Source organism: Nuphar pumila, chromosome 12 (assembly GCF_984573655.1).
Source record: "Nuphar pumila chromosome 12, dmNupPumi1.hap1.1, whole genome shotgun sequence".
Taxonomy (NCBI): Eukaryota; Viridiplantae; Streptophyta; class Magnoliopsida; order Nymphaeales; family Nymphaeaceae; genus Nuphar; species Nuphar pumila.
Genome location: NC_143260.1, coordinates 33,524,311 through 33,596,399, shown reverse-complemented (window position 1 = coordinate 33,596,399; position 72,089 = coordinate 33,524,311). Strand labels below are relative to the sequence as shown.

Sequence of the window (72,089 nt, the reverse complement as noted above, 5' to 3'; positions counted from 1 at the left end):
TTGTGCTGCACTGATCACAATAAGGGTTTGATGGGTTCAATCAATGCTGTCTTAAATCGGTTCACTTGGAAGCAAGAAAAAAAATTATCATAAGAAAAGGAAATTTTGCTTATAAGAAGTTTTGATATGATAATTTTTTTTAAAATAAAAAATTCACACTTGTTTGTGTAGCATGAGAAAAATAAAATAAAAAAACTTAAAAAAAAATGAGAGAGAAGAGGAGGGTAGTAGTGGTGGTGGAGCTTCTCTGACATGGTTTTACGAGAGGTGGGTGATGGTAGAAAATCATCAGGTGGTGGTGGTGGCAGCGGTGGTAGTAGTGGAGCTTCTTAGACACGGTTTTCTGAGAGTTGGGTGATGGTATGTGGTAGTGGTATGTTTAGGAGGATGAGAAAAACCTTATGGCTTTCCCATCTCTTATCACTTTTCCTACATCTTTCTAACTTTCAAACGTGCCCTAGGTGTATCGGTTTCTTAAAAAGAAAAAATTGAACTGGAATTGGCTCTTTCTTTTCAAGATCAGATGACTCATGTCATTAAAAAATACAAAATAATGTTAAAATATATTTTTAAACCCTTCAAAAAATACTAAAAGAATGAATTCAATAGACTTGAATCAGCCCCTTTCTAATCGTCTTTGGGCGGATTTTGACAACATTGGATTCAACCAATGTTGGAATGGGTTTCTGAATTAAATCATCTCTCAAAAAGATTCAGAAAGATGTGCCTGAATCAGTACGAAATCATTTTGAATCAGTATATTTATAAAAGGAATTTATTAAAAAACAAAAGATCCAAAAAAGAAGAAACAAGGAAAATACAGGAATCAAATTAAATATTGGCATAGAAGTTCAATCAAATTCTAACATACACATTTAGACCCCCTATAAAAAATACACATTTATTACTTAAAAATACAATAGCAAATAAATATCATAATTATTATCAGAAAACGTTTAAAAAAATGAAAAAAAAAACTAATTTAGGCCGATTTCAATTAAACCAGTGAGGTTGATTTGATTAAAATCGACTGATTTAGGTCGATTGGATTTTGACAACATTGGGTTGAACCAATCTAGAAGATTAATGGTGCAATTGTTTGAACATCGAGATCCTCTAGGAGAGATTCATGGACACGATCGGGTCCATGTTTTAATCCAACCTCTCTCAAAGGGGGCAATAGGGATGGAAGTGGACCGGGGCCGGGCGGGGGACAAGGTCTCCACCCCCGCCCCGTCTCTAAAATGTAACCTTCATCCCCGGTCCACCCCCGTGACGGGGGAGACTTTGGACCTCCACCCCTGCCCTGTCTCAACATTCTAATCCCCGCCCCGCCCCACCCCCGTCCCCGTCTTCGTCCCCGCCCCCTCCCCCTATAAGAAAATCATATAGTCATCACCATTCACAAGAATACCCACTTCATGCGATTACTGATAGTAGAATCATAGAAAATCCTCATAATGGGCAACCAAACAGTCACATTCCTCTAAATTTGATAGAAAAATAGAGACATTGTTGATATATACGCAAAAATGATGACAAACACAAAGCATTATCCACTTACAATTCAAGTTTATGAAAAAAAAACCAAGCCGATAAAATTTATATTCATAACAGAAAATCAATAATGAAAACAGTTCAATGGCAACCATAAAGGACCAAATTTGGGTTTCAAATATGACTATTGAACAACCCAAATGGTACTCCAATTTGAGAACCCATTAAACCATCAGAGAGAGAGAGGGAGAGAATACCAGAGATGGAATAACAACAATATGACAAAAAATCCAAGTCCTCCAGCAAGAAAGAGGGACTGCAATATGACAACAAACCGAGATCAAGGCATTGAAGACGATGAGGTGCTGTGAAAAACTCTCCTCCATCGCACGCGTGAGAGAGAGAGAGGCTTGAGGGAGGCATCGACAGAGATGGAAGGAGGGAGAGATGGCGTCGGCCAACGGTGGTCGGTGTCGGCCAACGATGGTCAACGACGGCCCGGCTCCAACGATAATGCAGATGGGGAAGCCGGGAGGGAAAGAGGCGACGGCCCGGCTCTAGTGTTAGGATTTAGGAACTTAGGGAATTAGGGTTAGTAAACAATAAGAGAAAATATAAAGGGGGCGGGGCGGGGCAGGGGAACGTGCCAGTCCATCCCCGCCTCCATCCCCGCATGGGGATGAATTTTAACCTTCATCCCCGCCTCCATCCTCGTTTCATGCCCTCCATCCTCGGTCCAAACGGGACGAGGCGGGGCGGGGCCTCGCTTTCCCTCGGTCCACTGCCATCCCTAGGGGGGAATATCACATTTGAGGATATGAGATCCCTGATATAAAAAATTCAAGGATTTTTGGTCTGATTGGGGTAGATATGGGTGGCAACGTGTCGGGTTTGGTTTGGACCCCAGGTACAACCAGATCCAGACCTGAATTGATATATTGCTATCGGGTTTGAATCTGGGTCCAATCAAACCCACCATTAGAGAAACCATACCAGGTAAAATATTATTTTTTTTCTTTTTTACATTGAAAAAATGCAGATCTTAGTCAAACTCGGTTCGAACCCAAGTCTGGTATGTAATTTCACAAACCATAGTTGGCTCCATATATTAATCTTAATCGAATCCTTCGGATCCAACCCAATATTAATCAGATCTTTGAGGTCCAACCCATATTGTAATTGAACCTTCTTCTTTATCACAAAACTCTGACACTCTAAGGTTTGGTATGGGTCGGGTCCGGGTCAAACCCAACCCATTGACACCCCTAGGGGTAGAGGTTCACTTAGATGTAGTGGTGTCAATGGGTCAGGTTTACCTAGACCAAACCCTATAGGATCCGGGTATGGTGATAAATAAAAAGACCTGATTAAGACTGATGTCCGGACCCGAAAGTCAGCTTAATACATGGACCCGGGTATAGTTTGTGAAATTTTATACCAGATCTGGGCCGACCAAAGTCCGATTATGACCTGCAATTTTTCAATGTAAAAATGATAAAAAGTATTGTTTTATTGGGTATGGTTTCTCTTATGGCGGGTCTAATTAGATCTGGGTTCGAACCTGATACCATACCCAAAAAATTGAAGTCAGGTTTGGTTCCACCTGAGTCCGAACCAAACCCAACCCGTTGACACCTCTAGTTAGATGGTGCTATCCATAGTTGCATAGAAATCATATTTTTGCCCTACTTATCCCGTTTCAGGTATACCAATAACTGGTATATGTACAAAACTGGTTTCAAATCAAACCAGTTTCAGAAACACCAAGAAACTTGTTTCTAAATGCATATGAAACTCATTCCTAAGAATATAAGAAATCAATTTCTTATACAAATGAAACCAATACCAAGCTTGGTTTCATCTGTAAATGCATTAGTCCCTAATATTATATAGAAAACCAGTTTCTTATATAAGAAGTGAAACCGGTATCCAACTTGGTTTCATCCATAGTGGTAGCAATAATTGTATTCCTCTCAAACAAGGTAAGACATGGAATAATAGGATTTCTGCAGCCCCTTTACAACTTGCTTACTTTCATTGAAACGATAGCTTCTCTCACTTCCTTCCAGGCTGCCACAAGAAGTTTTTTTTTTGTTTTGAGAAAAAGCGCCACAAGAGGTTATTTCTTTTTTAAATCTAAATATGATTTTTGTATTTTTTATATTAACTTCATGATTGAGATTTGAAAAGACATGCAAGAGATCATTCTCATACTTGCATATCCTTTTCATAAATTCTTGCAAGAGGCATCCCTTAAATCATTAGCTTCATATTGTTCTATGTTTTTTCTTTATTTAGTTATTATCTTAAAACATATTACTGATATGTTTTATGCAGTTTCATGCCCATGTGTATGAATAATAAGAAAAAGTAGCATGTTAATCAACTAGGCTCAGACCAGACCATGGTCAACTCGTTGTGTCATCCTAGTTGGTGGCTGCAAAGCATGATCTTGCTTAACTATTTATATACAGTTACTATGGATAAATATGTTTACGATTTATTAACTTGGATTATTCTTTTTCATGCAGGGCCTGATGGTTCTCACAGTCTCGCCTTCAATAATATATAATATGGTAGGACAATAACTGGGAGAAGGTTAGAGCCTTGGTTCAATTGGAGTGGTCTTCTTCTTGGAGTCTCCTATTTAGAAATGGCAGTGGATCGGGGCAGGGGCAGGGGACAAGGTCTCTACCCTAGTCTCATCTCAAAATCTTGCCCTTCATTCTTGCCTCTATCCTTGCACGGGTTTTGATTTTAACCTCATGTCCTCTATCCCCGGTCCAAACGGGGTGAGGTGGAGCGGAGCCCCATTTCTCCGGGGCGGGGCAGGGCAAGGCAGGGGGAAAAGCGTAAGTCCATCCCCGCTTCATATCCTCCATCCTGGCACGGGTTTTGATTTTAACCTCCATACCTGTTTCATTTCCTCCATCCCGGGTCCAAGCGGGGTGAGGCAGGGGCCCGTTTTCCCCGATCCACGGTCATCTCTACTGCTGTTGAACGTACTTGTGTGAGCTTCCATAAATGTAATTGTCACTCTTATGGTGTTCTAATGCAACAAGAGAGTGTTTCTTATTTTACATGTTAAATCTACTTTTTAGTTTTCTTTTTTTTTTCCTTAAAAAAATTCTTTTTAGTTTGTGAGATGGAATTATGAGATATCATGTGTAAGGGGTACCAATGGGTTGGGTATGACCTCATCCTGACCCCTACTCGATCCAGAAGTGTAAAGGTTTGGTAACAAATGAAAGGTTTGATTGACGATCTAGGTTGGACCTGTGAGGTCTAGTTAGCATACAGAGCCAGGTATAGCTTATGAAGTTTCTCACCAGACTTGGGTCTGATCCAATTTCCAATTAAGATCCAAAATCTCATAAAAAATATATGGACGGGTCGGGTGTATGTATAATTCTTATCGCACTTGGATAGTGTTTTCCTGTGATAGATCATGTGGGACCTGGGTCAAGACTCTGGACCCGGTATCAGCATTTCTTAGATCTGAGTCCAGATCCATCCATTTTTCGGAGGACCGAACCGTTGCCACCCTTCGGCGCAATGTAAAACCATAAATCATAATCATGCGGACTGGATTAAGATTTTAGTCAGCCTAGAAGGTCTATGAAAGTCGAGGCATGATCTAGTGTTGGGTCCGAACACCAGACCTTTTGAAGGCAGGGGGACGCGTGGGGCCCCCTTTTAAAGGGGAGGGAAGGGAGAGGAAAGTTGGGTATGTGATATCCAACGGTTGGGCCAAACACCTTTGTTAGGTGTTCGACCCAAAAAGTCACATTTGAATTAAGGGAGTCAACGGGTCGGGTTTACTCGGACCTGACTCGTACCAAATCCTATAGTGTCGGGTCTGGGTATAGTGATAAATAAGAAGACCTGATTAAAACCCAGGTCCAGACCCGAAGGTCTGATTAATACATGGAGTCGGGTATAGTTTGTGAAATTTTATACCAGACTTGGGTCTGACCTGAGTTCTGATTAAGACCCGCAATTTCTTTATGTAAAAATGATAAAAAAAATATTATTCTACCAGGTATGGCCCGGGTCTGATTCATGTAGTTGGTATAGGGTCTTGATATAGTTTCTCATATGGTGGGTCTGACTAGACTCGGGGCCGACCCAATACCATACCCAAAAATCGAGTCCAAGTCTGGTTTCACCTGATCCGATCCAAACTACCCCCTCTCCAGCTGGCCACGCTTGAAAATCCGCGGCTGGAATCGTTTGGGAAACTGTTGTGGAAGCTTGCGAGAAGCAGAAAAGGAAATATGTAAAAAGTGAACATGGAAGGAAATTAATCACATGAAAGCAGATAACAAGGGACGTTGAATAATTGGCGAAGCACGTGTAAAACTTGATATAATAATAAAAAAATCAATAACAATAAGAAAATATAAAAGAAAAAAAAAGAGGGGGAAGCGTGTGGATAAATGGGAAACGTGGAATAGTTGTTTGGGAAGCGATATGAGAAGTGTGATTTTAACATAGGATGCGCCCTTCCCACAACTGGAAAATGAGTTTTCCTAATGCTTACCGCTTCAAAAGTGCACTTCTCACACTCAGCGGGTGTTTTCGATAACTATGTCTTAACCAGTGTTGTCAGTATCAATGCGTATCGGTATCGGCTTGAATCTGCTGATATGTATCGTATCACCAGAAAATCAATATGACACTTACCCTAATAACTGACCTTAATAAATATAAAAAATAGCTTAAAATTAAATTTTAATATTATTTTAATGGTTTTAACATATCTTACGTTCTGATTGACACGTAATATTTTTTAATTATTTTTTGGCCTATTCAGAACCATTCAATTGAGAATCAGTATGGGCCGATTCACCTGAATGGTTGGCTCTAATTATTGACAACATTGGTCTCACCCATCAAATTAACTTTAAGCGTCTATTTGAGAGTTTATATAAAAAGTTGGTTGATATGAGTGACCAGATTTCAATCCTCTAGATCAGGGATGGCAGTAGACCGCGCCCCACCTCGTTTGGACCAGAGATGAAGGACATGAAATAGGGATGAAGGTTAAAATCAAAACTCATACAAGGATGGACTTATACTTTTCCCCTCTCCGTGACATCCCCGTCCTGATCCCCACCTTGCTTTGCACTGCCCCTTCCTCAATCCTTCTTTAGGGATGACAATGGACTGAAAATAAACAGGCCCCGCCCAGCCTTGCCCCGTTTGGATAGAGGATGAAGGACATGAAACAGAGATGGAGGTTAAAATCAAAACCCGTGTCGGGATGGAAAGGAGGATGAAGAGCAGAATCTTTATACCTGACGGGCACTGGAGCTCATGTTGAATGCAGACGAAGTTCTCTTGTCCCGAAAAAAGTTGCACAACTCATTATGGACAAGGTTGAGAATGACTTTATGTAAAATATCACGCATTTTGTCCTCAAGACGCTGACATACACCATCCCAAGACATAGTAGGGTCAATCAGACGGTGGGAGTTGATGCTGACGAGAGAACTTTGAGAGCCCTAGTTGTAGAAGGCAACGACTGCTGTGGTGTTCATGTTACTCCCAAACCCGAATACATAACCATTTTTGGGTTCATCGGTTGCAGTCACCCATGCTGCAGGATCAAAAGGCGGATGCTGAGTGGAGTCATCGCCATATCTCTCTACCATCTGCTACTCGTATGACTCCTACAAACTAATGATTACAGTATGGATTAATAATTAAGAATTACAGTGTTCATGGTAACTTGTCTATTACAATGTTTATTAATATAATAAATATATATTGTTATCGCTCTCACCTTCTCTTATACAAACTCTCTCATGCTCTTACGTTTATGTGTTTCAACAAACACATCCTAATTTCTTGTATTACTTCTTATGGCTCGAACCTCATGCTGCACATGAATTGATACACATTAACAATCGACTATCGATATACAATATTTATAAGATAAGTATTGAACAAGTGACAATAAAATACTTACGATCGACTATCGATATACACTATTTGAATGAGTCAGTGTGTGTCAAATTGAGAAGACCCTGCATCTGTCATTGTCTCGTGATATGTATGAGTAGCTGATGTAGGTGGGTCATGTATAGGTGAAACATCACCTACAAAACAATGAGTTAGAAATTCACAAAATGCATATTTAAACTAATTAAGTATACAATTATTTAAATGATATACCTATCAAAGCATTACGTGAAGACGATGACTAAGACTGGCTATCACTGAGCTGGAATCCTATAAACACGATTAACAAGTAACATTTTTTATATCAATATATAAGCAAAAATATAATGAATGCCTATATTTAAATATAACACAAAGACATCTACCTAATGATGTTCCACGGCCTCCACTTGGTTCTCAACCACTGGGTGCTCAACCACTGTTACCTCCACAAACCATATTCTAACACATCAAACATGACAATACATCCAAATCATTCATATCACATCACATCAATGTCCTATGATGTTACAGATATTATCCTAACCAGTTAAAAGAGAATCATAAGAATGCTATGATGAAGAAAATATTTAATTTATCATGCATTCATGGTGGATGTAATGATTTGATCTCTCTCTCTCTCTCTCTCTCTCTCTCTCTCTCTCACACACACACACACACACACACACATATATATATATATATATATATATATATATATATATATATATATATAATGTCATTCAATCACAAGAACTATGATACATACATTGATAACTTTATATTTTCATGTGCAAAACCATTCATTTGAAGCATGTTTGAAGCATTGATAACTTATCATTCATTTTCATGTGCAAACCCATTCATAACACAATATATTCATTTGAAGCATGTTTTCATGACACAATTTCATATGGAAGGCATAATCAAATTGAAAATAACTTCCTACAAGCATGTATACAATCACATCAAACATTGCAATACATTCAAATCATTCATATCAAAACAATGTCAAACATGTACCTGCAGCAAACACACTCCAATATTCCGCTAACTACTACCATGATTGGCATAAAATCCAGACTCTAAAAATAAAAACACTTCTATTTTCATACATTAAAATCATGCTCAGCATGATCTTCGAACTCCATCAAAGTAATCCTAGATATCTACAACTAAGTGCATGTGTGAACAGAAAAGTGTTGCATCCAATAAATTAAATAACCTATGATGCGCTTGCATCACTTACTCGCCACGGGTATTTACCCAATTTGCATTACTTTTGCCTTTGCATTTTTTTTCGAGTAACAGATTCAGTTACATTTAGTTGTAAGTAACACATCCAAATGAATTTTATATTTTGTACATGATATCAGGCCTAATTGAGTCCATAAATTATGACTACAACCAGAAGAACCACACAAAGCAAAATGATGACAATTAAGGAATTGTGCATGCAAAAGTTATCATAAACCAAATGCAAAAATAAGTAATTTATCTATATTTTCTTTATTTAATTCATCAAAAGTCCTCGTGCGACTGGACCCTACCTCGAGAGGTTGTGTCGCTGCGAGCGCTTACGCGTGTACGCGATACGGGGCTCAGGTCGTGGGGCATAAGCGAGATCCATTGCAGAATCTACATAAGACACTATGTTAAAATAAAGTTTATTACCCGATGACAAGGGGGTGATGCCCCCTGTCGGAAACAAGTCCGGACAGGGAGACACAACCCTCTGGTGAAAGCGAGACAGGAAGAGGCGTTGCCCTTGTCGACAGTAAGGTCAAGGCAGGGAGCGAAACCCCTTGCCAGAACATTCACAGGAGGCAAGAGGTGGGACCCCCCGAAGGGAAGCATCGGGAGGCAGGGGCTCGCCCTCTGCAGGGAATCAATCACGAGACAGTGGGTCTCGCCCCCTGTCGAGGCAAAATAGCAGAGCAGAGGGTTTCGCCTCCTACCGGGAAAACAAACAAGAGGCAGGGGGCTTCACCCCCTATTGAAATTATCTAGGTCAGTGGGGGCGAAGCCACCCCTGCCTGGGAAAACAAAAGGGCAAGGGGCTTTTTTCCCTGTCGATCATAACGAGGACAGGGGGTGGAGCCCCACTGTCGGCATTCAAAAGGACAGAGGCGAAGCCCCCTGTCCTATCGGAGAAAACAAGAGAACAGGGGTGGAGCCCCCTGTTCTGCCGAAGAGATCAAGGGCAAGGGGAGGGCCTGGCAGAGGCGACCGGGGCCTCTGCCAACCCCCGTGGACTATAGAGGGGTGGGGAGGGTCTGACAGAGGCTGTCGAGCCTCTACTGGCCCTCTAGCAACCATAGGGGGAAGGGGGAGGCTCCGACAGAGGTTGGCAGCCCTCTGCTGGACCTCTGGTGACCCAAATTTCAAGGAGAAACAACAAGGGGGAGGGTTACCTGCGGGAGGCGCCGATGATCGTCGTGGGCAGGGTAGGTGCGGGGAGAGTAGGCTTGGGTCGTCGACTCATCAAAAATCGCAGAGGGGGAGCAACGAGAGAGGGAACAAGAGAGGAACGAGAGAGGAGGTCACAACCTGGGTCCCCTCCTGCAACTACTTGAAAGCTCAGGGGGGGAGCCATTTCAAAAAACCTCAAAGGGGTGAGGTTAGAAAGGGGTTGCCGAACGGGGCTCGCCGGTCGAAAAAATGATGAGAGCGAGAGAGAGGGGAGCGGAGGTGAGAGGAGGACTGAGTCGAAGGGGGAGGTCGACGGGCGGCGGGCAACGGGTGGCAGGCGACGGGCGAGGGATGAAACAGAAAGGGAAAGAAAGGGGCGTGCATTAGGGTTTTACAAGAGAAATTAGCGACAAAACAATTCTATTGCTACTTGGCGATGGGAAATTTTTACCATTGATCTGTCGCTAAGTTGCGACGGATCTTGAGACAGATTTTTTTTGTTGCTAATCTGTCGTTAATTAACGATGGATTAGCGACGAAAGTTTTTCCATCGCTAATTCCGCAAATAATCTGAATTTTAGCGACAAATAATTTTTTCTAGCTAATCCATCACAAATTTGTGATAAATTATTTCTGTCGCAAACTTTTGTCGCTAATTAACAGTTTTCTTGTAGTGATTATCATATATTCTTTTTTTCATTTGACCTGCAAATTTTGCAGGTTTGAAGGTTCAAGCTCATCTCATCATGATACACAACAAGCTTATATTCAATGGATAATCATAGAAGATATGCAAATAATAGACAACATTTTAGATATAAATTTAGCTTGTCATAGATAAACAATTTGTTCTCTGGTGCTTCTTATTTCCCCCCTTAAGTGGCTCCGTATGGGCATGTTTGGAAGCAAGAAAAACTCTCATAAGAAAAGAAAGTTTTTCCTATGAGAGTTTTTTATATGAGAAGTTTTTCAAAAGAAAATTGTTCAATCGTTTGTGTAACATGAGAAAAACAAAGTGAAAAAATAGTCAGAGTGCTTGCCGGAGGTGAGATTGGTGGTGGTGGTGGTGATGGTGAGATGGATGGGGGTGGTGATGGTGAGACGGTGGTGGTGAGAAGTGGTGGGGAGTGTAAAAATAATTTTTTTCTTTGTAGGGAACATCCCCCTTCCTAGAGGAGTGTTTCCTATAAAAAAGTGCATGTTTTAGAAAAACTCTCTAGGCCAAAAACTCTAGTTTGTTTCAGAGGGTCAGAAAATTCATACTAATTTTCCATTTTGCATCACTTTTTCTATATCTTTCTCTCTTCCAAACGTGCCCTATATATTTGTGATTCTTGCTTTGAACATTTCTTTTCGCGTCTCATATAAATGTCATGATTATAGTTTTAGTCTTTCCAAGGTAGAATGTGATAACTTCAAAAATTATAGTATTAAATTACATATTCTATACTGTGAGGACCTTTTGACATGATCAGGATTATTTTCTTAGGTATTGGTCAGAACAACCAACCACTTAGGGCATGTTTGTTTCATGCAATTTTCATTAGAAATTGCTAATCTTGCATCCTTTTCCCTCCCTCTCCCACCATGAGACAAAAATAAGAAAAGAAAATGACGTTGTGATCGGTCTAATTAAGGGAGGCGAAAAAAGAAAATGTGGGTTAATTGAGTGACACCCCCCCCCCCCACACACACACACACATTTGTGAACATCCTCCTACTTGTGCTCCTTACCTTATTTATATCAAAAGGAGTTTGTTGGAAAAAAGTAACACTTCAAAAGCATGGTGGGCCTTTAGCAACATTTTAGAAACATCACTTAAGCCTTTGCAATGCTTCAAAAATGTAATGGGACTTTAGCGATACTTCAAAATCATAGCTAAAGCCTTTAGCGATACTTCAAAAGCACGATGAGCCCTTAGCGATGCTTCAAAAACACATAATTGGGGGAAAGTTGCAAAATACAGTACAACTATTACATATTTGGGAGAACATTCGCATATTCTCATATTTTGCCTCACTTCATACATGCGATCAAATATCTAAATATGTGAATTTACTCACAAATATCTGAATTTTCTCTCAAAATATGAGAATGTCCTCCCAAATATATGATTTTTCTCCCAAAATATGTGAATGTCATATTGTATTTTGCGACCTCACTTCCCAAATATATACTTTTGAAGCAGTGTTAGAGGCTTTAACAATGCTTTTGAAGTGTCGCTAAAGGCCCATTGTATGGAAGAAAATTCACAAATACAAGAAAAGATTTACATATTTAAATATTTGAGAGGGAAGTTCACACATCTAAAAGAAATTCACATGTGTGAGTGAAAATGTTCTTTTATAGCCAAAAAAGTTATGGTTTTGGACATCAGATTTTGAAAAATTGTAGAGTTTTTAGGACATCTGTTTTAAAAATATCATGATATATCCCTTTTTTTTGTTCAAAATATTATGATATTTGTGATTATGACCACAATGCAGCATTGGTTTGGGTTGATCCTTTGATTGGCTTTAGAGTAATGTTATGAAATCCAGGCTCCTTTTTGTCTGATTAATTGTATCTAGGACTGATAAAAAAGCCAATGGACCGAAGCTATCGTGGTTGCCCTTCTCTCCTCATAGAAATACAAACCAACAAATAAGGTTTCATGTGATTATGAGAAAAGGGAAAGAACCAAAGGACACTTTTTTTTGGATAACGAGGACGAACTGGTTGATTTACAAAATAATTTCTTTGCTTCAATAATAAGATTTTAACTCCAAGCTTTATTATTTCAAGACAAACGCTTAAACATCTACACTCTGTGAAATAAAATAAATATATGAAATATTTATCACTGGTGCATCCAACTTCAGACCTAGCTAGGGATGCCAATGAACTGGATTTTATCCGAAATATGACTGAATCCAACTCCTTTTAGTCAGATTTGGTAAGCCAAAACCATATCCAATTATAATCAGATGCCGACATAGTTTTTTATTTTTTTACTGAATCCGAAAGATAACTGGATTTTATGGATATCCGATTTTTCGGTCTGGTGGTATTAGCCACATCCGATCTGAATCCGAACCATTTACATCCCTAGATCCAGCTGGGCTCTAATTTCGGGTTACAGAATATTGGATCCGACCCTCCTGAACAAGCCGGATCCATTGATAACTCTGACGCTCCGAGGACACTTTCGTCATTTCAGGACAGACGAGTTCCTAGAGAGGTGAAAGATTTAGTAGGTGTCCGCGTTTGGTAGCGCGCAATCTCGATTGCTCAAAGACGTCGTGGTCGCGCGAAATCTTGATCAGTTCTCGCGGGGGAACCCTCCCGATCCCGATCTGCACGCGGAGCGATGGATCGAAATGAGGTTCTTTGTTCTTAATCCCTTGATATTATGCCCTTTCTTTTCGAGATTTTCCGGTTTCTTGGTTTGCTGAATATCAGAGACTTTTCTTGCTGTTGAAGGAGTTTCGTGATAATTTTTTGTGATTCCCGTCGGTTAGTTTAAGATTTTCTTTGATTTTGTTAGTTCTTGTGATTTCTTAGTTGACAATGAATTGCTTGACGTGGTTGATGACTTTGCATCATGTAGATCGTCCTTGGATCTAATCTGCCGAATTTCGCGTTGGGATTCTTCTTTGGGAGATCTTTTTTTAGTTCGATTCTTGAAGGTCCTTTGTTTTCTTGATTGATTATTTGGGTTTTGAACCGTCTAGAACGGTATGGTTTTTCTTTTTCTGGGGTTGCCGGAATCAGGGTTATTAGTTGGTGGGTTCGAAACTAGAAGTCGAATTCGAGCCTCGATGAGCGCTCTCTAACTGTAGGTTTCTAGTGAAGGACTAGCTGGGAAGCTTGATTTCTGATTTTATTTGATGGTTCTTGTAAAATTTTTAGGATATACTTTTTTTGGGATATTAATGTTGTGACGATGTAAATGTTAGGTGTAAGAAGGAAGGTAGAGAGAATTGAAAGGAGAAACTGGGCTGTTTTGAAAGAGGTGGTCTTGATGAGGTGGAATAGTCCCATATTGCTTTTGCTTGAGTTTTCTGAGAGCTTTATAAGCAATTAGTGAACTCATACACTTGTTCCTGAGAACAAGGGAGTGGGATGACCACCACACGCACGCGCGCCCGCCCGCCGTGCCAGGCCTGGTTTGGGTTCGGGTAATTGGCCCTTTAGGGCCATATCCAATCAAGACAAGTATCTTTTTACCCAAAGTTTCTTTGGATTCGGTAACGGGTTATGGGAATGGATAACGGGTCACGACTCCTCGTATTCTGTGCCCGTTATGACGCTTCGGATTCCGTAACGGGTCTCGATCTTTCGAAGACCGTTAACGGATCACGTCTCCTCAGAATCAGTAATGGGTCCTTCCACGTTTCATAACCGTTCGTGGGTTATAAAAGCGTGGTGAGGGCTGGGGTTACGGAGAGGTTGAGACAGGCGATTTCTGGCCGAAGCTCTGCGATTTCCCATCTCTCTGTTACTCTCTCTCTCTCTCTCTCTCTCTCTCTCTTTCCTTAGTTATCCCGAAAGGGGTTGTTTTGCAACTTTGGTTCGAAGAGGCTGCTTTCGAAGGACGACCCGTCGGAGTGCACCGTTCGATTCGTCGTGGCTATTGTATCCTGGGGGAAGGACGCCGGACCTTGATTTGCACAGTATGTGGGGGCGAATCTTCTCTAAGGGGAGTACTTTCGTACGCCTTAGCCTGCTGCATAATCTAAACATGTGCATGTTGTTTTCTTTATGTTCTATGCTTCTGTTTGCTCTGATGCTATCGTCTGGATTTTGGTCTGATGCGGAAAATGCCATGCTTGCTCCCTGTTGCTGTTTCGGTCGTCTGTTAATCATGCTATTTACATTGCTGAATTTCTTTATTTATTTCGTGTTTTATATCATGATGACGATTGTGAAACTGTGTGATCCGAAAAATGATCCAACAGTCTTAGAGAAGATTCTAAGCATGTCGACTTCTTCCGCTTTTGTACCAAAAGTGGACATGTCCGGTATGCCGGAAAAGTTTGCCGGTCAGAACTTCAAGCGTTGGCAGCAACGCATGAAGATCTGGTTCACTACGATAGGGATGTTGAATGTTCTGGAAATCGACTGCCCTTCGGTGTCTGATACTAACCCTGACCTTTTTGCAGTCACTGCGGCTGTAGAGTGGAAAGAAAAGGACAGTATATGCTGTGGTTGCATACTGTTGGCTCTGTCCAACACATTGTTCGATGTGTACTGTTCTTCGTCTACCACTGCTAAGGGTTTATGGGACCAACTTGACAAGAAGTACAATACAGAAGACCAAGGTCTTGAAAAGTACTCTGTTGCCAAGTTTCTGAAATATCAGATGGTAGAAGGCAAGTCGGTCACTGAGCAGGCACACGAGTTTCTGCTACTGCTCCATAGTTTGGCTGAGGCTGAAATAAAACTTCCTGAGAAGTTTCAGGTTATGACCATCGTAGAGAAATTTCTTAAGTCTTGGGTAGACTTCGGTATGTCTCTCAAGCACCGTAGAGGGAAAATTTCTCTAGATGATCTTATGGTAGCCATTGCCATTGAAGAGGAGCATAGGAGCCAAAAATAGATCGTAATGCCAACTGAACCGCCTAAGGTGAACATGATGACCGGAGCTTTTAAGGGCAAAGGACAAAAATCGAAATCTGCAATGAAAAACCAGTTTAAACCTAAGGCCAAAATCCAGAAAAAGACAAAGAACAAACCGTGCTGGAACTGTGGACAGGTTGGGCACTGGGCTAAGGAATGTCCTTCCAAGAAGGCCAAAGCTCATGGGACCACAGACGGAACGCCTCAAGTCAACATGGTGACTGAGGTCGTTGGGACCAGTACTGGGTATGTTTCTGTTAACCCACAAATCTATCACGTTTATGAACCAACTGAGTGGCCAGTTGACACTGGGGCTAATGTGCACGTTTGTGCTGATAAGTCTGTCTTTGTCTCATACCAGACTGCTGCAGGCAGATCCGTGACTATGGGCAATTCAACGGCTGCAAAGGTGTTAGGGATTGGACGCGTGGATCTGAAGTTTCCTTCAGGACGAGTTCTATCTTTACACAGAGTGCACCATGTGCCTGTAGTTAGAAGGAACATTCTAAGTGGTTCATGTCTTGTTAGAGAGGGTTATGAATTTAACTTTAAATGTAATAAAGTTGTTATTTTACATTCTGGAAACTTTATTGGCAAGGGGTATTTAGATGATGGTTTATTTAAACTTCGTGTTGAACATGTTTGCAGTGATAAATTAGAAAATGATGTTTCTTTTGACTCATTGTCTAATGTTGCTTATAACATAGAATCATCTGACTTATGGCATAATAGATTAGGTCATGTGAATTTCAAGTCTGTGAAACGCATGATGAACTTGAAAATGATTCCTGAGCATTCCATTGATAAAACTAAAAAATGTGAAATTTGTGTGCAAGCAAAACAATGTAGGAAACCATTCCATACGATTGTTAGAGATTCTGAAATATTAGATCTGGTGCATACAGATATCTGTGAGTTTAATGGAGTGTTAACTAGAAATCATAAAAAGTATTTTATCACTTTTATAGATGATGGCACTAAATACTGTTATGTGTATCTGCTAAAATCAAAAGATGAAGCTTTTGATAAGTTTCTTAATTTTAAGAATGAAGCAGAAACACAAACTGGTAGAAAACTTAAGAGATTGAGGTCTGATAGAGGAGGAGAATATACCTCTAATAAACTCGATGAATATTGCAAATCTGTTGGAATAGTTCATGAGTTTACTGCTCCATATTCTCCTCAATCCAATGGGATTGCAGAAAGAAAGAATAGAAACCTAACTGACATGATAAATACTCTACTTGGGAGTTCTGGATTACCTACCTATATGTGGGGGGATGCTCTGAATACGGCTTGCCATATTCTGAATAGAGTACCTCAGAAGCATAAGGATAGTAGCCCTTTTGAACTCTGGAGAAATAGGAAAGCTAACTTAAAATACCTTAAAGTGTGGGGGTGCCTTGCTAAGGTACTTGTCCCAGAACACAATAGGAAGAAGCTGGGTCCTAAAACAGTAGATGCTGTTTTTTGGGGTTATGTAGAGAACAGTTATGCCTATAAGTTCTTAGTAATTAAGTCTGAGATATCTGGCATAGATGTTAACTCTATTGTAGAGCTTCGAGAAGCTACATTCTTTGATGATGTATTTCCCATAAAAGTTGGTGTACCTCAGAATCTTTCTTCTTTAGATATACCTTCAACTTCTGGTTCCATTCCCGAACATGTGGAAATGATGACAGATAGGGGGTAGAACCATCTTGTTCCCATCCTAGACCCGATGAGTCTGAGGAAGTGGTTGAACCTAGAAGGAGCAAGAGACCAAGGATTTGGGAAGTGACTTTATCACTTACCTTATCGAAGATGATCCTCCCACTTTCCGAGATGCAATGGCTTCACCTGAAGCAAAGCATTGGAAAGATGCCATCAAGAGTGAAATGGACTCCATTATCTCTAATTGTACTTGGGAACTGGTTGACCTCCCTCGTGGTAGTTTCACAATTGGGTGCAAGTGGATCTTTAAGAAGTTGAAACCAGATGGATCCATTGACAAGTACAAGGCGAGACTGGTTGCCAAGGGGTTCAAACAAAAGGAGGGAATAGATTACTTTGATACCTATTCTCCGGTTACCCGGATGACCACTATTAGGGTGCTTATTGTACTGGCTTCCATTTATGATCTCTCGGTCCATCAAATGGACGTGAAGACCGCTTTCTTGCATGGCGATATTGAAGAAGAGATCTATATGGATCAACCTGATGGTTATGTGGCTCCTGGTAATGAAGATAAAGTTTGTAGACTTGTTAAGTCATTATATGGACTTAAACAAGCCCCTAAACAATGACATGAAAAGTTTGATAATATTATTTTATCAATTGGCTTTGTTGTCAATGAATCTGATAAGTGTGTTTATTGTAAAGTTAAAAGTGATGGTTGTATTATTTTATGCCTGTATGTTGATGACATTCTATTATTTGGTTCCAATATGGGAATTGTAAATGAGACAAAGTCGTTTCTTAGTAGTAAGTTTGATATGAAGGATATGGGTGTTGCAAATGTGATCTTAGGCTTAAAGCTGACTCGTTCAGCTGAAGGGTTAACCATTTCACAATCTCACTTTGTTGAGAAAGTACTTGTGAAATTTGGCTATAACCAAGGGAGATCTGTAGCAACTCCATATGACCCTTCTATCCCTCTTCATAAGAATACGACTGGTGTTCCTGTGTCTCAATTGAGGTATTCCCAGATTATTGGAAGTTTGATGTATCTTGCAAATTGCACGAGACCGGATATTTCGTTCTCCGTGACAAAATTAAGTAGATACACAAGTTGTCCAAATCGCACTCATTGGAAGGCATTGGACAGGGTACTTAGATACCTGAAAGGAACCATTTCCTTGAGTTTGCATTACAAGAGATTCCCTGCAGTTCTTGAGGGATATAGTGATGCGAGCTGGATAGCCATGAACTCTGGCAGTTATGGCGTGACAGGGTATGTATTTACCTTGGGTGGCGGCACAGTCGCCTGGAGATCAGTAAAGCAGACCATCTTGTCTCGGTCTACTTTTGAGGCTGAACTCTGTGCTTTAGATGTCACTGGATTGGAAGCTGAATGGTTAAAGGGACTTCTTGAGGAACTTCTTTTAATGTGCAAGTCAATTCCTGCGATATCTGTGCATTGTGACAATATGGCCACTATTGCAAAGATTAAAAGCACAAAATATAACCAAAAGCAGAGGAGACACATCCAAGTCAGAATAAAATCTGTAAGGGAACTGTTGTCTCAGTTAGTGGTTGCTGTGGACTATGTTAGATCCAAAGAGAACACAGCTGATCCATTAACGAAAGAACTAGATAAGTCTTTAGTCCTAAAATCCAGAGAGGGGATGAGACTGAAACCCATCAGTAGTTCATCTACAGTAGCAACCCAACCTATCTGAGTGGAGATCCCACAAAGTAGGTTCAATGTGGTAATAACAAGTTGTAGGGTGAACTAGATAGCACCTTATTTATATGATACTATGTATCTGTGTCTGTTCCCCTGTTTACTCTGGAAAGGTGCTGTAGCTGCAAGTTAAGGAAGAGTTAAAACTCTGAATGGGTTCAAAGTCTTCAAGGCGAGATGTTAGCAGTGCATCTTTGGAGAAGCCCACCTATGTGAGTGTGACTGTATGACCGCAGTTTAAGGAATTGGGTTATTCCTGAAGTCACTCATGAAACAGGATTCGGGCGCATGGCCATTAACGCGTCGCCCCTAAAGATTACAACCAGAACCTTTATCATGTTGTTGCTGATGGACACTCCTACACCAAAGGTTCAAGTTCAAGACTTCAGTTCACTTCGTTCCTGTGGGGGTAAAGTTAGTCAACTAAGGTAGTGGTTCAAACCGGAAGGTACCATTGCTGAAAGCATGATATGTCCTGTTGCAGATTGTCTCATCTTGCATCTTGGTTTCCTCTCGGTTCGTTCTTTGAATTTGTGGGGGAATGTTAGGTGTAAGAAGGAAGGTAGAGAGAATTCAAAGGAGAAACTGGGCTGTTTTGAAAGAGGTGGTCTTGATGAGGTGAAATAGTCCCATATTGCTTTTGCTTGAGTTTTCTGAGAGCTTTATAAGCAATTAGTGAACTCATACACTTGTTCCTGAGAACAAGGGAGTGGGATGACCACCACACACGCGCGCGCCCGCCCGCCGTGTCGTGTCGTGTCGGGTTGTGCCGTGCCGAGCCGGGCCGGGCTCGGGTTCGGGTAATTGGCCCTTTAGGGCCATATCCAATCAAGACAAGTATCTTTTTACCCAAAGTTTCTTTGGATTCGGTAACGGGTTATGGGAATGGATAACGGGTCACGACTCCTCGTATTCTGTGCCCGTTATGACGCTTCGGATTCCGTAACGGGTCTCGATCTTTCGAAGACCGTTAACGGATCACGTCTCCTCAGAATCCGTAACGGGTCCTTCCACGTTTCATAACCGTTCGTGGGTTATAAAAGCGTGGTGAGGGCTGGGGTTACGAAGAGGTTGAGACAGGCGATTTCTGGCCGAAGCTCTGCGATTTCCCATCTCTCTGTTACTCTCTCTCTCTTTCCTTAGTTATCCCGAAAGGGGTTGTTCTGCAACTTTGGTTCGAAGAGGCTGCTTTCGAAGGACGACCCGCCGGAGTGCACCGTTCGGTTCGTCGTGGCTATTGTATCCTGGGGGAAGGACGCCGGACCCTGATTTGCACAGTATGTGGGGGCGAATCTTCTCTAAGGGGAGTACTTTCGTACGCCTTAGCCTGCTGCATAATCTAAACATGTGCATGTTGTTTTCTTTATGTTCTATGCTTCTGTTTGCTCTGATGCTATCGTCTGGATTATGGTCTGATGCGGAAAATGCCATGCTTGCTCCCTGTTGCTGTTTCGGTCGTCTGTTAATCATGCTATTTACACTGCTGAATTTCTTTATTTATTTCGTGTTTTATATCATGATGACGATTGTGAAACTGTGTGATCCAAAAAATGATCCAATAGTAAATTCGTTCCTGCGAGCTTTAATTATTGCGTAATTTTAATAATTCTGAAATTTATTTATTGTGCCTTAAAATTAATTCCATGATTTTTTTTGTCATTCTAAACCAATGTGTTGTTTCGTGAATCTGACATACTTGACATTTTATTTCCGTTGTTTTCTTTGTCTCTGAATCAGAGTGTTGCTTCATGAACATGGCATAGTTGGGATTTTATATCAGGGGTTTGTATTGGAGTTCAAAAATATTCATAATCATAGGTTTTCTGTCATTTGAAGGTTTGCAGTTTCTAGAAGGTATAGTACATGATATAGCGTGATACGGTCCCATGTAATATTTATCCTAGATTTATGGATAAGTAGGATGATTTTGTGTCATGGATCAAATCCTGATAGGCTTTATATTTATGGAATTGTTGCCACTTACGAGATCAATTCAAGAAAATGTGTCGTGGTGTATGTTGTTTGCTGATGATATTGTTTTGATTGATGAGTCTAGAGCTGGGGTTAATGCTAAGTTAGAATTATGGAGACAGACTTTGGAAGCAAGAGGTTTTACGTTGAGTAAGAGTAAGAGAGAATATATGGAATGTCGGTTTAGTAAACAACGAAGTAGTGATGAGAGTGTAGTGAAGCTTGGTGAGCAACAAATAGCGGTGGATGACTGTTTCAAATATTTGGGATCTATCATTCAAAAGAATGGAGAAATTGATGGTGATATAAATCATAGGATTAAGGTTGGGTGGATGAAATGGAAATGTGCAACTGAAGTGTTGTGCGATCGTAGAATGCCATTGCGGTTGAAGGGAAAGTTTTATAGGACGGCAATTAGACCCGCTTTACTATATGGTACGTAATGTTGGGCTGCCAAGAGACATCATTTGCAAAAAATGAGTGTAACTGAGATGCGTATGCTTCGATGGATGTGTGGAAATACACTAAAAGATAAGATTCGGAACGAGGAAATACGTAAGAAGGTAGGCGTTGCATCCATTGAAAATAAGATGAGTGAGAATCGTTTACGATGGTTTGGGCATATTCGGCGAAGGCCTAATGATGCTGCGGTTAGAAGGATGGAAAAATGGGAAAATCTATTAGCTAAAAGAGGTCGGGGTAGGCCTAAGAAGACTTGGATGGAAATGATAAGAAATGATATGAATGCTTTGAACCTCACCGAGGACATGACATTGGATAGAAATGATTGGAGGAGAAGGATTCATGTGGAGGACCCAAAATGATTTTCTTTTTGGTTCATATCGCCGACCCCAATTGTTTGGGATGAAGGCGTTGTTGTTGTTGTTGTTGTTGTTGTTGCCACTAAACCCTGAAAGACTTGAGATCATGAAATGCTCCTAATCTATCAATGAAGATGCAACTACCTAGACGCTTTGTCCAAAATAGCTTAAATTCTGCATTTATTCTATTGGTTCTTCATGGTTGGATTGGGCATTTAACCAAACCTTTGAAAGCTGGACTTCTCAAAACTCTTGAAAGGTCCAGTCTTCCAAACCAAGCTGTTTGAACCATTCCAACAGATTTATCTCAAGTCTGCTGTTTTTGTTTTTCAAAATATTCGGACCTATATGTCCAATGCTCTGCACTATTATGCCACTGAAAGGAATTATAAAATATGATAGCAGTTGTAGAATGCACTCACTGACAATCTTCATAAGTTGATATTGTGATGATTTTGTGCAACAAAGGTGCAGACGTTTTGTAGATACATTTATGCATCTATACTTAGCTATGTCTTTGCACTTATTTCCTAATTTGTCGATGCTAATCCTACACTTTTCAATCAGAAAAGAAATGATGCATTCCCACTAGAGACACCACTTTGAGTACTCATTCTCATCATTACCTTGTATAAATATGTTTGCAATTTCATGATCACATAGCATTTGTTAAACTATAGAAAATTAAATTTGCTGCTCAAACTTGAATTGTTTCTGGAATTGTTCCTTTTGTTTTGTTACTAAGCTTTTATCTTCAATTTTTGTTTTACTAGTTTGATATACAATTGTGATGGTCCTGGTATTAATCTTTCAAATAAAACAGCCAATTGGGTCTTCAGAAAGTTGATTCAAACTGCAAAATGACAATTCCAGAGTGTTGCTTTTATATGCATAACATGATTAAACAAGTGTCTGATGCACCCAAATTGATAGGAGAAATATTTTTCTGCATGAGTTTTTGAGAAGTCTCTTTATTCTGTAATGTTGTTCCAAAGCAGTGGCATGCTTTCAAAGAAACCCCTCTGTGAACTTACAGATCTGTAAGGCAATGGAATTATGACAAGAAAATGATTGATTGAATGGTTTAAGAGAATGGAGTTGTGGCAATAAAATGAATTATTGAATGGTTTTAATTTCTTATGTGCCTCGGACCACATTACTTTTGCTGAGTTTGTTAGTGTCATGCACTATGATCACTTCTTTCTTGAATGGATACAAATTTAGCAGCATCTCAGTGAAGTGGCTGATTTTGTCTGCAGCTTACAGGAGAAAATTATGCAAATCCAAAGACATGTTTCTTTCATGTTTTGTTTAAGGTATGTACTCATTTTTCTTTAGTTATTTATAGTGAAGACATTTGCGTTGTCTTTATGCTTTTGATGATGATTCTCTTTGTTTTTTTTCTTCTTTTGATGTATCGCAGGCTGCGGCACTGGCTTTCTACATTCTATCAGCACTATTTGTAAGCAGCTTTGTCATCATATTTGTCATTACAGTGCTTCTATCTGCACTTGATTTCTGGGTGGTTAAGAATGTCAGTGGACGAATATTGGTCGGGCTGCGATGGTGGAATGAAATAAATGATCTAGGGGAAAGTGTTTGGAAATTTGAAAGCCTTGATCAAGAGGTTTGCATTGTTTATCATGCCTTAATATAGTTATGCACTTTCTTCATTAATTCATTATAAGCCATTTGAAGGTGCTTCGACGCTTCGTCCATTAATCCTTCATAAATCATTATTGGCACTAACCTTGTTTAGTTTATTTTTTCCTTCTCATTTTTTTTTCTTTATCTGTAGTCTTTGGCACGGATGAATAAGAAGGATTCATGGCTCTTCTGGTGGACTTTGTACCTTACTGTGAGTTCTCCACTATCTTTAGATGTAGTGAAGGCCTAAAATGAAAATTATGCTTATCATTTAGCAAGTTTAAGTCCCTGTGTTTTCCTTCTGCTATCTATATTGGATACAGAAGTATGTAAGTCATGAAAAGGTTTGATTTTCTACTTGAATAAATACTGCTGAACTATTATGGAGAAATAACAGTATGAGCTTAATTATTTTGGCTGCTTCTACATCTTCGGATATCTATAACCAGCCTTTTTTTTAACTCATTAAGTATTTGTTCTTTTTCTTTTTCACGCTCACACCTTCAAAATAGGAAATAAATCAATAATCATAGGCTTGATGCCACAATCAATCTTTGGCACAAAAAGAATTATTTGCTTCCTTATCATTTTGTGTCTGTGACTGTGTGCATGCGTGTAGTTGCAGCAGCAATATATAGGTGGCACAGTTTAGTCCATAGTGTTGGTCATCGTGGCACTACTGGTGGTATATCAGAATAGCTTTGCCTTGATATCTTTGATGGCTCCTTTGGTTCTTGTGGACACATCAACACTGTTGCTTAGCTTTGTTTGATTTGATTTTCCAGACAGTGATGCCTTTTATTCAAAACTCATTTCTTACTTTTGTTTTTCTTTCACGATAGCTCATTCACCATTTAGCATGTTATGGTTTTCATTGTGCAGGCTGCTGCTTGGATCTTCCTTGGAATATTTTCAGTGATAAGGTTCCAAGCTGATTATGTTCTTGCTATAGGAGTTTGTTTGAGTCTAAGCCTTGCAAATATTATTGGGTTTACTAAATGTAACAAAGGTAAGAATCATTTATTAAGCTTTTGTAATCAATAGGGTCCATCTGGTTGCTAATTTAGAGTGTTTTTTTGTGTCTTACATACTGTTATCATTTTTTAATTTTTATTTTTTTGCTTATTAAAGATTATTTTTTGGTACTATAACAAAAGCTTATGCCATCTGTTTCATTTTTAACTGGTAACCTTGTTAAGCTTGTGCGTGTGTATATACATGTGTAAGTTTTGCATTCTAGAAGAAGAGGCTAACTTAAAATAAAGCAGGCACACTACCACGAATTTAAGATTAAATTTTTTTGAATAAAAAATTAATGATACAGCGAATTTGATAAAATATGCAAATTCTGCTTTTTATTTTGTTTTGTCAGTGTGTTTCAATTTGGGCTGTCAACGGGTCAAGTTTGTATCGGGTACCCGATCCGACCCCGAATTCCGGAGTATGGCCATAAACAGTTCCAACCTGAATAATATTTGGGTCGACCCAAGCAATATGCAGGCCGGGTTTGGGATACAAATTTTGCTTGGTATCCAACCTGAATAATATTCTGGTCGTGGGCTGGGTTTGGGATACAATTTTTGTTTGGTACCCAACCCATCCTGGCGTTTTTGCCAGATACCCAACCCAACCCGATTGTTTTATATGTATTTTAAGTAAAAGTGAACTGAAATGATACTGAATCTGGGTTTGGGGTTTCATGTTCACGACCCGAGCCCCAAGGGATTTGGTGCAGTGGGATGGGGTCTAGGTCGCTAGGCAAGCAGTCTAGGTTCAAATCCCATGGGGTCACCCCTTGTGCAAGCCGAAGCGTGGCAATTCCCTGGGGGCAAGGGGTAAGCCCACAGAGTTTTATGCTTTCAGGACAGTGATTGTAAGTACGGCAGGCAGTGGCAGCGCGGCTAAGTCTCTGATCTTGAGGGTGGTTTCTCCGTGTAAATATCAAAAAAATTGTTCACTACCTGAGCAATATGGATTTCATGTTCACGACCTGAGCAATATGTGGGCCAGGTACCCGACCGGTTGACAGCCCTAGTTTCAACCATGCTTAGCCTGTAAACCATGTAATGTGGTACTCCAAAATGCCCAGCATCCCATGCCAATGCTGGTACTTTAGGGTGCTGGTGCTGGTGCTGGTGCTGGTGCTGGGTGCTTCCGTATATGCTTCATATTGTAAAATATTATTTTCGACAGTGAACATATTGTAAAATATTATATGTTATATTTTTTCAATTTTGAGTGAAGTTCTCTCTCTCTCTCTCTCTCCATTCACACACAAGGATATATATGTATGTATGTAAAATGTGGTACCCTTTCACCTGTCTTTTGAGAAACACTTGTCATAACAGCCATACAGCCCGTACGATGTGACATAGCCTTAAAAATGGATAATATCTCCTTGAAATCTAATTTGATGACGAAACTTATGCTTAAACGCCATATAGGGACATTAAATGCTTATGCTAGAACTCAAAAAAAGAAGCTTTTGCTGGTTCTTCCCACTATTAGATAGCTTCCGCACCTTAATTTATAGTTCATGCTCCTTATTTTAAAACTGTTGTCGTTGGGATCAATATCCATTTAAGAAGTGTTAGCTTCACCTGAGAATGCCTTGTCTTAGGTTCTCTCTTGTTGCACTTTAGCAGCCAATTGGAGCTAGAAAGGGAATATGGATAGATACATAGATTTTTAACGTGGCCATCCTCCAAGGTGAAGGATGTGAATTTCAAAACAGAAGTTCAATCTTGTATCTTTCAACTACATTGAGAGTTAATATTTATGCATATATTGGTCAGAAAGCACTATTTGTTGGATGCTTGTTCTGATATGCTATTACACCTCTGTGATTTCCATCTCAGATAGGATATGTTTACCTAGTTTAAAGTCCTTTTGGTCTTGATTTGGGTAATCTTTTCATCATTAAGTTTCTTTATGCTCATGGGTGCATTATGACCTTGTCTTTCGTTCGAGTTCGTGTGTGTGTAGTTCTATATATTTAGTAATATGTGCATGCTGTTCTGCGTTGAGAATCTTGAGATCTTTCGGCTGGATAACTAGTCAGGATGTGCTTGGACAGCGGCAGTGCATCTATATCGGATATATTCTGTTTGACCACGATTTTATCTATTTGGTTTTTTGCTTACTAGGATGATGTAGTTGCTTCATTTGATGATTTTCATTTTTGTTTTCACCAGATGCTAAGAAACAATTCCAGGCATTTGCATCTCAAACAATTGCTTCTCGTGTGTCTTCAACAATACAATCAGCATTCAGTGTGGTCTAGTTTCATCAGCAAACTGCAAGAGTGTCTGGTGATGTTGAAGGTTGTTGGGCTTTTCCGGCTTGCTCGGTCTTTCATCATTTCTCTGCGGCACCCTGCGTGTTTTTGCATGTAACAGTAACAAGGATATAATTGATTTTTTTTAGTGTAAGATTCTGATCTCCGCCAATGACTCTACTGTTCTTTATACTAAACTATGAAATTTGTATTTATGCAATATAGAAATATCTTTTGGAATTTCTAAAATGTTATAAATAGCCAGTGCATCACTGCTATTTCTTATCCAAACATTTTCACATTATATTGTAGTATAAAAAATTGTCCATGGTTTCAATAATTCTCTTTTTTTTTACTCGAAAAAAACTGCCCCAGGATCAAAGACCTAGTCGCCCTGGCTCTGCCTGCCATATTTGTGGTCTCTGTCCTGGCAGCGTAAAACTCCGAGGGCTTACCCCTCGCCCTGAGGGAGTCACCATGCTTCAGCTTGCACATGGGGTGATGTTCATGGAATTTGAACCTAGACCACCTGCGGCCTAGTCTCCATCCCATTATCTCAAACCCCTTGGGGTTACAATAATTTTCTCTTATATAAATTCAGATCCCCTATTCCCGACTCACATCTTGTATAGAGCAGTTTAAAAGGCAACTTGGTGCAATTCGCAAGTAGGGATGGCAGTGGACCGGGGGAAAGCGGGGCCCTGCCCTGCCTCGCCCCGTTTGCACCGGGGATGAATGGTATGAAACTGATATGAAATGGGGATGGAGGCGGAGGCAAAGGTTAAAATCCATCCCCGTTCGGGGATGGACTTACACTTTTCTCCGCCCCGCCCCATCCCCAGTCCTTCTAAAGTATGGCAATAGACTACGGGGAAACGGGGCCCTGCCCTGCCTCATCCCCGTTTGAACCGGGGATGGAGGACATGAAACGGAGATGAAGGCGGGGGTGGAGGTTAAAATCCATCCCGGTGCGGGGATGGAGGCAGGGATGGAGGTTCTAATCTTGAGACGGGGCGGGGGTGGAGACCCTGTCCCCCACCCCCTCCCCGTTCCATTGCCAACCCTATTTGCAAGACTTGATAACTCATTGTGTGGAGAAGCTGTCATAAATATCGGCCATATTTTGGAAATACTGTTATTTTGTTGTTTTTTGCACCCCAAGGAATTATATAATGTCAATAAAATGGGATACTATAATATAACATGACCGCAGCAAGATATTTATATAATTATAAAAAAATGGATTTTCATAAATTTTTTTGTGTGCATACGCACCCATCTGCGAGAAGTTTTTTTTATGAGATTTTTTCATCAAATATTTTTTATTTAGCATGAGATTTTTGCCCTTGCTAAGAAAATTCCATTGCCAATGTCGAGCTATGAGGTAAAACTAGGTCCGAATACCAATATGGCTGGCCTATAACCGAGGTCTCATTTAAAATATTGTCACAAATATAGTCAATATTTTGAATGTCATAACTTTTTTTTTAAAGGCAAGCTGGGGCTAGTCTGCAGACTCCCACCAGTTATTTATTCAACGCACCACTGGGTTTTGAACCTGCAACGTTCCACCACAAGGAGACGTGCACTGCCAGCTCTTACCAAACACGCGGAGCCGCTGCTGGTGAAAATGTCACAACTTATCATGATATGTTCAAATCAAAATAGTGGTGATATTTCCAAAATAGTTCCCATTTTTACCAAACCAGTGAGAAATATCATTGATTTTCTAAAAATATCACGATTTTATCTGGAAATTTTGAAAGACCAACATTATACCAAATAATGGCACTGCTTCCAAGATATTACTTGTTTTACACTGGTATTTAAAAGTATCTCCTATTTTTAAAATATCATGATTTTTTCATGATATATCACTATAGAAACACTTGTGTAGTGTTTATACAATGTTGATGATACCACGAAAAATCGTGTCTATGTTCATGACAATTTGAAATACAAATGCGTCTAGATCACATAGGTGCAAGTTGTTTTGATTCAATCTCATGCTATAGATGGTCATGGTTTAAATGTTAGGACTCGGCGCATCTTGGACCAAGCTTTTGGAATGGGGCATATGCAGTGAAAATTTTTTATGCCTGTAACAGGCGATTCATTTGAATCAGTTTTTTCAACCTATTAATAGAATTTTAGATGTCATAAAAATATCACATGTACCAACGGGATCTCCGCTTGTCTGGTAAGAGCAGCTAGTGCACGCCACTTTGCATTGGGAGGTTATCTGCCTAACCCCATCTTGAATTTTAAACAAAAATCTCACATGTATGGCCACTGAATTTTGAAGCCCTAAAAAATACTGCCTATATGTCGAAATTAGACGATTCAAGTCCTGATTTTCACTAAACAAAGTATGCAGATCACATCTTGAATGTTAATGAATGAAAAAATATGAGTTTTTACCTCAAGGTATATTTGTAGTCTTTTTTTATTGAAAAGACTTTTTCAAAATAAGTTTTTTTTCATTGATATCTTTCCCATAATGAAATTTGTGACCATGGTTAGAGATGGTAGTAGACCGGGGAAATGGGCCCCATCCTGCCTTGCTCCGTTTAGACCGGGAATGGAGGACATGAAATGGGGATGGAGGTTAAAATCAACAAAACCGTGCGAGGATGGAGGCGGGAATGAATTTACACTTTTTTCCATCCCTGTCCTGATCCCCACCTTGCCCCGCCCCATCTCCAATCCTTCTTTAGAGATCAAAGGCGGAGCTGGGGGGCAGCCTCCCGGCCCAGTTAAATTTTTTTTTAAAAGCCCAGTCCTAGCCCAACCCTAATTCCCGGGTCGGCAAAGGCAGAGTTGGGGGGGCAGCCCAGTCATGCCTCCCGACCTAGTTAATTTTTTTTTTAAAGCTCAGTCCTAGCCCAACCCTGATTCTTGGGTCGGATCCAGCACCTGGCGAGGCCGGGTACCCGCCCGTGCTAGATCTGACCTGTTTAACTTATTACCCCTCAACCCCTCTTCTTCTTTGATCTTGATTTTGAGTGACCTAGCCCTTGCCCTCATCTTCCCCAAATCTCCCGACTCCCGACGATCGATCCAACGTCGCCCAACCGCCCAACTTCTTCTCCGACGTCGGCCGCCCACGCTTCTCCTCCAAGCCTCCGGCGTTGCTCCTGTGCTCCTGAGTGAGCGAGATGCCGAGACACCGATCGAGCACGATAACGAGACACTGATCTTTTGGGTACTTGTATAGAATTGTAATGATTAATTGTGTAGATTATTGATAGTTTACGTGTTTGATTAATAATTTTATCATTAATCAGTAACTGTATCAGATTGATGTGGTTTCTGATCCTCGATTTCAAGTACCTACTCTACCTGATTTGTATCAAAAGTTGGTTGCAAGTGGAAGGTCAGAAAGTTATGTCATGCTAACTAGATTATTTCGTCTTATATTGACATTACCAGTTTTTACGGTCACTACAGAACGAGCATTTTCAGTGATGAAGCATGTGAAGACAGAAATTCGTAACAAAATACACAACGTTTTTTTTGCTGACCGTATGACATTGTACATCGAACGAGAATATATTATGACTTTAGTTATAGATTCTCTTATAGATGAATTTTATGCTGCGGGTAACCGTCGGGGTCCATTTTAGTTGGTACTTTTGTATTTTGATTTATTTTGTCATAAATAAAATTTATGCATTGTTATGAACTTCAAATTATCTAACCAGTGTTATATATTGCCATTAGATAATGTTTAAGAACTTTCCATTGAGGTTGAGAAAGACCACAACAGATAGTTTGATTTGTCCATATGAAATAGATTTTTATTAATAATTGTAGCTATTTTTTATTTTATCTCAAAAAAAAAAGTTTTGGGGGCACTGCGCTCGAACCCCTGACTATCACACCATTTTTTTTTTGCTACACACCTGTTTGCCCCCCCCCCCCCCCATGAATCCTAGCTACACCCCTCTTAGAGATGGCAATGGACCGAGGGAAAATGGGCCCTACCCCACCTCGCCCTGTTTAGACTGGGGATGAAAGACATGAAACGAGGATGGAGGCATGGATGAAAGTTAAAATCAAAACCCGTGCAAAGATAGAGGTCAGGATTTTGAGATGGGGCAGAGGTGGAGACCGTGTCCCCCACCCCGGCCATGGTCCAATGCCATCCCTAACCATGGTTCAAATAGACAAAAATCAAGTACAATCACATTGCACACTTTAATTAGTCGTTGCACCTTATCTGCCCTTCATCTTTCATTGCGCCCCACAGCTGACAGGCTATACCCCAGAGATGCAGGGTGATCGGATTAGGGGTGGCAATCGGGTCGGGTTGGCGGGTTGGCGTGTCAGCATACCTCAACCCGAACCCGACCTGTTTATTAAACGGGTCGGCTGTGACAAACACGAACCCGACCCGTTTAAAAAACGGGTAACCCGACACGACCCGCCAACCCATTTAATAAATGGGTTGGGTCGGGTAAACGGGTTTTCAGGTTCACGGGTCAGGTTGGCGGGTCGGGTTGACGGGCCGGGTTGGCGGGTTGGCAGACGGGTTGGCGGGTTGACCCACCCGCCTAACCCGTTTATTAAACGGGTCAGCCGGGTTGGCGGGTTGGCATACCCCCAACCCGAACCCGACCTGTTTAATAAACGGGTTACGCAGGTCGACCCGTTTATTAAACGGGTTGGCTTATGCCCAACCCGAACCCGCCTAAGAGGCGGGTTGGCGGGTCGTGTCAGAAATTGCCACCCCTAGATCGGATGCATCTGCACACTCAAAGTGTGTAATATGGTTGCACCTGATCCACTCTGGTTCAGGCATGGTAGGACCCATGTTCCACCAAGTCACAGGGACATGCCATTTTGGTGGCGTGCCGTGTGATACAACTGAACACGCTCAGACATAGATATGGCCATGTACTGTTAATATTTTAATATTTTTAATGTTTTAGTATTATTTCAATAAAAATACATTTGTATATTAAATATAGAAAACTAGTTTTTATTGATTACGTTTTTAAAAACTTCGTGTTGTTTTATTTCTATTTTTCAAAAAAAAAAAGATTCGAATTTAGGAGTCAAACCCGCATCACGTGTCCTGTCCACGTATCTTTGTGACATTGTCCATAGCCATCCGGTACCGCGAGCAGTGCAGCACATCATAATTGGATCCGAACCCAGATTCAGTGGTTCCGGACCAGGTCCGAACCGTTTAAACACTCTGGTTCATAAATTGCACGATCCGGAGCAAGACTAAAAAAAATTCCCGCAGAATTCCACGGTTTTCTCGAAGAGAGAAAAGGGAGGAAAAGAATTTCCGGGGAATCTCGTTCTTAAGTAGGATGCTGCAATGCATCTTCCTCCTCTCCGATTCTGGGTGCGCAGATTCCACCCCCCCTCTAGTTTTGCGTTTTCCTTTTGCTAATTTTCCTCCTTTGATTTTCTTTCGCTGAAATGATTCCACTGAATGGTGATGATCTCTACGACTCTTGCCCACTGTTATATATATATATATATATATATATATATATATATATATATATATATATATATATATATATATATATATCTTGCTCAAAATCTTTTATTGGTGAGGTTGATAATCGCCATTTTCGCCTTGATTCAGTGTGAGAGCAATTGATCGCGATTTCAGGAACCCTAATTTCTCTAGCGTGTTGTAGACATCGTGAGATATTGGGTCTGTGATTCTCAGGGGGAGAGGAAAAAGGTGGTGATTCACGTTTTGCGCGATCATGCGTTTGGACCCATGTACCCAATTGTTTTTTTTTCTTTTCTTTTTTCTCCATCCAGTTTTCTCGACGTTCCATTTTTGCAGTCGATTATCATGTAATCGTCATGTTGGTTGCTGATTTTTCAATCTCATTGTTGTATTTGTTGATTAAGTCGGTTTCATCCTCGTGGAATTGTTCGTAGGGTGTTTGCTTGGTTTAGTCTATGGTTTCATGGATCACGAGGTGTTCTTGCACTTGCACTTGTGATGATGATATTGGGAATTTTCGGGTTGCTATCTATTCTGAAAGACCGATTGTCCGGGTTTATGGTGAAACTTAATCATTTTCGGTAGGATCAAGGGTTTGGTGTGTTGTAATTTGTATTAAATTGTTCAACAGGGGCGTCGACATATACACACGAACGAGTTCCTTGTATGTTTTGTCATTTATTTTTAGTTTTCACGGGTTTGGTTTTTTCGCCATCTAGTGGTGTTGTTTAAGTGATGTATGATGGATTCTTATGCGTTTTGTAGGGAGGTAATGCTTGAGAAGCAATGGACTGGACATCAGGTGGACAGGTCCATATGTGCATGGTTCTGGGAGCATGCTTTGTCTCAGGGTGGTTCGTCTAAGGTAAGTGGAGCTCGATATGCATTTAAAAAATTCACTATGTTTGTTCATGCCATACTAATACTACTTTATATTGTGTCTAAGTATGATTGGGAGTTTTAACTGTTATCCTTTGCAAAGGCACACATTGGCTCAATTTGCAGATTTACAGCATGATTTTTTTTCTTTGAAACAGAAATGTGAAGTTCCAGAGCATGATTTTCTTTGAATTTTTAGTCCATCATGTTTAATTAGCTTTTCTCTATGTGGGTGCATTTACAGCTCGATTTTTCACTGTCATATTATGACTTTTGAATCTTTTTATCTTGATTTTCCTGTTCTTTTTTTTTTTCACTATGATGTCTGTCAGTGTCACTGTATTAGGTAGTATAAGAAGCATGTGGATCCTATGTCTAATTGCACAGAAGTCTGAATTATGGTTTGTATGAGCATATATTAGCAACTTAAACAAGGTGAACTGGTCAGTTCAGATGGCGTCGTAGGCTGTATTGATATCAAATCTTAGAAGCAGAGGTCATGTGCAGGCGTATTCTCACAAATAATTCTTGGACATCAGAACTCTGAATATTATGGTTGCTGTCAGCATATATTAGCAACTGAAAGAAGGTTTGACTAGCCTAGTAGGCTGAGTTGACAAAAAATCTTAGAGAAGGAAATTCATGTTATGAATAGCTATGTATTGCAATGTATTGGGTTGTATTGTTTGTATTGTAATATATTGGTGTCACAAGGATATTTTTTATCCATTAAGTCAGAATTGGGTATATGTTTGTATAACCAGGGGTGTTCTTGTACAGTTGTACTTTGTTTTTTGGCCATTATTTATTAATGAGATTAGGGGACACCAGTGAAGCTGCTCGACATCCTCTCTTGATTCCTCTCATTATGGTCTCCTCTTTCTGCTACTTTCTCCTCATTCTTGGGGCATGGTCTAGAGGTAATCTCATGCCATTTGTCCAACAACAATTGTATATCACCAATGCTACATATGTATATGATGGAGTCTCAAGAAGAGCTTCAGCTGGATCACTCTTGTTGTAAACATCATCCTTGAATTGGGATGGTGATGACATCTAACTAGCTGGACAACTGATCTGTCATCTAATGGGTTCTTGGCCTTGTATAGCAAAAGAAGTTGCTTAAACTGTGATTGCTATTCTTCAACACAGCAAATTAGTGTTTAAATGTGTTCCTTAATGGATCACATGAGATGATGAAGGATAACTTAGGTTTGTAGTAACAAATGGTCAAGCTTAGCTCCAAGGTGTCAATAAAAATCTGTTTGAACACAATTTTCTTCATTGTTGCAAACAGTATGCCTTTATACCAATTAATCCTAAGTTCTAGTGGTACTTCCATATGTGGCAAGAAAAGTTTCATTCACCACATTTGCTGTTTAGGTCTCTCTTCAGATTAAGGGTGTGATTAACAACTTGGATGGGGAACAAGGAGAGGAAATTATTTAATTATCATTAAAAAATAATATGCATATCCGATTCTTTAAAGGGGAAAAAGAGGCAAACTACATGCTGGAATTCCTGACCAGGAATGAGCAGAGTAATGCAAAAAATTGGTGGACAAGGTTGCCCCTAGAACTATCATATGGCACAAAAAATAACTAAAGGGCTTGGCAACACTAGTATTGATACACGTTCAAAACTATGGGATTTTCATCAAGGGTTTGTTAGGATGAAGGCAAAAATAAAGACATCATAATGACTTTGTGAAGCAGTTGATATGCTTTGGAGGTGGAAGAAACACAGGTCAATGTGATGATTTCCATCTAGATTTTTCTCATACTCATGTTAGCAGATCATTATGGTCTCCTCTTTCTACTACTTTCTCTTCCTTCTTGGGGCATGGTTTAGAGGTAATCTCACAACATTTGTCCAACAACAATTGTATATCACCAATGCTACATATGTATATGATGGAGTCTCAAGAAGAGCTTCAGCTAGATCACTCTTGTTGTAAACATCATCCTTGAATTGGGATGGTGATGGCATCTAACTAGCCGAACAACTGACCTATGTTAAGAGCTATGTCACCTGGGTACGGGTACAAGGGTACGATATGGAAATTCAAAAAAATGTGGGTACGGAGACACAACTATATATATATATATATATTGTTAAATATCACATAAATACAAAATAAACTGAATATAATCTAAATCTATATGTTATATCTAAAATATATATTATATACTGAAAATATAATTATAAATTATAAATTGAATACAAACTTGTATGTACGAAGGGTAAAATGGCGTGTCCAGGTGTCGATGCGTGATGCGTGTCGACACAGGTACGGAAGGATGGCCTTGTATAGGAAGGCAAAAGAAGTCGCTTAAACTGTGATTGTGATGTAGCGCGGGGATCAGCTTCAAACGTACTCGATTTCAAAAGATGATGGCACAACTCCCACGTTCATGCGAAGTGCAGAAAACCAAAAGAATAATCATCGTAAAATGACGGTGCTTGCTTTATTTCCGTAACACTTTAAGCAACAATAGAATGACACTAATGAAAGGGAAATAACAATGAAGGAAACTAGAGGCCAAGGGAAAAACTGCAGAAAAAAAATATCAGAGGTGGTTTCTGAAACTTCAATCACGTCTCCCACGCAACCCTAGAATAGGGTATTTAAAGAATGCAAGTGGACCCGAGTCTCGAGTCCGGTCCTGGACCCGAGACGTCTTCACTTTGCTGATGGATCTGGGATGCCCTGGGCCTTCCCTCGTTTGGAGTAGGTACGCAGGGTCACGTCCCTGCATCAAGGCACCTTGCCCGCGATCGGATCCAACTCCTGGGTCCGATCGTCCATCCCCTTTGGGTCGAGTTCCTTGGCTGTGCCTGGGTCACGCGGTACAGGCCCGATCCGGTCCTTTTCTGCATCATTCTCCCCTGGTTGGGAAGAAGTCGACTCTGACGACTTGTTGTCTCCACAGTAGGCATATAGATCAGACACATTGAAGATAGGCGAAATATGCCAATCTTCGGGCAGTTCAAGGAGGTAGGCATTTGGACCCAATCGCTGGAGGATCTTGAAAGGGCCATATTTCCTAGGACTCAATTTACCATAAGTACCCACTGAGAAACACTTTAGACGCAGGTAAGCCCAAACTAACTGACCAACTTGAAACTGGACATCTCGACGACCCTGATCTACGAAAGCTTTGTAAGCTTCATAACTCTCAACAAGTTTGGCTCGGACCTGCCTATGTATATCACACATGTACTCAACGACATCAAACACGTTCAGGGCTGGGTCTGAAAGACTCGACACAGGTGCTAGATCTACTACATGGGTTGGTGACCGCCCATAAACCACTTGAAAAGGAGACTTGCCCGTGGACCGGTTGATGGAACTATTGTAGACGAACTCGGCTTGCGGCAAGACTAGATCCTAAGTTTTTACATTTTCACCAACTAGACTCCTTAGTAGGTTTCCTAAGGTACGGTTCACAACTTTGGTTTGACCATCGGTTTGTGGGTGGTATGCACTGCTAAACTGGAGTTTTGTTTTCAATAAGGGCCACAATGATTTCCAAAAATGGCTCATGAAGCGAGTGTCACGATCTGAGGTGATCGTGTGAGGCAATCCTTGAAGTAGTATGAAGCTACTAACGAGGCGTCAGTGGTCCGCTTACACGGGACAAAAATTGCCATTTTGGAAAACCGGTCAACTATAACTAAGATGGAATCAAAATGATGCGAGGTTCTGGGAAGACCCACAATAAAATTCATGGAAACATGTTCCCAAAGTCGCTCAGGGATGGGCAACGTAGTATACAAACCACTATTCTGACGTCGACTCTTGGACACTTGACACACTCGACAACTTTGAACAAACTTAACATCTTTACGCATTTTGGCCAAAAGTATCGTTCATCTAGCAGTGCGAACGTCTTATCATGTCCAAAATGCCAGCTAGTCCCTCTTCATGTAACTCGAAAATCAATTGAAGTCTAAGAGAGAATGCAGACACACATAACTTATTACCGTGAAAGAGGTAACCGTTATGTATGACAAATCGTGGGTTTATCATGCTAGTAGAGGAAAGGCACTCTTCCCAGACCTGCTGGAAATCAGGATCTATCGGGTACAATTTCTTACATTGCTTAAACGCAATGACCTGCACAAACATAGTCATCAAAAGACTATTCTTCCTGCTAAGTGCGTCAGCTACCTTGTTCAGAGTACCTGATTGATGGCGAATAGTGAAGGTGTACTCTTGCAAGAAGCTAACCCACTCGGCATGTCTAGCACTCAACTTCTTTTGACTATTCAAGTACTTCAACGCCTCATGATCTATGTACAAGACAAACTCCTTATAAATGAGATAGTGTCTCCAATAACGAAGGGCTTGTACAACAACATAGAACTCGACATCATAAGTGGAGTACTGACACCTTGTTTGAGTCAGCTTTTCACTAAAGAAAGCAATGGGCTTGCGGTTCTGAGTCTTCTGACTTAAGACGACACCAATTCCCGCTTTAGAGGAGTTACACTCAACCTCAAAGACTGCGCTAAAATCAGGAAGGGCTAGGATGGGGGCACTAATCATTTTATCTTTGATGAGCATGAAGGCCTTTCCCGCGGCAGGCATCCAATGGAAACTAGTACCCTTTAAGCACTCCGTGATAGGGGCCATGAGGGTGCTGAAGTTTCTCACAAAACGACGGTAGAAAATGGCTAACCTGTGGAAACTACGGATCTCTCCTATAGTCTTTAGGGTAGGCTATTCTACAATCGCACGGACTTTGGCAGGATCCGCCTTAACTCCATCAGACGACACGATAAAACCCAAAAATACAATACTTGACATCATAAACTTACACTTTTTTGAACTGACATACAACTTCTCCCTCCTTAAAATCTCTAGGACCTGACGCAAATGACTCAAATGATCAGACAAAGAACTATAAATCAAAATGTCATCAAAATATACAACGACAAACTTCCCTATATAAGGACGCAACACTTGGGTCATCATGTTCATGAAAGTACTCGGGGCATTTGATAACCCGAATGGCATGACTAACCACTCATACAATCCATCACGTGTCTTGAATGCCGTCTTCCACTCATCCTCCTCTCGGATACTGATTTGGTGGTACCCACTCTTTAAATCAATTTTGGAAAAATAGAGGCACCGGCCAACATATCAAACATGTCATCCAACCGAGGAATGGGAAAACAGTACTTAACAATGATACGATTGATTGCTCTACTGTCGACACACATTCGCATGAACCCATCTTTCTTAGGAGTGAGCAGGGCGGGCACTGCGCAAGGGCTCACACTCTCACGAATAAAACCCTTTTGTAGTAACTCTTGCACCTGTCTCAACAACTCGGCATGCTCGGATGGGTTCATGCGATAGGCGAAGTGGTTAGGCAAACTCGACTCCGGGACAAAATCAATGGCATGTTGCACCACCCTCATCGAAGGTAGGCCATCAGGAAGGTCGTCTGGCATAATGTCGCAAAACTCCTCAACAAGGGGCGCGATGTCCGCGGGAACGGGCAACGACATACTCATAGAAGGCTTAGCCACCAGGGCATAACAATAACCATCCTCCCTACAACAACTCAAGAAAGTCCGGTATGATAGGCCCGCGAGCCAGGGAACTCAATCAGGCTTATTCACAGTGGGAAAACATGTTTCCTTGATAGGGAGAAGGATTATTTTATGACCCTTAAAATTAAATGAGTACGTGTTCCTGCGGCCATTGTGAATGGTCTTGCGATCAAACTGCCAGGGACGTCCCAAAAGAATATGACACACACTCATAAGGGCTACATCACACCACACCACACCTCATCGTGGTAATGCTCCCCCATAGAAAACCGAACGAGACAACGCTGGGTGATGGGCACCTCGTTTTCCCTCTTGAACCATGCCATCTTGTATGGTTGGAACAATTTCTCCATTTTCAGGTTCAGGGTGACACAACACTCTCGGAAACCATATTCTCACAAGCCCCAGTATCAATGATAACATCGCATGCATGCTCCTCACAGTTGCACCGGGTCCTAAAAATGTTATTCCGCAACCATCTTGCAGGGGTCGACTCTCGGGGTGCGGTTAAAACATGACGGATAGACAACAAATTTTTGACGTTATCGTTGAACTCTATGACTTCCTTCTCATTCTCTTCCTCAACCGACGACTAACCCTCACTCTCACTATCGGATGCGAACTCAACAATACCCTCGATGAAATGGGCGTTGTTGTTCACGGTGGGGCACTTGGACGCTACGTGTCCTAACTCCTGACACCTAAAACAACGGATGATTGACTCACTAGGTTTGGACTTGGACCTGGTATGGTAGGCTGGTCCGGACTGGTTAGGCTTGCTAGAGTCTGCTCTTGGGGTAAACTTTGAGTCATCCTTCCTTAGAGAGCTCGCTACCCTGGTTGGGAAACTTGACTTGGGTCGACTGGACTGGTCACTCTGGGAGACTCTATACTCCTGCCTCCTTTTTAATTTTTCCTCCACATTCATTGCATAACTGCTGGCCTGATCCAATGACTCGACTGTGACACAACTGAAATCATCAGAAATAGTAGGACAGAGACCAAAAATATACCTCGTGACCTGCTGGCGGGCGGTCTCCTCGATCTGCACTCGCAGGGATAGACGATAGAACTCAGCAGTGTATTCTGCCACGGTACGGGTGCCTTGATGCAGGGTCAGGTACTCCTTGTAGGCTCTCTCGACATGGTCTGAAGGCACGAATTTGGACTGCATCAACCTTTACATCTCTTCCCATGTCTGCACACGCTCTTGCCCCTGCCGTTCCCTCGACCTTTGCAGCTCAACCCACCATGTCTGCGCTAGGCCCCTCAATCGAGTGGACGCTAGAGAGACACGGCGGTGCTCAACCACATTGTGGTAGTCGAAGAAAAACTGCATGACGTAGGCCCAGTCGAAGAACTGCTCGGCGTCGAATCGTCCCGCGAACTTTGGAAGGTCCAACTTCACCCCGTAGGTGGAGGGGTGCTCTGACGCTCTTTGTTGACGAGGTTCTACCATTCCTGCAGGGTACTCATTCCAGAAGGCTTCATCGTCCATCATGGCTGCATCATTTTCGTCACGGTACTGCTCGACTGGAGGCTGGTGTTGACGAACTCCCATGACGTGTGGTTGGTGCTCAGGCCGCACCGGTCCTTGCTGAATCTGCCTCGGTCTGGCCCAAGGTTGCCAAACTAGGAAGCGGAAGCGGGAAACAATACGGGAAGCAGAAGAGATGCATTTTAAAATTTATACGAAGCGGGAAGCGAAGTTTCAATTTAAAAGCGAAATATGAATAAAAAATGAAGCAATATGGAATCAAACAAGAAACAAATAAAAACTAAAATAAAATTGGTCATTCTTATATTTCATGATTTTTCTGTAAAAGAGTTAAATTTTTGTTAAAATCTAACAATGATGGTTACTAATTTAAAGAAAGTACATGGAAAGTGAGTGAAAGCGTGAGAGAAAATACATGAAAAAGATGAAAAGAAATGTGAGAAAAGTATATAGTATGCATAGACCATGTGAATGAGAAGCATAGAAGAAGCGTGGGGGAATCGAGCTTCCCATGAAGTTTCGGAAGCGAGGAGTATCGCGCTTCCGAAGCGAGCTTCCCACCTACCTAAGAAGCTTCCGGTAACTCTGGTCTGGCACGCCCGTGGGTGGGAGCCATCTGCGGCCGGCGTTGAGGCACCGATATAACAGGAGGTACTACTAAAGGTGGAAGGGCTGGTCGGTTCATGGGTTCTAGGTTGGTGGGAATGGGATAATATGGGTTCGGGTTATGGGTTGGGTCAGGGTAGAGGTAGTGTGTCGGGTAGGGTACCGGGTTCTAGATCGGGGACAGGTTAACGGATTGGGTCTGGTATGGGTATTGAGTTTGGTTGGTGTAATACTAGGATGATTCACCCGATTGAATCTGGATCGGGTCAAGTCCTAAATTATTCGTCGGACCCAGAATGGGGTAGGTAGGATCAGGGATCGAGTTGTGGTGTGAAAAGGCCTGGTTAGAACTCGATCCTTGATCCATAACAGGATGTGTCTGGTTTTGACCCAGCTTAAATTCAAACTGGAGCTCCATCCGGGTCCGATATAGGTTTGGGTCGGTATTGGATCTATTTTGGGGCTTAAGACTAGGGGGTTGGGTCTGATTTGGTTCGAACCGTGAACCGAACCCAACTGGGTAGGTCGGGTATTGGGGTTCAAGACTCGGACCCGCTCCTTGGGACCCAAAGGATGGTCCTCGAGAACCAGGTTTGGGTCCCGCTGTTACAAACTCCGGTCCGGACCCTCTCGGGTTCGGACCCATCCACAAGGATCCCCCTGCTCCCGCTTGCGGGTGTGCTGCCACAGGGCTTCCACGCACGGGCTCAGGAGGGAAGGGGAGTTCCTTCCCGGGTCGAGCTGACGAACCCGGGCCTGCAGTAGGGTCTAGCGTGACGCTGGGTCTTGCAGACCAGGCCCGGCCTGCGACACATCCACCGTGGATCGAGTCCAGGGTTGTAGCGCACCCGAGATGTGGGGGGGGGGTCCTGCCGCGATCCCTTGGTTCGACTGGAAGGTACCGGCTGTGTGATTCACAGCCGCTACTGATTCTGGATGGAGAGAGGATACTGGATGCAAAATGGTGGCGCAGACAGAATGAGGGTGCGTCGGCTGGATTGATTCCGCGAGTATTGCATTCACACGATCGGCTGCGCCGTCATCCAGCTCCGCTCCCGTTCTTTGCATTGAAGTCACTCGTTGCTCCACCGGCAACTCAAGGGCGACAATCCGACCTTCGATCCCGTCCATACGTTTTGACATGCCAACTACGTCTTTGCTTACGCGTAGCAGATTTTCTTGGATCGTGGTCATCATGTCTATCATCGGATCCTCGTTGCCGGTTTCCTCCCGTTCTTTCCCGCTCGTAGGATCGTTCTTCGCTTCTTGCGCCATGCCGTTGACCAAGGAGGAGGGCTGATGCTCTGATACCACTTGATGCAGCGCGGGGATCGGCTTCAAATGTACTCGATTTCAGAAGATGATGACACAGCTCCCACGGTCGTGCGAAGTGCAAAAAACCAAAAGAATAATCATCGTAAAATGGCGGTGCTTGCTTTATTTCCGTAACACTTTAAGCAACAATAGAATGACACAAATGAAAGGGAAATAACAATGAAGGAAACTAGAGTCCAAAGGAAAAACTGCAGAAAAAAAAATATCAGAGGTGGCTTCTGAAACTTCAATCACGTCTCCCACGCAACCCTAGAATAGGGTATTTAAAGAATGCAAGTGGACCCGGGTCTCGAGTCTGATCCTGGACCCGAGACGTCTTCACTCTGCTGATGGATCTGGGATGCCCTGGGATGCCCTGGGCCTTCCCTCGTCTGGAGTAGGTACACTGGGTCACGTCCCTGCATCGAGGCACCTTGCCCGCGATCGGATCCAACTCCTGGGTCCGATCGTCCATCCCCTTTGGGTCGGGTTCCTTGGCCGTGCCTGGGTCACGCGGTACAGGCCTGATACGGTCCTGCTCTGCATCAGATTGCTATTCTTCAACACAGCAAATTAGTGATTAAATGTGTTCCTCAATGGATCGCCTGAGATGAACAAGGATAACTTAGGGTTGTAGTAACAAATGGTCAAGCATGGCTCCAAGGTGTCAGGAAAAATCTTCCTGAACACCATTTTCTTCATTGTTGCAAACAGTATGCCTTTCTACCAATTAATCCTAAGTTCTAACGATACTTCCATATGTGGCAAGAAAAGTTTCATTCACCACATTTGCTGTTTAGGTCTCTCCTCAGATTAAGGGTGTGGTTAACAGCTTGGATGGGGAATAAGGAGAGGAAATTATTTAATTATCATCAAACAATAATATGCATATCCGATTCTTTAAAGGGGCAAACTTCATGCTGAAATTCCTGACCAGGAATGAACAGAGTAATGCAAAAAATTGGTGGACAAGGTTGCCCCAAGAACTGTCATATGGCACAGAAAATAACTAAAGGGCTTGGCAACACTAGTATTGATACATGTTCAGAACCATGGGATTTTCATCAAGGGTTTGTTAGGATGAAGGCAGAAATAAAGATATCATAATGACTTTGTGAAGTTGATAAGCTTTGGAGGTGGAAGAGACGCAGGGCAATGTGATGATTTCCATCTAGATTTTGCTCATGTACATGTTAGCAGATCAACTCACCATGCTTTGTGTGTTAATAAAAAGCTTCACTGCTGGCTGCTTGGCGAACTTATTTTCATACATCAGTTGATGATATGTCAAGTTCAGAACTGTGCAACGAGTAAACTATGAGGCCAGATGATTATAGTAGCAATGGTTGAGGTCATCATTATAACTCAACATAAGAAAGAGATATGTTCTATGGTGTTGAATGGCGATTTCTTAGGAAATTTGAAATATTGGTTTCTTTGGAAAGATCCCATATACCTTTTTAGAGAGAAAACAATAAAATAAAAAAACAAAATCCAACCAAAGTTTCCTCTAGAAAGAAAGAGGAATGAGAATAATAATTAGATGAGTAGGGAAGAAAAAGAAGAGGAGAGAGACAAACACCGATGGGTGTACACCTGTCTAATTCATACATACAAAGTTACAAATAGTATGTACGGATATACATATGTATGTATGTATGTATGTATGTATGTATGCATGCATGTATAAATAATGGCTTGCTTAATTTGAGATCAATTTACTGTTTTTTTGGGCGATGAATTAAAGTTTCTATACTATAATTAATAGTTTTCAATTGATGATAGAACTAATTTTTATTATTTTCTGTACTGTTATTAGAACTTCAAAACTAGTTTTGGTAATCTTGTTTATTTGGAGAAGTGAAAAATAAAGTAGTGCAAAAATTCTGGCAATGCATGTAAGAGTTTTTCCTGCATGTTTTAGCATTCCTTTGTCATAGTTACACCCATTCTCTGTTTCTGTATATTAGACATATTCCTTTTTCACTAGGTGTACATAACGTTTTTTATGCTTTTGTTTGGTGTTTTTTCATTGTTGATACTGATTAATAAAAAATTTGGGCGCTCTCTTCTTTTCATCAATGATATTTTTTTGGAAAGTTATAGTTGCTGATCAGTTTATCACAGTTTTGTTTTCTTGCATTAGGTTCTTCCAGTAATTGCCTCCCCAACACATTATCTTTTTCAAATTGTTCGAGAGGGAATTACTTTTTTAGGATGTTCGCAGGTCGAAATGCCACCATTAATGGCTCTGGAGGTGAGTTTCTCTTATTCGTTCATTGTTACGTAGGATGAGTAATATATTGTAAATGGTGCATTTAAAGCCAGGTCTACTTTAGAGCTAAATATATATCTAATATTATGAATTCATTTAGCATTTACTTGAGCAACTGATGGAAACTGTTCTCTTTCTATTGAATGGTTATAAATGAAAGATGGGTTGGAAATAATTTGTAGTTGCTTGTTTTGTGATAATCCTCACAAGCTCCAATTTGGTGTTTGTAGTCTTTTTTCTTTTCCTTCAAATTAACAAATAATGTTTGAGGATCACACCCAACTAAGTGGTTTATGCATGTGTTATTTCCAAAGTTGTACTTTTCATATGTTTCTTTGTGATGAAGAAGCATGGTGCTGATTTATTTCTGACATGGATTAAATTTGTCAGTTTCTTGGCAGAGTAGCAGATGTTCTTTCAGATTATCTTGATGGTTTAAATGAGGACTTAATCAAGGATAATTTTGTCATCGTATATGAGGTGATTTATATTAAACCTTTCCTTTTCTGGTTGGTTTTGATAATCTACTACATATCTGAGCATTGAAATGATAAAATTTCAATCCTCTGAGCCTGAGAGCAGAAATATTCTTTTTTGTCCAAATGCATGCTTTTTAAGTTCATATTTGACTGGCCAAGTTTGAAGTTTCATAAATTCATGGTTCATTGATTGGATTAAATGATCATTTACTGGACAACTATGTGGACCTGTCCTGGTAGGTCATCATGGACCAGGTTTGACCAATCAGGTGCTTGTTGGTCTATGAGGAAATTTCATGGGCCAGTTCTGGATCCTAGAACCCACAAGTCTCAATTGTAACCACTGTCACCAATGTCGGTGATATTTTGAAAATATCGCGAGATCTACTGATATTTTAAGGTAGCCAATATTAAAGGGGTATATCTCGTGATATTTTCAAAATATCACCAAAAGACAAAACATCGTGATAATTCCATGATATCTTTGGGAAATGTTTTTTTTTTATATTTTAAGTTTTCATTTCCCATTTTTTTGTTTCTTTTATATTTTTAAAACATTTTAAACTTATTTCTTTATATTTTTGAGAAAAACAATGCAAAATTTATTTTTTCCCTTCTTTTTGGTATTATTTATATTTTTTCAAAGTTTTTAAGCTCCCAAGATTTTTCAATTTTTTAAAATCTCCAAAAAATACCCTCGCGGAGATAATACCTTGAACAATATAGGTGACTATGATTGTAACATTTCCATCTTTCCCTGCCAACCCAAACCTAGCTCATGATAGGCCTTTAAACATCTCCTCTAACAATCCACAAGATAAAAGTATACCTCAAAACAAGATGATTGTAAGTGACCTGTAGACTATGTCACACGGACTCTTCTAACAGGGCACCGCGGGTGCCACACTTGGACACACCTTTCTTTATGTTAGGTGAAGTCAACCACACTGATGTCCATTTCTATCCAAAAGTAGATTCAATTAACCCTAATCAAGTCAATTTATATATATATATATATATACACACTTCCCGCACCCCCGCACCCAAGTTTTTTTAATGTGCCGCACCACCGCATCTGCACCCGCACCTATGTGACATAGCCTGTAGATCTTTGGCTGAATCCTAATATTTGAATATCAATTTGGAATCATATGGTCCTAGTGGTTGATTGAATGTTGTTGAAATTATTAACCATGCAACTTCTCTGTTAGTCTGCCATGCGTATGTTTTGAACTGAGTTGGAGATTGTATTGATGGCATGCGGAGCAACTCTCTTGGGGAAGCTTTTGAAAGTCTCACAAGTTCTTACTTCATTACTAACTTGAGTTATAAAAATTGAAAAAGAATTATTACATTAAATGAACTTTGGCAACCTTTTATGAAAATGAAATCTCAGCTCATTTGTCATGGTAAGAAGATCTATAACAGAACCATTTAGAAGGGGGCTTTCATTGATTGCGGTAGCTTTCATCCAGTTTAGGTAAAACAACGAGAAGCTCCATTCAATGTAAGATGGTGAAAAGATCAATTACAGAGGCACCTCAACAGAACTTTGAGAGAACAACCAAGCTCCATCCATTGTCAACATGATGGAACCTTTTAACTGCTTTAAGATATCTTTGGAGTTAGCCCTTTGGTTGGAGCCTAGATGCCACAGTGGTGATGGCTATGTTTGGAGGGAAGAATTGTCGATAAAGTCTGAGCCGTAGAACATTTGTCTTATACATACTGACGAAACTGATAAACTGGGCATTTAGAAAAGAAAATATAAAAGAGACTTGGTGTAAGAATCTCCTTGTTAATCAGCCCTCTGCTCATTCAATGATTTGCACTATCCAACAAGCTTATTTTTTGATGCTTTTCAATTCTCCATAATAGTTTTCCTTTTGCATGCAGGCTTTGGTTTTCTATGTTTATTGGTTTTTTGTTTCAGATTGGTCTAAAACCAAGAACATTGACAGGGATATTTGGCCCGACTTGCAGCTTTTAGATGAGATGATGGACAATGGCTTTCCCTTGACAACAGAACCAAACATCTTGAAGGAGATGATAGCCCCACCTAATATTGTCAACAAGGTCTTGAATGTTATGACTGGTACTTGTTCAAACGTTAGCAACACGCTCCCGAGTGCGACAGCTTCCACTGTTCCATGGCGAACAAGTACCATGAAGCATGCCAACAATGAGGTCTATGTTGATCTTGTTGAGGAACTTGATGCAACAGTGAGCAGGTTTGTGGGAAATGTTTCTAGGTTCTTTTTAACTTTTATTTCTCTATGCATTATTTCTTTTAAAGTATTCAATACTGTGTTCGTCATTCCTCTGTGTTGTTCAGAGATGGGCATCTGGTGAAATGTGAAATTTATGGTGTAGTGCAAGTGAATTCTCACCTTTCTGGGCTTCCTGACTTGACATTGTCATTCGCAAACCCATCAATCCTAAATGATGTAAGGTTTCATCCTTGCATCCGATTCAGACCATGGGAATCGCATCAGATTCTGTCATTTGTGCCTCCTGATGGACAATTCAAGTTGATGAGCTACAGGTTTGAATTTTAACTGATCAATTGACTTGGTATGGTTGCAATCGTTTCTTTTTCCTAGTGTCTTGAAATGTGATCATCACTTCAAAATAGTTAATGCTTATCTCTGTACAGGGTGACAAAACTGAAGAACACTCCAATCTATGTAAAACCTCAATTTAGCTCTGATGATGGAACTTGCCGTGTGAATGTTCTGGTTGGAATGCGCTGTGATCTGGGAAAACCAATTGATTCCATTACAGTTGAATTTCAGTTGCCACCTTGTGTGATATCATCGGATCTAACTGCAAACCATGGCACGGTGAATGTTCTGACTAACAAGGTCTGTTTTCTCAAGCATGTGTGCATATGTGTGTGTGTGTGTGTGTGTGTGTGTGTGTGTGAGAGAGAGAGAGAGAGAGAGAGAGAGAGAGAGAGAGAGAGAGAGAGCCTGTGGTCATACTAGACTCCCACACATCTGCCATCTTTCTTGAACCAAGAGATGGTTCTGACTGGTTCTCATGACAGGTGGATAGACATCATAGATGGACAGGGGGTGTGTGGATCCGTCTAAGATCTTCCGATATTGGTGTTTTCTTTTTGGTGATAATGGGGAGAAACCATTGCTTTGATTTGGATGTCACATTGAGCGTAGCCTTGTTTTGGTGTCCGCCATAAAACTCTGTGCGTTCACCCCTGCCCACGAGGGATAAATTCCCCATTGGCTTCACCCTTTCTGCAATGTATGTTCACTCAGGATATAAGCCGACCCACTTAACCAGGTGTTCAGGGACCTTATGGGCAGCAAAGATCTGTCGATTGGCAGACCAATAATTTGCAAGGTGTACAAGTATCAGTTTCCTATTCAGTTTTGAGTGCTGTGAAATTTACTGCTCAACGGCTTGCCTGTTCCTTTGCACTTTAGTAAACTGGCACATCAGTGTGTGTGTGTGTGTGATTCTGCTGGTGAATATCACTGTCTTATTGTCTAATGTTATTGCAGGTCTGCTCTTGGTCTATAGGCCGATTACCAAAAGATAAGGCACCGTCATTGTCAGGGACACTGCGCCTAGAGTCTGGTTTGGATCGTATGCATGTGTTTCCCACATTCTTGGTTGGTTTCAAGATCATGGGTGTTGCTCTCTCAGGTCTGCAGATCGATAAATTGGAACTCTTGAATGTGCCGTACCGACCATACAAAGGATTCCGAGCTCTCACCCGTGCCGGTTCCTACGAGGTAAGGGCATAGCAGAACACAGATTCTGGCGACCTAGGAAGACATCCATTTTTGGAATGCATTTTGTAACAAAGGCATGAAATTTTCAAAATATTTGGTCCAAGATTTTTATTTTTTGATTTATAAGATCATTTCCATTTTGTATAAGCACAATTGTCTCCATTTTTATCCAAATTTTGCAAGATAATTTCTGATGGTGGCATGGCCAGGATGGTGAAGATGAATATGCTGATTAATAGATTCTTCTGTTTAATTGATGATAACTGATATTGTATATATTCAATATCTGCTGCACATCTCATTTAGGAACCAGGCATCTCACTTGGGATATGTGAAAGTGGGCCCAGCCACACCTCCATGAAGTGAGGTGTACTACGGTGATGAGATATAATCCGTAATTTGGTTATGTACGACATGAGCATAACTGTTTTCAACCGCACCGAAAAAAAATGCTGCTCTTGTTGATTGCCCACAAAGGCTCCGCTCATCTGGCAGAGGCGAGTTGTGAAAGTCAGCAGGTTGACGAGATCTCACAAGTTTAAGGCCCACAGGGGCATCACAAGTTTAAGACTCGCGGGGAACATCTCTTGTTGCAAGGCTGAAGCTGGATGACTCTAGTTGGGCTGGACAATGGGCCGGATTGCCACAGGTGGCCCATTGCCCTTTTCTACTGGTTGGGTCTAGGCCAAATTTTCAAAATAAGGCCCAACCGGAACCAGGCTTAAACCGACTTCACAAAATCTCGGGTTGAGTGTCACCCCGTGGTGTGTGTATATATATATATATATATATATATATATATATATATATATATATATATATATATATATATATATATATAGAGAGAGAGAGAGAGAGAGAGAGAGAGAGAGAGAGAGATGGGTAATTGCTAAATGGGGTTTTCAGGTTTTTAGTTTTATGTTTAAATTATCACCGTACAGATGTGATTGATGTACTTGATTTTATAGGGATCAGCTTTTTAAGTGTTTAATTCTGACACGAGTGGGTTTTTATAAGATTTGAAAAATCAACGATCCAAAATCTTTGAAAATTTCAAGCTACCCATTACTATATATATATATATATATATATATATAGAGAGAGAGAGAGAGAGAGAGATGATAAATAAGGTTTTTCTGCTTTTTCGGTGTTTTTTTTTGCAGTTCCCAACCCCATAAATGTATCTGGCATGGTCGATTTATGAGGAATTCACACCTGGATTATGTGTTTTTGATGAAAAAAATTATATTTGGACCCTAAAAAAATTTATAAAGATTTTGGGCTATTGATTTTTTGAACCATATAAAAACCCACTCATGTTTGAAAATAAAATGCTTCAAGAGCTGATCCCTATAAAATCAAGTGTATATATCACATTTGTACAGTCAGAAATTTAAAAATAAAATGAAAAAGGCTGAAAAACTGATTTATCATATTCATTTCTCACCCAACGCGTGAGCTACCAATCACTCATGTATATTGAGAGAAATAGGTAGGTGCTAAATTGATACATGCTAAATGAGTTTTTCTGCCCTTCCAGTATTTTTTTACATTTTTGACCCCATAAATGTGTTGGGCACGATCAATTTACGAGGAATCCATCATGTGTTTTCAATGAAAAAAATGATATTTTGATCCTTGAAAATTTACACAGATTTTGGACCATTGATTTTTCAAACCTTATAAAAACCCACCCATGTGTGGGAATAGAACAAGTCAAGAGCTGATCCCTATAAAATCAAGTACATAGATCACATCTGGCCAGAATTTAAAAATAAAATGAAAAACCCTAAAAAACCCATTTAGCACGTATCATTTCCTACCTACCCATTACACTATATATATATATATATATATATATATATATATATATATATATATATATATATATATATATATATATATATATATGGAGTTAAGTATGTGATTCAAAATATGGCTTCGTCTTGGATCCCATATATTCTTTTGCATTTTTAAATTAAAAAAACACATTAATTCAAGTAAATGAATGAAAAATATTGTGAATATATGATGACTTGCAACCCGACCCAACCTAATCTGAACTAGGCCCATGGGGCTGACGGGCAGGCCATGGGTTTTGTATTAGACCCAGACTCAAATCAAACTGCGCTTAGGCTCAGCCTGATTGGTCAATGGGCCAGGCTTGAGCAGACCCGGCCCATCAACTGTCCGGTCAATACCGTCCCATGAATGCCTGGCCGCCCATTGTCCAGCACTACACTCCAGTGGGCAAGAGGAACTTCAAGGGTTTTACATGTGCAGCCGGTGATGAGCGGGTTTTCCTTTGGCCTATCTGAAACAGAAACATGTGTCCAGTTCGTACTGCAGGCCTTGCAAAAGTTTGTTGTTTGACATGTTTTGTGGGGACCATCATACACGTGACACTTTGTATTTTGGGTGCAACAGTGCAATTACGTTGCATCCGATCTCTGTTCATGTTATTGTGATTTTCAGATTGTTCTGTCTTTTAATTATTTTCTTGGGCATTGGTAATTCATAAGTCACTTTTTATCACTAGATAAGAGAGCAGCAACGTTAAAGGTGATTTCTTATAGGGTGTGTTTGATGGTGCATTTTTTTCATCTGAAAAACCTTTTGGTTTTCGGTGACACCCATGTTACAGGGATAGGGTCGGGTTGGCAAGTTGCGTCGGCGGGTCAGCATACCTCAACACGAACCCGACCCGTTTATTAAACGGGTCGGCTGTGGCAAACACGAACCCGGCCCATTTATTAAACGGGTAACCCGACACGACCCGGTTAACCCGTTTAATAAACGGGTTGGGTCGGGTAAACGGGTTGGCGGGCGGGTCGGGTAAATGGGTTGGCGGGTCGGGTTCGGGTAAACGGGTTGACCCGCCCGCCTAACCTGTTTATTAAACGGGTCAGCCGGGTTGGCATACCCCTAACACGAACCCGACCCGTTTAATAAACGGGTTAGGCGGGTCGACCCGTTTATGACACAAACCCGTTTAAGCCAAACCCGAACCCGCCTAAGAGGCGGGTTGGCGGGTCGTGTTAGGTTTTGCCACCCCTACCCATGTATGATATATTATTATTTTTCATTTCTTTTACTTTTTTTTTTATATTTACACGAAGAAACCACCTCCAAGATCATAGACAGTGCTTTTGCGTGCCGTAGCAATGTAAAACTCGAGGCTTTGCTTGTTGTACTTACCAGTGTTGTGAGAGGCATACGCCTCAGTACCTGAAGCGTACGCCTCAGAGGCGAGGCGCACGCTCAAGGTACTGAGGCGTTGCTGTGATGCGCCCCTCATCAACCTCCGACCAGTTGTGACCACCGACCATCGGAGTTGTTGTGCTGCAGCTGCTGCTCAGTCTTCTCCGACCACCGGACGACCGGCATATCCCTCGCTTCCGTACCAGCTGGGCGGGTGGTCCTTCTCTTACTGCCTCCCCTCCCACCGCTTCACTTTCATTCCAGTTGTGAGAGGCGTACGCCTCAGTACCTGAGGCGTACGCCTCAGAGGCGAAGCGCAGGCTCAACGCCTCGCTTCGCCTCATCGCATTTAACAACCTTGGTACTTACAATTGTTGCCCTAGCAACACAAAACTCCATAGCTTACCCCTTGTTAAAGGCAAGCCATAGACTTTTATGGTGCCGGGACAACGACCATAAGTACAACAAGCAAAGCAAGCACGATGAGGTATCTGATCTTGGGGCGTTTCTCAATGTAAGTATAAAAAAAAAGTTGCATGAAAAACTTTACTACTTTTTTTCTAAATCACAATACTTTAAAATATGCCATGTCACGAACTGAAGTATATGCTTTGATGTGCCACTCATGGGAAAGAGAACACTTAGAGAAATGACCTCTTATGGGTTAATACACGAAAACACAAGAATAAGCCACTAAGGGCTGATAAAAGTAATGAATATTATTGAAGAATAATCCCTTAGAAAATACATAACAAGTGTTTCACCCCTTTATATACAAGAAAAGGGGCTTTAAGGTTGGGACCAACCCAACGGCTATAATTCCAGCCGTTGGGTAGAGTTCAACAACTCACTACCATTTTTTTGGGAAGAAATACAAAAAATTAAATAATAAAAATAAAAATAAAGATAAATAAAAAAGAAAATACAATTATTTTGAATATATGTAAAAAGACTAAAATACCCTCAAACAATATATGTATGGACATACATATTTATGCTTAAATTATATGTGTATACATTAACGATCCCTTGTTGGTCAAGAAAGCTTTTAAAATCTTTTGATAAAAGTTCTCCTTAAGAATCAGATCTAAATATTTTAATGAATGTTTTGAATTGATTTTTAGCATAATTATGAAAATTTTGAAAACATTCAAATACTTTGGATTTGAGTCTAAGTAAATCCATGTGTGCCTACTATAATCATCCACCAAAATTACATAATGAGAAACTCCTCCTTTAGACATAACCGGTGTTGGTTTCATACATCTGAATGTATTAACTCAAAAGGTTCTTTAGATACAAATTTATTATTTCCAAAATGTATAAATTTTATTTTTTCAAGTATGCAATCTTTACAAGTCAAATCCTTTTCATTACAATTTTTAAGACAAGGAAAAAAATACATTTTTGGCATACTTGGATGTCCTAATCTCTTATGCCAATGTTCAATAATTTTCTTTTCAACAAAACTACAAAAATTTTGATTTGATAGTTCTAAGTTGTCCATGTAGCAGATGTCGCTTTTTCTATGACCTCGCCCAATCGGCTTCTTGGATTGGAGATCCTGTACCAAACAATCATTAAATAAAAATGTAACCTCACAACCATGGTCAGTAATTTGAAAAACCGTACGAGATTTAAGTTAATTTTGGTACTACTATAATGTTTGGAAAATAAAGATTTTGATTGTTTTTAGAAGAATTTTAAAAAATACTCAAACTTCTAATTTTTAAAGATGCTCCATCGGCAGTTGAAACATAAGAATCATTTTAGTTAATTAAATATTTGGATAGTATAGACTCATTTGGAGTCATATAGAAAGAAGCGCTGGAATCAAGAATTCAAGAGTTCTTACTAGGGTCCACACATGTTGATACGGTCGCATCGGAGAGAGAAAAATTAACCTTTGATTAGTGGTTGAAGGATTTCCATGAGTTGAACAAAGGAGACATTCTTGAAACCTTCATCTACAACACTCTTTTCATTTGATGCTTCCATAGAGGCCACCTTTTCATTTCTCTTTTTTGGAAAAAATAGCTTGATGTGACCTGATTCTTTACAAAAGTGGCATATTATCTTACGACTTCTCTTGTATTAATAATCACTAGAATTTCTTTAATAGTCATTTGAGCTCTTCCCATATTCACTTGGACTCTTTCCACAGTCATTTTGGCTTTTTCCAAAGTGAGAAGGCCTATATGCTTTTGTATGATTCCTGGGTCTTGACATAGCAAGCATCAATTCTTTTTTTTGATAGAGAAGGTTTTCTTTAATCTATTTTCTTTCATGGTTAGTTCTTCTAAAGTTTTTACTATGGAAGAAACACTTTCTCTATGAAGAATAGTTGATTTAGTTTCTTCAAATTCGGGCCTAAGCCCATTTATGAAATGATAAAAATGCTCTGAGTTGATTTGCTTTTCTCGGAGTTTAATGTCAAGTGGGTAATACCACTTAGGTTACAAGAGAGCCAATTTATTCCAAAGGAGAGAGAGAGAGTATTATAATATTCTCTTATGCTCATATCTCCTTGGGTCATGGATCTTTCTTTTTTTTGGAGATTACATATATGAGCTATATTTCTTAAAAAATTCATATCTTGAAGATATTTTTAAGCATCACTAGCAAATTCAAACATTGCTAAGCTAGAACATTTCTCTATTTCAACATTATTAACGAGTCGTCTCATGATTTTATAATGACCCATCTTCCACTCCTTCCATCTTTTTTCATAGTCAACAATGACTTTATTCATCTCATCTCCTTCAATTTCTTTGTCGTTTTCATTCTTGGTGTGCAAGACCTTTGGTTTCTTCTCGGATCCATTCATCAAATCCCATAGACCCTTTTTCCAAATCTTGTATTTCACTATGCCCACATCATATAATGAGTCATTGAGCCTCACGGGTACGGTGGTGATCAATTCTTGTTCATCCTCTATAGGTACAAAAAGAGAAAAAAAAGAGAAAGATAGAGAAATGGGGAGGAGGAAGAAGAGAATAAGAACAAAATTCTTTTTGGCACCACGAGTCCACGATCGTACGATCCACGTTCTCATGTCAACACGTGCTTGCTTCGACCATGCTAAAAAAAGCAATGACTCTGATACCATGTAATGAAATCAAGTGTTCTTAACACACTTCAAACAAGAGACCAATACAAATCCCACAAAAAAGGGCAAAGCATAAAATCCACTTAATTAAGGGCTTAGAAGAACAAACAACAATATAAAAAATATGTTTATTCACTTGAAAATGCATTAGAATACAAGTGGGTCAAAGACCCATATTTGTACAAAGGGGGAGAGTCCAAGATATAGCTCTTGGGAGGCTCCTCAATTGCTATAAATCTAGCGGTTGGGAACTCCCAATAGCTATATAGCTGTTGTAATTGTCAAAGACAAGAATGCCCTTGATAATACAACAAAGTACACAAAAAAGAGAAAAAAAAAACAAAAAAAACTTCTTAAGGGGCGACACCTATACAGTGGTTAAAAGACTAAAAGTACCCCTGGACTGTGTGTATGTACGTATGAATGTATACACACACACACACACACACACACACACACACACACATATATATATATATATATATATATATATATATATATATATATATATATATATATATATATGTGTGTGTGTGTGTGTGTGTGTGTGTGTGTGTGTGTGTGTGAACATATACAACTACCTATATTCTAACACATTCCAAATCATGTTTTCCATGAATTTGTTGTAATGTACAAGCAAAACAAGCAGTTTTTTCAGCTGTTCTTAATCCTATATTCCTGTATTTGCATTAATAACTAATAAATTTGCCCAATTGTTATGATTATATAGAAGTTCATTGTGGCAATGTCCAATAATTTAACATGATATTTTTGTTGCATCTTTTGGGGTGTCCTAACATTTCTTTATCTTCTACAGAATGAAATTGATGTCGAAACATTTGATGGTTATCGAAGTGGACTGATAGCAAACAAATTGTAAAAGGAACCTTCCCTTGCTTATGAAATAAATCGCTATTGGAATTAAATCATTGATAGGAGGTATTTGATTATTTTCTTGGAGTTTGTATACTTATTTACTTATATAAGTTCAAACTCTCTCTCTCTCTCTCTCTCTCTCTCTCTCTCTCTCTCGCGCGCGCGCGCCGTGTGTTGGCCCGCGTATGGGTGCATTATGTTCCAAAAAGTTTATTCTCTCATCTATTTAAATTTACTACTGTATTTGTTGCTGTTGTTTCATATTGTTTTGCATTTTCTGTGATGCCTTTGACTACTTGATGTTGTCTGGTATACTTGTGGTGTTTCTTCCATGTGTTTTCATACGTTCATTCCATGGATGAGAGCTATTTGTGTGGCTGAAAATTAATGACCTTTGATGTGGACTTGCCCTAACATCCAAGATAGATTGGTCAATTTGCAATGCTAATCTTGAGTAAAGACTTGGTATAGTATTCATAGTTTCCCTTTTAGTTTTCATCTGTGTACTAGGATACGTACAGCTGGCACTACCACAGATCCATAGATCCAGGACACATTTGAATTTTTTATAGTATCTGTTTCCCTCCTTTTCCCGCTAGGGTTCGAATTCCTGTATTTTATATATCCCTATGATTGAGTCCTTGGCTTTCTTAAGTTGTATAAAAAGAAGTATTTCAAATTATCGCTATTTGACTCCCTACTTGTTCTAAAAAAGTTGTGGTGCTTCAAATTCTTTTTGACATGGACAGTATCAGGGAAAATCTCGGACATGGTTTCAATCTTGGACCTTAGAATATTAATATAATACTTCCAAATCTCTTTAGAAAGAAGTGCATGCATGTCTTGTTTTTTATTAGATTCTTGAAGTTGTGTTCCGTGTGTTGTGCCCATATCCTTGCCGTGTTTCCTATGGTTTCATCAATCAATTACTGTTGTCTTTTGGTTTACAAACCTGCCCAACAAATTAGAAGTAATGACTGAAAAAACCTGGTTCAGTAGTTACTGACATTTCCCCCCACAAATTTTTAGTGAGAGACCAGTGTGTGAGAGTTTCATCTCTTTTTGTTGAACCTGTATTGATCATGGTTTTGGTAGGATATGTATGGTATTTTTTAAAATATACTTTTGGTTGCAAAAACATGTTTTAGAGTGAATAACATTTGTGGTTCAAATTTTTAATAATATAATGTTAGTTCTTCAATGATTTTGTTTTTCATTAAACCAAATTAAGTCGTCGAAGATTCAATAAAGACGTGAATCATTGAACAGCAATGAGTAATTTCATGTGCTTTCATGAGGGTGATAAGGAGATTGTTATAAGCTCAGGTACTTGTTTGATATGCCCAAGGAAGGTGCGGAAGCGCTGAGAAACATTCAGAAGAGTGATATCAAGGAGTGGTACCACACTTATTTTGTACCAACTTCACCAAAATGTCGCCGATTTGCAGTACATCTGTGGGGCTGCAATGCAAATTTCAAAGAACAGAATGAGCAGCAGCCATTTTACGGAAAGGTCATTCATGACCTTTCAGCCTTCAAACTTTCTAGCCAGTTCTATCCAAGCCTATGCTGAGTTTGTATGTGCTGGTATGCTGAAACATATTATTTTTTCAACATCAAAGTGTTTTTCCTCACCATTGGGTAGGTCGTGATCCATCTTATATGACACCATGTCTCATATCTGAAATTATAATTTAAAAACATGCTGTTTCCGGGGGGTTAAGTGGAGACCAAGTTGCTCTTCGGTCCCAAATTCTGCAGAAAGGCATGTATCAAGTTCATTTTTAGCATTGTGGCATCTCTCTTTACCCAAGCCTATGCTGAATTTGCATGTACTGCTATGCTGAACCATATGAATTTTTCAACAACAGCATGTATCATCATTCATTTTATGTGACACCACCTCATATTTGAAATTATAATTGGAAAAAATTATCAGATTTCATTTTTAGCTTTTGTGGCATCTTTCTCTCATATGTGCCTATATACATTTGCAAGCTTAACTTAAGAACCTCTGCAGGGAACTGGTGTTCTTCTGGTAATCCAAATAGGTTAGCTTACTGATTCCAAAATCTAGCAACATGTTTTGGTCAAACCAAGCTTGCCGATCTTGATGTTGGAAGCTGTAATTACATGCTTGATTCATGAACGGTAAGATTATTCTTTGTTTATCCTCCTGTACCGGCGGGTGGTTGTAAATTTTTGTTATTAAACATAAGTCACCACGGCTTCTGTCATGACGTTTTTGACAAGGAATCATTTCACGAGCACCTCTGTTTGCATTTTGTAAACAAAGCCATGGTGCCATATAACCACATGTTCAGGTATGATCACTGTTTTCCAAGGGAGCATTTGAATTCCTGGTTGGTGTCAAGATCCATGCATTTTTGCTTTGAACCCATTTGAATGGCTCATATCAATGAGGGAGTAGGGATATTAATAAATCAGACTTTGTCGGATATCTGACTAAATTTGATTCCATTTAGGCTCTGTTTGGAAAGTGACCATAGGAGGTGACCGGAAAAGTGTGAAATCCTCACTTCCAAATTTGTTTGGAAACCAGGAAAAAGAGGAAAAGTGGTAACTGACATGATCTTTGTCAGTTTCAATTCCTCGTTTCAGCAACCAACAGGACGAGGTGGTAATTACCAAATGCTGCACCGGTTATGATCACACTGGTGACCTCTGTTCATTTAATAGGATAAAAGCTGGAGAGTCTCATGAGATTTCATTTCTCATGTTTGGTTGGCTTGAGGAAAAGAATCTCATACAAATGACATTCATTTTCTTTTGTTTGGTTACTGTGACATATATAGATTCATTTTCTTATGTTTTAAAAAAAATGGATTATGGATTACATCTAACGGATCATGGATTGGATCAATGTTTTTTTGGATTTAATGACCATGAATTGGATTATGGATTGAAACTAATGGATCAATAGCTTGGTTCAATGGATTTTTAGATTTATAATGGATCATGGTTTGGGTTGATCATATTAATTTGGATCCAGTTAAGCTTAAACTTGGATCCAATAAAGTGGTTTTAAACAAATGATGGTACCAGGTCTGGACCCAGGTCTAATTGGACCCACCATAAGATAAACCATACCGGGATCCTATAAGGATTACATGAACCACACCTGGACCATACTTGGTAAAATAATAACTTTTTTTTTTAATCATTTTTACAATGAAAATTTGTGGATCTTAATGGGAACTTTCGCTGGGCTCAGGTCTGGTAATGTCCGATTAGTCGAATATGGTATTGGCTAGATCCTATCCGAATCCGAACTGTTTATATCCCTACATGGAAGAGATCTAACAAGCAACCCTTTGTATATTTCCTCGTTGATGATGTTGTTGGATTCAGAATATTTAGTGGCATTTTGTTTCAATTTCCATTATTAGTGAATCAGTTTTCTGTTTCACTAAATTCCCTAAACTAAGCACATCCATAGACACATATTGATGATATGCTGAAAATATGACAAAATAATTATTTTTTGGACGTGGTTTTAAGCAGCCAAAATATCATGATATTATCATTTTAATGAGGAAGTCATGTTTTTATAGTGATATTTACATTTATATCTGCTACACCTATGTTAAGGGATAATTTTTATTTTTTCATTTAACATATTTTTGTTCTTAAACATTAATAAATGCTTTGCTGAAAAAAATGTCAATAAAGAGTACGACCCGGCGTGCTACTTAAGTTTCAATTTTTTTTTGAAAAATAAGGCATGAGGATAGTTTTTTAATTGTTTAGTCAATAAGAAACTAATTTTTGATTAATATGTCAAAATATTTTATTATTGAAATGTTCTTAATAAAATCAAAATATTAAGTTGCCTATATAACGTGCCTTTGAGACAGATTTACCCCTAATGCATGTCACAGTGACACGCCCCTTGCTGACAAATTGACTCCACTCTGACATGTATGTATATTATTTTAATAAATTTTACTAATTTTAAATTAGATTTAAAAAATGTTTTATATTAAAATATCAAAGAGTATTGTTATTGATTAAAAATAAAAAAAACCTTGCCCTTGTGTCTTATTCACAAGATCAAGTCCAGTCACATGTTGGGTTGTACCCGTATCCTTGTGGCATAACTCCATACTTGTACTGCAGGTTCGCGGAGCTTTACTTTTGAGTAGGAATGAAAACGGTTTGGATTCGGGTTGGATGTATATAATACTAAGTCGGACTAATCGAGCTTGGATTTGGATTCGGATGGAGAAAAAAGCTAATACAGAATCTGGAAAACTACATGTAATTGCATTCAGATATCTCTCAGAATCGGATATCTATAGGACTTGGTCATGAAATCCAAAACCAAATCTAAATTGGATTACTAATTGGATCTAGTTTTCTTAACCAAATCTGACTAATTGGATTCAGAATCGTCTGAACGGTGACATCCTTACTTTTGAGTTCTATCTTGGGTTAACTTGTCACTGTTCTTCTGAATAAGCCACCTTCTTGCCTCTGTTGCAATACTGTATTAATGCCTTTGTGCCAATTAACTGAAGGAAATCATTTATGGGGGATTCCACACAACAAGTTGAATGTTATGGTTTGGGTCAGTTGATTTGCTTGGTCAAGGAGTTAGAATAGGAGATGTCATTATCTTGCCCATCAAAACTGGATTATAAAAAAAAAAAAAAAAATAAATAAAAGGAAAGAGGGAGAATGTGGTGATTGGCTACCTTTTTAGGCTTTTGGAAGGAAAATCCCATAAGGGTATGTTTGATCTTGATGGGTTTTACACTAAAATGGGGATCCCAAATCTCTCATTTGGAGGTCGGATCAATGGATGGGCTCCATACCTTGATTTGCATGTCCGCACTAATCTCACAAGAATCCACGATACTCAAACACAACAACAACAACAACAACAACAACAACAACAACTATGCCTTCATCCCAAAACAATTGGGGTCGGCGAAATGAACCAACAAAGAAAATCATTCTGGGTCTTCCACTTGAATCCTTCTCCTCCAATCATTTCTATCCAATGCCATGTCCTCGGTGAGGTTCAAAGCATTCATATCCTTTCCTATTATCTCCATCCATCTTATTATCTCCATCCAAGTCTTCCAAGGCCTACCCCGACCTCTTTTAACTAATATATTTTTTCATTTCTCCATCCTTCTAACTGGAGCATCATTAGGCCTTCGCCGAATATGTCCAAACCACCGTAAACGATTCTCTCTCATCTTATTTTCAATGGGTGCAATGCCTACCTTCTTACGACACTCAAATACAGCCTAATTATAAAGAAAGTGATTCTGGGTGACCTAATTTTGTTATTTGGTCTGATCTCTTGCATACAAATAAGAAACATCTAATACGTGTTTGATTTGTTAAATATGTCCATAATAACTTTGTCCTCCACCTTAAACAAAAGTATAAAGAAAGTACCAACGGGTCACTCTACCCCATTGTTAAATGAGTTTTTTTTTTCTATGAAATTATTTATTATTGTGGGTAGTTTATTTTATCAGACTTAGATATCACCACACAAACATATCCATGCACACTCGCCCAATGCCTACTCTCACATACTAAAAATCATAGTTGTAGGTTGCATCTTTTCAATTAGTCTTTATAGATGTATTCAACATAGTTTATTTGATAAGAATCATGCTTCATATAATGTTTTTTGACATAAAAACATGATTTTTAAGTCATAAAATTTAGATATATTGTAATTCGTTGATTTTTAAAGGTCTTAAAAAATCTACATGTATGCTATAATCACATGATCCAAAACCTGTTTTCTACTAAATAATGCTTGGAGATCATATCTATAGGGTCTGATAACATACAAAGTTCAAGAAATTTGAAAATCTAAAGCTTCTGTTTGGCTGGAGTAGGTGCTCCGGGAGCACTCTATCATTACTATATATATGTGAAAAAATATTTGGTACTAATGAAGTTAAGGAACCAATGAGCTAGAATTCATATGAGCAAGTTGTATCAACTCAATCTAACCACATAGATGTATTTAGCATGGATTGTTTGCTAAGCATCAAGCTTTGAATCCTGCATTTTTGATGTAAAAATATGTTTTTTTGAGTTATGAAATTTTGGCAATTTGTGGGCCATTGATTTTTGAACCCCTTTAAAAACCTAATTATGTGTCACAATGATTCAAAACATGTTTCCTACTAAACAAACCATGTAGATCACATGTGTAACATTTGATCTAGAAATAAATGATTTTTTTTTAAGAAATGAGTAATTTATACTCATTAGTTCATTACCTTTATTAGTAGCCAATATTCTCTCTCTCTCTCTCTCTCTCTCTCTATATATATATATATATATATATATATATATATCACCAATATTTTGAAAATATCACGATATTATCGGCTATTTCAAGGTAGCAAATATTATCAAGAATATATCATGATATTTTCAAAATATCGACATAAACAGAATATCACAATATTTTTTTGAAAAAAATTATTATTATTATTATTTTTATTTTAAGTTTGCATTTTTATTTTTATTTTTTATTTTTTATATTTTAAAACATTTAAGATATGTTTTTTTATATTTTTGAAAGAAAAATAATGCAAAAATATTATTTTCTTAGAATTTTTGTTATTTATAATTTTTTCAATTTTTAAACTCCCAAGATTTTTTTGAGATTTACCAACTTTTGAAAATCTCTCCAAGAAATACCCTCATCGAGAAATTACCTTTAACGATATGGGCAGTGAACTATAACTGACCTGTAATAGAATCAAATGGAGGACCCTTGTTTTTTTTTTCTCCCTCCTTTTTTTTTTGCTTTGATAGCCAAGTTGAGGAATAGAGTTCCAACGGGTGCAGGTGGACGTTAGAATTGGCAGTGAAACCTAATTTACAAGAAACAAAATGCTAGGGCAAACCAAGGGAATTTTCTAGTTTCTACCAATCCGGACTTGAATGCCTTGATCATATGTCATGTTGAGAATTATTCGTTAGTAGAGAACATAAGAAACAAAGAAATCTGATCAATCTTCCTAAAAATATTATCATTGTCATGTTGAAATGTGATCAATCCGGACTTGAATGCCTTGATCATTGTCATGTTGAAATTTGACAATGGGAAAAGCTCAACACAATTTGGGTGCAGGGTACAATCATAAGGTTGTTTGTTGACTGATCTTTACCTGTACATGGAATAATGAAAAAGTAGACAAGATAACGTACAAGAAAAAGTAAAATAGAAAAGATAGATAAAGATTGTGATTCCTGAACTTAGTCACAGGTAGAGTAGTTTAGGATGTTTCCTTTTGTAATGAAGTCCTAAGGGTTTCCCATGTTTCTAAGGGAGGGTCTCAATTAGGGGTGTGAATGGGTCGGGTTTTGGTTCGGATCTAGGTTGAACCAGAGTTGAACTAGATTTTTGGGTATGGTATCAGCTCCAAACAGGTCTAATTGGGTCTACTATTAGAGAAACCATACCTGGACCCGATAAAAACTACATGAACCAGACCCGGTAAGATAATAAATTTTTTTAATTTTTACATTGAAAATTTGCTGGTCTTAATGGGAACTTAGGTCAAAACCGGGTCTGGTATAAAATTTCACAAACTATACCTGAGTCCATCTACTAATCAGACCTTCGGGTCCAGACCCGTGTCTTCTTATTTGTCACCATTCTCTGACCCTATAAGGTTTGGTCGGGGTCGGGTCCGCATTGACACCGTATAGTTTTTTTTGCAGATCAAACCCTACAGATGTGATCTATATGTTATTTTTAGTAACAAATAAGTTTTGAATAATGTAACTCCAACATGTAAGCACGTTTTTCAAGGGATTAAAAAATCAACAGCCTGCAATGTCCCAAAACTTCGTATGTGAAAATCAATACTTCATTGAAAAAACATGATCGAAGGCCACACTTAGCAATCAGATTGAGTTGTTATAACTTTCATCTATGGTTTTTAGCTCAATAATTCTGCATCTTGGGTAGTACCAAATAGTTACCCCACTAAATACGTTAAATTCTATTAATTTTAAGGGAACATATATATTTTGAACAACTAAGTAAATGGAAGTCACTTGATGAATATTAGAATCTCTCAATGTCACACAAAAAAAAAGCTCAAGAGATAAGCATTTAAAAACATCAATTTATTAATGCTCTTCGCTCATACTCAAAATAGATAGCTCATATATATATACATATATATAGTTTGAGGCCTTTCTACACAACACACCTTTTATGCATAAATGACAATTTTTGACATCCTCTTCGCGAGCCTCATCTCTAAGTACAAAATTTTATTTTAATGACTCACTTAATACTTAATGACTACTATTGACATGGATCGCTGTAACCATCACTTGCATGCCTTTAACTTATATAACTTCTATCTTGACATGCTATTTCAATGACTTGACACGTATCCCAATACATGACCTATGTTAATAGGTAACCTACATAATAAACTCATATTAATAATTTTTGATGCAAATGCTAACTTTGCTCATAAAATCTCTACACATCACATATTGACAAAACTAACCACAACTCTTAATTACATGACTAATTCAACACAACTTTGACTCACAACCCAAAATGGGTTTACACTTCCAACTAGGGGTGGCAATGGTGTCGGGTTGGCGGGTCGACCTGACGGGTTAGCGGGTCAACATACCTCAACCCAAACCCGACCCGTTTATTAAACGGGTCGGCTGTGGCAAACACGAACCCGGCCCGTTTAATAAACGGGTAACCCAACACAACCCGCCAACCCATTTAATAAATGGGTTGGGTCGGGTAATCGGGTTCTCAGGTTGGCGGGTCGACGGGTTGACCCACCCACCTAACCTGTTTATTAAGCGGGTCAGCCGGGTTGGCGGGTTGGCATACCCCTAACACGAACCCGACTTGTTTAATAAACGGGTTAGGCGGGTCGACCCGTTTATTAAACGGGTTCATTTTTTCCAAACCCGAACCCGCCTAAGAGGTGGGTTGACGGGTCGGGTTGGCGGGTGGTGTCAGATTTTGCCACCCCTACTTCCAACAATATAAGCAGGGTTGATAATTGTGAAAAAAAAACAAGAAAAGCCAGAGAGAAGGCAAACTATGTGACAGGGTTGTCCTTCATTCAAGGTTGAAGAAGTTGTACTTTTGGGTTGTTCATCATTGTTGGAGAGAGAGAGCGACTTGACTGCACACATTGAATTACCTCTTTTGTGTTTTTACATATTTTTTTTTATGGTGCTTTGATTCTCATGAATAAGATCATATCGAACTTTCTTCTTGGAAGTAGGCACATCGTTAAACCATGTAAAATTAGTTGTTTTCTTCTTTTCTTGCATTTATGAGATACGTGTTTTTTCTTTGAGGCTCAATCGGATCTAAATCTTGTACCGATCACCCTATAACCACAATAAAGGGCTCGCTCATGACCAGATGGCCCTCGTTGTGGCTCAGTCTAAAGGAGTTGAACTAGATCCGAATTTATATAGTAATATTGGATCAGGTAAAAATAATTGGAACCAAGGGTCCCATATGTAAGAGTGACAACTGGATCTAAATTTGTATCCAATAGAAACATCAATCAAAATCTGGATATAAAACCAAACAAAAATCCTATCTAAATAATATGTCGATCATAGTTTGAGATCCACATCCCAAAAGAACGTATTAGGCAAAGATTGGAGGTTGGGCAATAGTTAGCACCACGTGAAACGGAAAAAAATTTGTTAACACTGAATATGTTATTAGAAAGGCTTTGCATTAAAGAAAATGGCTGAAAAATATGGTAAAAAAAAACAAGTCGCAAAAAAATCAACGAACAATACTTACAGCTTAAGTTGGTTTTAAATTTATAAAACAGAGTTAAAAACAGACATATATATGAGATATTTTCATGAAAAATAAGTTAGGGTACAAGAACTATAAGATTTGAATTCATGAATAATGACCTGAATCCAAGATCTGATCCAATTGGATCCATAATTGAGTTTTATTGAAAAGTAATATGATTTTTTGTGCTACCCTCAAAAGAATGTATTTCTTTGTTGATTTTTTGAAAAAGGAGTTTCAGTTGTTTTTTCATTTTCAAAGGTTTTTTTTTATAAAGGAACGTGTCTTAAACTAAGTTTTGCTGACTATGGGTTGGACATAACCCGATCCACTTCATCCCTACTTTGGCACTCGTCTAAGCATTGTGTGTGTGTGTGTGTGTGTGTGTGTGTGAGAGAGAGAGAGAGAGAGAGAGAGAGAGAGAGAGAGAGAGAGAGAGAGAGAGAGAGAGAGAGAGAGATTCCTAAAGTGGTTTACAATGTGCTAGACTTGCTTTTTTTTTTTAATTTAAATTTGTTTCCACATTCGTTAAGATGTAAAATCAACACTTCAAGTAGTTCATTGAAAAGAAGACTTGAGACAATAATTAACATTAAGAGGCAATCACCTTTTAATTCTCATATTTTTAAGGGACACAAACCAAAAGCTATATATTTTGAGAGGGGCAACACCTTCTCAAATCCATAAATTTAAGGGAGCAATAGCAACACGAAGTAAAAAAGAAAAAACTTAAGAAATTCTTAAATTAAGATAGCAACTGCCTGCTTTTGCCTCCTATTGGAACCTTCCATTAAAGGTACACCAACTTCTCTAGTCCATTAGTGACAGTTACACATCTCAGAAGAGACAATGGTCTACACAGAATAAATTTGTAGCATTTTTAGCATTTAACTTTGTTGAATGATGGAAGTGCCATCATGATTTTTTAGAGATCTTCACCACATGAACGATTTTGTTATTGAAATTTATTGTTAATTTCCTGGTTGTGCAACCAAGTACAGTTCCACAAATTTTCTATAAAAAAATGAACTCAAAATGCCACCAGGCACCAGCCCAAGCTGTTTCCCTTCATTAACTGAGTATCTCTGCTTCTAACCTAGTGAAGCTACATCATGATCCAGCATTGAGGCCCACCCCACACAGACAGCCATGGACTTTGTTGGGCTTGGGCCCCACCTATTGTGCAAGGAGTCCTCCAGTTTCCAAAGCCTACTGATAACCAAATATCACTCTCTCCCATAAGAGGGGTCAGCTTCAACACCACATGATCTTTCCTACTCTGGGTGGGCCAGCCACTGGAACCACTTGTGTCAGCATAGAGGGGGCTGCTTCAACCCCACATGATCTTTCCTACTCTGGGCGGGCCAGCCATTGCACCCACTTGTGTGGGTGGCTCCTTGGAGCCCAAGAAATAGCTCTCTCTCTCTCTCTAGAGAGAGAGAGAGAGAGAGAGAGAGAGAGAGAGAGAGAGAGGTTAATAAACAAGTAGCCCAAGATCACAACCCAAGAAATAGCTCTCTCTCTCTATCTCTCAATTTCTCTCAATTCTTTACTTCATAAATGACCATGAGCCAAGAATCGCATGCCAAACTCATGCCAAGAAAGTTAAAATGCTAGAAAGTAAAATTTGTCATTTATCACCATAATTTAGATAACGGGTAAATATTGGCTACTAATGAAGGTAAGGAACTAATGAGTAAAAGTTACTTTTTTCTTAAAAAATTTTGATTTTTTTGTAGATCAAATATTACAGCTGTGATCTACGTGGTTTGTTTAGTAGAAAACTTGTTTTGAATCATGTGATTATGACAAGCAATTAGGTTTTTAAAAGATTCAATTCAACGGCCTATAATGTGCCAAAATTTCATAACTCAAAAGATCACATTTTTTACATTAGAAAAGCATGATCTAAGATTTGATCCTTTGCAAACAAACCATGCTGAGGATTTCTAGCTCATTAGTGTCTTACCTTCATTAGCATCATATATTTTTCCTTAGATAACCACAATATTTAAAGAACATATCTCTAATGCTTCTCAAGATACTCAGCGATTGATACCAAGGGTTCACCCAAATGACCCAAGAATAATGGATAAGGAGGAAAACCCCTTATCCCAATCATAGCCACAAAAGTTTAAAACGGCAAAATCTCGGGAGTAAAAAACTCTAGAGATTTTGAATTTTTTCATAAATCTCACATTTTTTTTCAGCAAAATCTTGGCAATAAAAAATAAATTAAAAAATATAAAAAAATATGAGAAAATATAAATAAAACACATTTAAAAATGAAAATCTTGCAATAAACATCAGATAAAACAGTAAATATCACGATATTTGTCACGGTTTGAAAATCTCGCGAGAAATTGCCATTTTAAACTTTCAGGCAATTTCTCGTGATATTATCGCAGGATTTTTTTATAAATCTTGCGATATTTGTTACAAAGATCCCAAGTTCATGTCACGGTGTAAATGTCCCCTTCCACAAGGTGAAGGGGCTTCCCGAGGGTTGAGGGGGCTTCCACGGTGTGACCTTAAGTATGGCAGGCTAGACCAGTACGGCCAAGTCTCCAATCCCGAATGCAGTTTTTCCATGTATTAAATGAAATTAGCCATTGCTGATATCAGTAGAGAAGGCCTTCGATCTCCTTCTGAAAGTAAGAAGAGTTGATCTTCTCCTAAGAATCAGGCGTTACCAGATATGCATATCACGGATATGCAAGATATGCATATCCATGCTAAAGAAAGCAAGTATATCGTGTATAACAAACCTTCAGTTTGTAAATCTACATTTCCAAAAGATAGAGTCAAATAGTGGGCTCTATATATTGTAATACCGTGAAGACTAAAATATAGAAAAAACCCGAGCTCCTTCCCATGGATGTAGGCTATTCAGCCGAACCACATATATTTGTTTTCCTTACTCTGTTCTTTTCTCTTATGATATCAGAGTCATGGCCTCTTCTTCAGTCTTAGCCACCATCAAATACCCGTATCCATCAACCTTGAATGTAGTAAACTTTGTTTCTATCAAACTCTAACTACCTGCTATGGAGAACACAGGTGTTGGGGCTCATTGAATCTCAAGATCTTCAAGGATTCGTTGATGGTACCACAACCGCTCCACCACAGTCTATCATGCATTAAGGATGATAACACTGTTATGGTAAATCCAGACTACGTCGCTTGGCAAAAATCTGATCGGCTTTTGCGTGGGTGGATGACCGGCACTCTCTCAGAAGAAGTGCTTGGCTTCGTGGTCGGTATAGATTCAGTCGCTCAGGTATGGAAAACATTAGAAGATAACTTTGCTTTAGACTCTCAAGAACGAGAGTGTTTTCTCATTCAGGAAATGCAAACCTTTAAAAACGGAACGTCAACTATGGTTGAATATCTTGCTGCTTTTAAAAACATTTGTGATGAGCTTGCTGCCATTGGTAAAGCCCAATCAGACGAGCATAAAGTTTTTTTACTTCTCAACGGTCTGAGAACTGAATATGAATCGTTTGTGACCACCATGTTGAAACCACCGATTCCTTCCTATTCTCGTCTAATAAATCTTCTTCAAGGGCATGAGACTCGAAAATCTCTACAACCGAGTGAACATAGCCCCAATGTGAATTAACATGCTATATTCTATATTAAAAAACAACAAGGTAATCGTGGAGGATATAACAACAATAGACAAGGAGGTTTTAATAATTTCTCATCATGTGGCCGCGATTTTTCCCAAGTGAACAATCAACCCACATGGCAACCTCATCAGAAGCAGATGGATAACAGGGAAAAAATTGTAAATCAAATTTGTATGAAACCTAATCACTCTGCTTTAAAGTGTTATCATAGGTTCAATCAAATGTATCAGGCATCAAATATTCTTCAAGCACTGACAGCCATGAACATTTCTGATAGTCAAGATGAAGCATGGTTTCCAGATACAAGCGCAAGCTCTCATGTCACCAATGACTCAGGTAATCTATCTCGTCTCATGCCTTATATTGAAACTGAAAAAATCATGGTCAGAAATGGCAAGAAGCTTGATATTACTCACATTGGTTCTGTTATTCTTGCAACTAAGCATGTCAATATTGATCTTGAGAATGTACTAGTTATACCAGCTATTAAGAAAAACCTCATATCAGTAAGTCAGTTAACCACTGATAAGAATCTAACAGTTGAGTTTTTGCTGATCACTTTGATACAAAGGATAGGGCAACTCAGAAGTTAATGGCAATGGGACCTACATAAGTTTTTCCAATAATAAAAGCAATGGATTATGTCATAGTTGTGCCATTGCTAAATCATGTCACTTACCTTTTGAATCATCTACGTCATAGACCCAAATATTATTTCAGAAAATACATTGTGACTTATGGGGCCTTGCCCCAGTTATGTCTTGCCCCACTTATGTCTGCTCAAGGTTTCCAAAATTATGTTGCCTTTGTTTATGATGGCTCTAGACTTGTTTGGATACATCCATTACGTAAGAAATCTGAATTTTTTGACCAATTTAAGATTTTTTATGCTATGGTCAAAAATCATTTTCAATATGATATTGGTATTTTTCGGACAGACGGTGGGAGTGAATTCACGTCAAATAATTTTGAGACCTTCTTGAAAGAACATGGGATAGTTCACCAAATATCCTGTCCTAGAACTCCTACTCAAAATGCTTGCGTTGAACGAAAACACAAGCATTGTTGAACAAGGACTCAATATGATGTTTTTTGCGGGGGCACCCCTAAAGTATTGACTTGAAGCGTTTCAAACAACAGTATGGCTTCTCAATCGACTGCCTACTACTGCTTTGCAAATGATGACACCGTATAAAAAACTGTTTCAAAAACTCTCAGATTACAGCTATCTTCGGACCTTCGAATCACAATGTTTTCCTCACCTCCGGGACTATGCTAAGCATAAATTCGAACCCCGGTCCTTGCCATGTATTTTTCTTGGGTACAATGATGTTTATAAAGGTTATCAGTGTCTTCATCTAATGACTGGCCATCTCTATATCAGTTGTCATGTTATATTTGATGAGCAAATTTTTTCTTTCAAGGCACTTTCTCCCAAGCTTGGTGAACATCGCAAATTAGCTATTTTTTTGGACTGACTTGAACAATAGAAGAAAACCGGCGATATCAATCACTCTCAAACTCATGCTCCAACATTATTGGATGTAGATCCTCACAGTCGCTCAAATTGTGATGACGGTTTTAGGGCTGTCAATGATCTTAACGAGCCACTGTGTGAACCAAATTTCTCTGGATTGCCACCAGGTGAATCATCGCTTGAACCCCCTACTTCCCCTTGTGAGACTCCTCATGAACCTGCCCACAACCCTACAACCACAAATACTCATACCATGGTTACTAGAGCCAAAGTAGGAATTTTAAGCTCAATACGAGATACTTTTTGCCCAACTTGAGGTCCCTTTTGAACCTAAATCAGTTACAAACGTGCTTAAACATCCTGGATGGCATCAAGCCATGAAAGATGAGATGCATGCACTTCAACAAACACATACTTGGGATCTTGTTCCCAAATTAGCTTCTATGAATATCGTTGAATGTCGATGGGTTTTTAAAACCAAGTTGAAATCCGATCGAAGCCTTGAATGTCTCAAAGCCAGATTAGTTGCTAAAGGCTTCACTCAAGTTCCAGGAGTAGATTTTATTGAAACTTTTTCTCTGGTTATCAAACCAACCATTATTTGCATTATTTTATCCATTGCTTTATCACATGGATGGAGTATTCAACAACTTGATATTAAGAATGCCTTCTTGCATGGCTACCTCGATGAGCCTATTTTTATGGATCAACCACCAGTGTTTCAAGATCTCGATCGTCCTCACCATGTATGTCGGCTACGAAGGGCTCTTTATGGCCTCCGTCAATCTCCACGAGCTTGATTTGGCAGATTTAGCACTTTCCTTCTTTCTCTTGGTTTTTATTGCATCGTTGTTGATTCTTCCTTGTTCATTCTCAATTCTGATCATGGGCCTTTGTACTTATTGTTATACGTTGATGACATTATTATTACGGGTAGCAATTCCAGTTACATAAGTATCATCATTTCACAGCTCAATACAGAATTTCCCATGAAAGAGTTAGGAGATATTCATCACATTTTAGGAATTCAAGTTCACCGGACTACAGATGGACTTTTTCTAAATCAAACAAGATATGCGATTGAAATTCTGGATAAGGCTCAAATGGTTGCCTACAAGCCTCTCTTTACACCAATGGTTTCCCGCCCTCAACCTCCTTCTGATGATGCCCCTTTTGACAACATTCGGCTTTTTCAAAGACTTGCTGGCAGTTTACAGTATCTCACCTTCACCCAACCCGATCTCTCCTACAACATCAATTTTATATGCTAATACATGCATGCTCCTTCCAAGTATCATTTTCAGCTTCTGAAGCATATTCTTTGGTACATTAAAGGAACAATCAATCTTGGGATTCATTTACATGCTTGTAATACCTTTGCTCTTTATGCCTTTTTCGACTTCGATTGGGCAGGTTGTTCTACTATACGCCGATTTACGACTGGCTTCAGTGTGTACTTAGGCAATAATTGTTATCTTGGAGTGCAAAGTAGCAACCCACTGTTGCTCGTTCCAGTTCAGAGGCCGAATACCAGACACTTGCTTCCAC

The 72,089-nt window shown here is 39.4% G+C and overlaps 2 protein-coding genes across 4 annotated transcripts; both read left to right on the top strand.

Moving 5' to 3' along the window:
- Nucleotides 1–13,084: 13,084 nt before the first annotated feature.
- LOC149820617 (Golgi apparatus membrane protein-like protein ECHIDNA) lies at nt 13,085–26,807 on the top strand. Its single transcript, XM_089982526.1, has 6 exons — nt 13,085–13,220; nt 22,894–22,950; nt 23,058–23,261; nt 23,433–23,492; nt 24,164–24,290; nt 26,476–26,807. The coding sequence occupies exons 1-6, from the start codon at nt 13,206–13,208 to the stop codon at nt 26,562–26,564; spliced, it is 552 nt and encodes a 183-aa protein (XP_089838652.1). The 5' UTR covers nt 13,085–13,205; the 3' UTR covers nt 26,565–26,807.
- Nucleotides 26,808–31,803: 4,996 nt separating this feature from the next.
- On the top strand, nt 31,804–48,637 carry LOC149820616 (AP-3 complex subunit mu-like). 3 transcript variants are annotated; one of them, XM_089982506.1, is made up of 8 exons: nt 31,804–31,917; nt 32,806–32,905; nt 44,052–44,162; nt 44,571–44,660; nt 46,643–46,890; nt 46,995–47,204; nt 47,316–47,502; nt 48,184–48,637. In XM_089982506.1, exons 1-8 carry the CDS (start codon nt 31,883–31,885, stop codon nt 48,427–48,429), a joined length of 1,227 nt encoding a protein of 408 aa, XP_089838632.1. In that variant the 5' UTR covers nt 31,804–31,882; the 3' UTR covers nt 48,430–48,637. The 3 variants fall into 3 exon arrangements, with proteins under 3 accessions (XP_089838632.1, XP_089838631.1, XP_089838633.1); XM_089982505.1 differs by having other exon boundaries at nt 47,316–47,523; XM_089982507.1 differs by lacking the exon at nt 31,804–31,917 and having other exon boundaries at nt 32,852–32,905; nt 44,033–44,162; nt 47,316–47,523.
- The last annotated feature ends 23,452 nt before the right edge of the window (nt 48,638–72,089 follow it).

What these genes read in the sequence shown, in the direction of transcription:
- LOC149820616 (XM_089982505.1), top strand. Translation starts at nt 31,883, where the DNA reads ATGCTGCAATGCATCTTCCTCCTCTCCGATTCTGG. An exon ending in CTCAGGGTGGTTCGTCTAAG is followed by an intron (nt 32,906 to 44,051) that starts GTAAGTGGAGCT and finishes TTCTTGCATTAG; the next exon opens with GTTCTTCCAGTAATTGCCTC. An exon ending in CACCATTAATGGCTCTGGAG is followed by an intron (nt 44,163 to 44,570) that starts GTGAGTTTCTCT and finishes TAAATTTGTCAG; the next exon opens with TTTCTTGGCAGAGTAGCAGA.
- LOC149820617 (XM_089982526.1), top strand. An exon ending in GGTGGACTTTGTACCTTACT is followed by an intron (nt 23,493 to 24,163) that starts GTGAGTTCTCCA and finishes TTCATTGTGCAG; the next exon opens with GCTGCTGCTTGGATCTTCCT. An exon ending in GTTTACTAAATGTAACAAAG is followed by an intron (nt 24,291 to 26,475) that starts GTAAGAATCATT and finishes TGTTTTCACCAG; the next exon opens with ATGCTAAGAAACAATTCCAG.